A 55,867-nucleotide genomic window follows, 5' to 3' on the forward strand; every position below is an offset into this window, starting at 1 on the left:
ATATAAATACATATGGAACATCAAAAACATTAACTCAAAAATATCTGAAGAATCTACATTTACCAGGAAGCACTGTGTCACATATTAGCAGTGAATGAAGTCAACAGGGAAAAGAATAATAGATAGTGTGTAAAAAATACATGAAATATAATATTTTGGGGCAATCTGGTTTTCAAATAATGACCCATAAGAGCTGAAGAAATAAATGAACTAAAAAAGAAAAGATAACAATGGTTTACTTTTATTCACATGTAGTTGCCATTAAAAGGAACTCATTCGTAACAACATTTTTGCTATTCTAACAACCTTTGCCTCTTGTCATCTCTTATAAGTAAGCCCCACAACAGGTCAGAAATGTTAGAGGTTATATCACAAATGGAGCACATTAAGTAGGTTTTAAATCTTTAAAATATGTCTTATAAACAATTTTACATAGCAGGTTACCTATTAATATGTTACATATTCAACAGATCTATGTACCATTTTGGACAATCAGATTTCCTTGATATTAAAGATGGAGTTGGCATTTTTGTCATTTTAAACCTGTTAGGGAGTTTCTATAGTGTGGAATTTCACTTCTTTATAAAGTGGTACCTTAAGTATATCATTATTAAACCAGAAACTAGATCCATCTCTGGGAAAACACCAATTTTTATTGTATGCATCATGTAAACTCCTTGCAAGTAGTACCTATGCAGTTACTCTCAACTAAGAAAAACAAATTCTTGTTCTGGATATACATCAAAACCTAAGATTATCTTTGTATAATACTATTACTTAAAAAATCTGACAAGAACATGATAAATGTTGCCAAAACTAAGAGCACTCGGTTTGAATACACATCCTGGTTTTCACAGAATCTACTTCTGAGCTCACCAGATTCAGTTCTATCAGAATAGCGGCTGTTCAGATCACCAGTGTACATCCAGCACCTGACACAGTACATAGCACAGAGTCGGTGTTCAATAAATATTTCAGTGATTGAAGACAAATTTTTAACAGCAAGTGGAAAAAAAATATATAACTTTGAGTAACTGGAATAAGAATACCAACTGTCTCATGATACAGCAAGAGGAACTTTTTGTGACAATTCTAGGATTATTTATAAGTAAATTGGGAATTAGGTAAAGAAACTGTCATAATGGGAAAAAAAGCCACAACATTTTATCCTCCAAACCTAATGTGTAAAACTTGGAATATGAGCTAGGTGAAAACTACCATGATAATAAGTAAGGCAATTCCAAAACTAAAATGTTTTGCATACTTATTAAACAATCCATTTTCTTTCTGACAATACTCCTAATGCTAGATGAAAATTTTTATAGGTTTTCCCAAACTCAGAATGTGCCTAATCAGTTCATCCTTTTAGTTTTTAAATTCATGTTACAGAGTTTTAAATATGGAAGAACTTTATCAGCCTCAAATCATTAAAAAAATTACCAAAGACCTAAAATAATTATTGGCTAATTAATGCATTTGTAATAGTGCCATGATTTTGTCCATATATATTTCACCCAGCATTGTCAAAATTAACCTGATAGTCAATTAAATGAAAACATCTATAAATAATTTCAAAAATGATTGAACTTTTTAAATCAATAGTCATAACTATCATTGTGTTCTGAAATTAGAAAACTCTTGGCAGATATATAAAAACACATTTACCTACTTCAATTAGGTCAATGTCAGGATTTATCAAAATTCTACATCAAAGTTTTTTTAAAAATCTTGATCTTTAGGTACTATAAAAAAATACTAATCAAATGAGATGTGTTTGGTCTGACCAACTCTACAAAGTGATGAGGAAAAGGAAGGAAAAAAAAAACGTGTACAGTTAAATTTCAAATCCTAAGCATTAAATCTTTTATTTGAGCCTACCTCTCTAAATTTATAAAGATACCAGCACTCCTGGAAACCAACTGTAAGCAGTATCAAAATTTCACTGTTATGAATTCTAATCAGTTTAGTCCTCCATTTTCTTATACAGTGAACATCTTTTCCATCAGAATCCATCAGAAGAATAATGTAAATCTCACTTTCTTGGTCACCTTTCAGCCCAAGGCCAACCAGTCTCAACAATAACCAAAAACTAACTTTATGACTGGCAGGCTGTTTCTGCAGTAAAACTATTTCTCTGGCAATCAAAATTGTCATTTGAGGCAATCCTTCACTGCTCTAGAAGCACAGTTCGAAGCTCATCTTCTTTCTCGATCAACATTGAAGCAATGGCTCCATCATTAAACTCGAAGGAAGTTCCTCCATCCACAACCATGCATGCATCCCAACACCGAGAACGCACACACACCCTAGGCAGAGAGAGACATCTTGTTAAATATCAACACTTTGCTTACACTGCAGTTTCTTTAAAACACTGAGTTTTTATCTAAACTAATAGGTTGATCATTTGACCTTGATTTTAAAAATCAAGTTGCCCTGCCCTTTGTTATGAGAGAATTAGTGACTATGTCAATATTAGTACATTACCCAAAAAAAAAAATCTCAAAATTGAAATGTTCTGGATAGCTCCATTTACCCAAACACTTAAAAGTGAACAAGTTCAGACTTGATGGAACTCATAGGGGCTTTTTGAACATTATTACCATTACAAGTATTTTAAGTATTGAGCAAGAATGTAACTACTGTCATGTAAAATTTTTACTTATATACAACATACAGAAAAGGCATAAATTATCAGGGTACAGCTCAATGAGCACACTTGTGTAATCACCCAAATTAGGAACTGAATGTTACACTCAGTTCCCAGGAAGTTCCCTCATTGCTCTTAACCCATCTCCCAGTCTCTACTCCCAGCTCCCCCTTCCCAAGCATATCCACTATCCTCATTTCATAATAGCTTTGTCTATTCTTGAAATTCTATATAAATGGAAGAATACAATAGATATGCCTATATCTGGCTTCTTTTGCTCAATAGTATGCTTGTGAAATCATCCATGTTATCATATGTAGCAGCACTGGGTTCATTTTCATTGCTGTCTGAAAACACCTGCATTGTATGAAAATACCAAAATTTAAGTATCTCTTCTACTCTTCATGGACATTAGGGTTTTGATCTATTGGGAACATTGCTACTATGAATATTCTTGAGTATGTCTTTTGGTACATACATATCTGTCAGTGTATACACTCCATATATCTTGGAGCAGAATCACTGAGTCACTGCATGTCCTATGTTCAGCTTTGATAGGTAACTCCCAGACAATTTTCCATATTATTCCTAACAGCATAAAAGTTTTACATAAAAGCTCTAGTTGCTCCACTTTTATATAAAAGTTGTAGTTGCTCCACCTTATCAACAACTGGTATTTTAGCTAGGCTGGTGAGTGTGTGTGGTATTGTATTTGTTCAGTCGTTCCATCATATCTGACTCTAAGCAACCCCATGAACTCCAGCACACCAGGTTCCTCTGTCCTTCACTATCTCCTGGAATTTGCTCAAACTCATGCCATTGAGTCGATGATGCCATCCAACTACTTCAGTCTCTGTCGCCCCCTTCTCCTCCTTCCCTTAATCTTTCCCAGCATCAGGGTGTTTTCCAATGAGTCAGCTCTTCACATCAGGTGGCCAAAGTATTGGAGCTTCAGCATCAGTCCCTCCGATGAATATTCAGGACTGATTTCCTTTAGGATTGACTGGTTTGATGTCCTTGCAGTCCAAGGGACTCTGAAGTCTTCTCCAGCACCACAATTGAAAAGCATCAATTCTTTGCCACTCAGCCTTTTATAAGGTCCAACTCTCACATCCTTACATGACTATGGTATTATATGATATAGTTTTAATTTACATTTCTCAGATGAATAAGGTCAAGGATGTTTCTCCATACACTTATCAGCCATTTGGATATTCTCTTTTGCAAAATGCCTGTTCAAGACTTTCAGCCATTTTTATAAGGGGTCACCTGTCTTCTTTATTACTGACTTGTAAGAATTTTTATAATATATTCTGGATATGAGTCCATTGCTGGACATAGCTACTATTTCACTCTGTGGCTTGCCTCTATTTTCTTGATGGTGTCTTGATTAACAAAAGTTAATAACTCTAATTTAGTTCAACTTGTCAATCTGTTGCTAAGAAATATTTTCCAACCAAAGTCATAAAGCTGTTCTCCTACTTATATGAGCAAACATTTAAATGAATCTTTTAGTCTTACCCAATCTGAGTATAGATTTGTTGATTAATCAAAATTAACTCTCAAATGATTAAGGGATTTTTAAATATGATCACTATCCTTTTTAGTGTCTTTCCTGGAAAAAATCAATTATGCGTTTTCAAAAAAGTATATGCACACTATAAGAAGCAATTTGTAATTGAACTATTCTTTGCTTGCCATGAGATGAAAAGTGAAAGTCGCTTAGTTGTGTCTGACTCTTTAACTGTAGCCTGCCAGGCTCCTTTGTCCATGGAATTATCCAGGCAAGAATACTGGAGTAAGTATCCATTCCTTCTCCAAGGGGATCTTCCCAACCCAGGGATCGAACCCAGGTCTCCCGCATTACAGGTGGATTCTTTTTCATCTGAGCCACCAGGGAAGCCCAAGAATACTGGAGTGGGTAGCCTTCCCCTTTTCCAGGGAATCTTGCTGATCCAAGAATCAAACTGGGATCTCCTGCATTGCAGAAGGATTCTCTACCAGCTGAAGGATCAGGGATGCCCTAACTATAGTTAAGGAAGACTGGGAAACCTTTAAAAAAATTATAAACATTTTTGTATATCTTCCTCCCCTCAAAAAAAAAAATCTGCGGCCAATTTAATAGATGTGGGCATAGGTGGGAGATTCACTTGTAGGGAAAAGCTGAAAGAAATGAGTCCTTTATGTTGCTACACAATTTAGGCTTTATATGAATGTACGTCCTGCTTTTATTCCACAGCATATCAAAAAAAAGTTGCTCTCCAGTCAGTTTCTTTTGAAGTGACAATCTGATCTTACTGTGTCTTACTTAATAAAGTAAAAACAAACAAGGACACATTACCCAATTAAATAACCATGTCCTTTCTATTCAGTTAAATTTTAGTTTCTCTAAAATGAAACAGTAAGTTTTAGAGAAAATATCACTTTAGCCAGGTTATTAGCGTAATACCGCTTTAGCTCCACAGGTTCTACTTTTCCTGCATGATTAAGTTGGAAGAAGTAATTTAATGAAACTGAATACTTTCACAGACAAATGTGCTTTATAATTAATCACAAGGGAGGAAAACAGCTACAAGAAGACTGTGGAAGCTTACTTTGAGGTGAAACAACGCTGACGACTGCTTGAGAAAATTCTGTTTGCTATTGGTTCTCGAATACTGAAAAGTATTTTTGGTTCTTCTGGACTGTAGAGCAGTGATTCATTATATTCGTTTGTTACTATAAAGGAAAAAAACCCAAATATTAGCACATTCAATGAAAAACAGTCACTTCTGAGAAGTACAAAATGAGAATGGATGCCATCCCCAATTTAAAGGAGGTTCTATTCCAAAAGTCTGTTTGGCAGCAAGTTTCTTGGAACGCATGACAAACTCCATTTTAAAAAATGCTTATAAACAAGGAGTATGTTCCCAGATTAGCCCACAGAAGCCTACATCACCCACAGGATAGCAGAAATAGGTACCTTTGGTGGGGGAAGGGAGGACTATAAAGTCAGTAAACAAAGAGAAACTAGTTTGAAGCACTCAAAAATGGAACTTGAGTTGACATAATCCCGTGCTAATAAGTTCCTTTCCAAAACACCATGCCAAAAGATTCATGAGGTATTTCTACAAGTCTCTGGGATCTACTTTCTCCCTAGCAGAGGCACACAAATTTGGCATGCAGAGCACAAACTGGTTAAAGACAACTGTACAAAGAAACTGGGCTTGAAAAAAGCATTTAGTTGAACACCACATTAAAAGACATCACAAGACTATCAGATAATCTACCTTATATACCAAAATTTCATTTGAATTAAATGAAGTGTCTGTAACAGTGACTGCACCATTGGCATTCACTATTGCTTCTGAAGATAAGTCAAATCTTCAAAGGAATAATATTCATTCAGTAAAACAGTATGTTTATTAAAAGAAAAATCACTGTATTTTATATATACCCTTAAATTACTTTATATAACTGATATAAATTTCAGTTGTTTTATATACATTGTTTTAAGTTCAATTATCTAATGAATCAATTACTATAATGCCTCACCTTTCCTTCCTTTGGTACAGATTTAACACTAATTCCAACCCAAAGCCATGATTAAAATAATATTTTAGGTCTCAAAATCAGAGAGGGAGAAAACAATCCACTTTAGAGAAATGAAAGTAACCACAGAGATTTAGTCCTGTTTACAAACTATTTTAAAGGCAAACCATCTCAACAAAGAAAGTCTTACGGGAATCCAAAACACACTAATAAGATGAATTGACTCTGTTAATATACTTTACCATGTATTGCTACATCACTTTAAAGGCAACCAATAGATTGGGGGCAGGAGGAGAAGGGGACAACAGAGAATGAGATGGCTGGATGGCATCACCGACTCGATGGACATGAGTCGGAGTGAACTCTGGGAGTTGATGATGGACAGGGAGGCGTGGCGTGCTGTGATTCATGGGGTCGCAAAGAGTTGGACACGACTGAGCGACTGAACTGAACATGAACATGTCTGTTATGATAACTCTCAAATTCAAATGTTCATGGATGACAACTGAAGCATAGGTAAGTAAAGGCAACTATAAACAAGTGTGGATTTTTGTTGCTTTTTTAGAAATAATTCACCTTGAAATCTTAGGATACTCAACTAAACAGAGACAACACTATTTAGCTTTAGTTTGAGGTCCATACTTTCGAAAATGATCCTGGTAGATGAATAGACTTTGGTGTGTTAAAATTTCATATGCAAATCAAATGAATGTGGTTTTCAGTTTACGGATTTAAATATTTTTTAAAATAATCTTTTAACAAATTTGAAGAATTCCCCAGCAATCTATGTTCACTCCCTGATTCCACTGTTGAGGACGCAGAGGAGCAAAGAAACAGTCTAGGCCATTGTTTCAGTGAGTGACTGGTTGGCCTGGGATTGGAACCCAGGTCTTCAAGGTCCCTGATAAGTATCCTTTCTCCACCAGTGCCGGTTCTCTGAAAGGAATGCTGAAATAACTGGGCAGGAGTATGTAAGCAAAGGATAAGATATTTAAGTGTGCATTTCCCTATTTGCCAGATGTGTATTTTTCTACATTTTCCTATTCCCCAGGAAAAGTTTGCAATCACACTGTTTTGACACAGAAGTTAGATTTCCATGGCTGACAAAAATCATTAAATTTCAACTTAAACTTTCTATTGATTCAATATATTTTAAGGGGTACTATATTGTTGGAGTCAAAAAAGTACTATGCTTTGCTTAATTAGACAAGTACATTTCACGATAACATCCTCAAAATATATACAAAACTTAAATGAAAATGTCAGTATTATGATCATTTGTCACTGACCTTTCTCGACCAATTCTCTGTTCAACGGAAGACTTAAATTTCCTTGTCGGTTTGCTATTGGAAAAAGAAAGGGAGGAAATATCTTGATTAAATAAAATATTTTGTAACATACTATATAGTTATCATACAATAAAATCTACACATTATATAGCATATTATAATTGTAACATAAGAGCTATTTGGTACTCACCAATATTTAAAACATCTTCCACAGCCTGAGGTGCCACTCTGTTAATGTTGAATGACCTAGAAATAAATACCACAAACATTTTCTTATTTTAGTTCTCAAAACATACTAAAAATGAAACAGGAATAATCTACTTAATGTACAAAGAACTCTTAGAAATTATCAGGCAAAAAAATACCCAAAAAACAATAGCCACCCCATACAGTTTTTAAAAGTAGTCAAAGTACATGGGTTAACGGTCCAGGGGTCATATGAAAATATGTTCAATCTCACTCATACCTGAGGAGATATTAAAACAAGATTCTTCTCAGATTTTAAAGATTAAAAACTGATAATGTATTAACATGGGTATGGGAAGAGATGTATGCTCATATACTAATGGAATTATAGAAACTGCAATTAGACAATTCTGTTAAGATTTAAAATGAACATATTCTTCAATCTAGTAGTTTATCCTAAAATATACTTGCACATATAATACACAAAGACAAGTATAAGGATAGTTACAGAAGCATTGTTTATAATAGCAAAACCACAGAAAGCTGCTACTCAGTAGAATACTACATAGATATTAAGAGACTAGACTACAACCATATGTATAAAGCCAATGTGGAAAGATATCAACATGTTAAGTTAAAAAACCAAAAGCATTATACAGTGTGCATATGTGTATATGTACTGTTGTTCATTTGCTCAGTTGTGTTCGACTCTTTGCAACCCCATGGACTGCAGCACACCAAGTCTCTCTGTCCCTCACCATCTCTCAAAGTTTGCCCAAGTCCACGTCCATTGCATCAGGGATGCTGTCCAGCCATCTCATCCTCTGACACCCTTTTCTCCTTCTGCCCTCAATCTTTCCCAGCATCAGGGACTTTTCCAATGAGTCAGCTATTTTATATATGTATATAGAATTTCCTTGTGTTACTTATATTAAAAAATATATAGAGTGGTTATATCTGGAGATTAGTACTAGAATATAAAATGAAAGAAACCAACTTTTCGTTGTATCCCCTTTGTATTATTTAACATATTTTTTATTTTTTTAAGTTTTATTTATTTTTTACTTTTTGGCTGCGCTGAGTCTTCACTGTTGCTTGTGGGCTTTTCTCCATTTATGCCGAGCAGGGGCTACTCTGTTGTGTTGCATGGGCTTCTCAAAGCGGTGACTTCTCTTGTTGCAGAGCACGGGTTTCTAGGGCATGTAGGCTTTGGTAGTTATAGCTCCCGGGTCTCTAGAGTACAGGCTCAGTAGCTGTGGCACACGGGCTTAGTTGCTCCACAGCATGTTTAATCTTCCCAGATGAGGGATCAAATTTGTGTCCCCTGTACTGGCAGGCGGATTCTTAACCATTGGACCACCAGGGAAGTCCTAACACAGTTTTTAAACATTTATTTTTCTTTAAATTATAAAATCATTTCTGAAAGTGAGAAAGCTTTAGCAAGATGCCATGCGTAACCACTTCAGAACAAACATTATCACAAACATGAGTAACTTTTAAAAGCAGCAACTTTTAAAAGGTGGTTAGACCCTTAACCACCTAGGGTCTAAAAAGGTGGTCAAGGAAAGGTTTTTTAAAAAAAAAACACAACTCTTCCAGCTAATTTAGAATTCTCCTCTTGCCTCTACCTCTTCCCAGTAGATGCTCCTTTGAAAAGGAACAGCACTGTATAGTCACACAACTCTAAACCTAATTCAGGGGCTCTTAACATTTTGAGGGAGGAAGAATAAGAGATGCTCCATATACCTGCTCTAATCCTATTCTCTCCATATTTTGAGAAATGTGAAAATACTTTGGACATTCTCTTAAGAAAAATGCAGATATACAAATTTTTACATTAAAAAACTGGAGTCATTCACAGCCCATATCCTTATGCTAGAAAAAATAAATCTAAAATATGGCCCTTGCCTAGCCTATTTCACCATTACTCACCCTCCAACTTCACATTCCAAACACCCCAAGCTCCATTCTCGCCTCTTGCTCACACTGACTATGTGGTAGAAAGCAAAATAGTTCAAGTGTTGTGACTTTCTTCTTGTTTAGTATGAGGTTCACAAAACCTACCTCATCGGAGAAAGAAATGGCAACCCACTCCAGTACTCTTGCCTGGAAAATCCCGTGGACGGAGGTAGGCTACAGTCCATGGGGTTGCAGAGTCAGACACAACTGAGCGACTTCACTTTCACTTTCCTTTCACTTTCATTGTCACACACTACAAGCCATAAGGCACTGAGGGCAGTATCTGGCTCTTGGCAAGAACTCAATGAAAATGTCAAGGGCAAGGAAATCTGTATGAGTTACACTCTTAATTCCTTATTACTGTTTTAGAATTCTATTTTAAAGTCACATAAAAATAAGCTGTTAATAGGGTTCCACTGAAATAAAATATGTAAAGGGCAAAAGATAATAGTGACTCATGTATCTTTACTATAGTTAAGACTTAATTTAAGAGAACAGAAGTCTTACAAGACATGTTCTAACATCCCTAGAACTATGACTTATTAGGAATACCACAAGTCAATACAAACTAAGTTATCTGAGTTGGGATCAACTTAAAACGAATTTCCTGCGGATGTAATCTAAATCTCAGCCAATTCAATCTACCCTTAGGAGTGGTTTACATTCTACATCAGAGACAAACTATATGCCAAAGCAGGTGAGCTAGCAAATAACAACTTTTTCCTTAGATCTACAGCCTTCACCACTGTAAGAGTTCTGATGTGAAATGGGACATAACTTCTACTAAAGACAACCGAATTGAAAGGCAGAGTCTCATATCTTCATCAGCTAGTAAAACTTTCTGTTTACTTAAGAACACCTCCTCATCCTGAATTAGGTCTGCTGGGACAGAATGTACTAAGGAGGAGGACTGGGAACAGGCTTAAGAACTCATGGAAACAGAAACGATCCTGCTCTGTGGCACTCCTCTACCGTGTGCTACAAACACATTCCACCCGGGAAGAGGACGAGGTGAGTGGCACTGCAGTGATGCACAGACGCTTGTTATGCAACATAACCACCACATCCTATGTCTTGTGCAAGAATTTCTGGAAATGCAAAGAAGGGACAGCTAATCCCTGAGCTCTTCCCCCCGCCCTCCCAGACACACGATTAGGCTGTATTTCCCACCCCTCTAGCCACACAGCATGTAACTACATTCCAGCTAAAGGAATAAGAGTGACTATCATGGGCAACACTTCTCATAACCTCCCACAGGGGACCCTCCAAGCTTTTCCTCCTTCTGTGACACAGGAAGTCTATGGTTTAGAATTAAGCCCTGAAATTAAATCCTACCTCCTCCATTTATAAGCCACATGGCTTTGGGCAAGTCAGTTAACTTTTGACAAAAGTTATTAGTGAAAATAAAATTAACTAATATCAGAGTATTCTTGAGAATTTAAGTAAGATAATATACTTACTTGGGACAAAGAAACTGCTCAAAGATGGTACTGCAGTAAGTTGAAATTATTAATGTAATGTATAGAACGTATAAGCCTTCCCTCAGTATCTCTGATCCCTAGCCTTCTCTCTTCTCCCCCAATGCTGCTCTTTTCGCCCCTTACTCTCTGAAGAGAAAAAGGATCAAATGATACATTGGAAATGCAATCACAATGAAAGAATTATCAGTAGTAACAGGAGAGTAGAACATGTCAGAAGCAAGCAAGCTGCATAAGGCTGAGTAGAAAAGAAAAGGGACTAAGTAACCAAGGTGGCAGGGCCAGGATATGGTTAGAGAGACAGAGAGAACTGGCTCTATACTAGAGACTGAGCACAAAGCAGATTTAATAAGCAACACAGAAAAGACAGAACTTCTAATCTAAGCCATACTTATTTAAATGCAACATCAACACAGGACTCAACCATACGGTGAGTGGTAGGGGAAATAAAACTCAATTTTAAAGAATTCAAACTTAAGTTAGTTTGATAAGCACTGTTTTAGCTGTATTTGTAAGCATGTAGTCATTTATTCAAAAAAGCATTTTAAGTGAACAAGTATGAAGTACTGTGCTAAGCAAATAAAAAATTAAGCAGGAAAAAAAGTCACTAGTCACCACCCCATGTGCCTCAAGTTGCTCAAACTAACTGGGTATGAACTTACCAGAAACCAATTATGTGCTAAGTGCTATAACAGTGCTATGAGGAAAAAGTGCTGGGTAAGGGCAAAAAAAAGGGATTGATTAATTAGGCTTACGAAAAGAACAAGGTCTTAAGGAAAGATTTTGACATTTAAATGACATTTGAAGACTGGAATTTTTAGCCAGTAGATGGAAAGTGGAAAATGTTCAGGCAATCAATGCAGGAAGAAGGTACATTGAGCAAAAACAAAAAGCCCAGAGAGAACATGGCTTGTGCTAAGAATTGCAAGTAGCCTGCAGAGCCTCCAGTGTAATGGGTTAGGGTCAGGCAGGAGTAGGCTGGCAAGGAACCTTAGCTCACGTTTAAAGGGCTTCATATGACAGTCTGAGTAAAGTGAACACAGTCAGGAGTCAAGAAAGTTTTGAAGCACGGAAGGGAAATAGTGAGATCGATCTACATTACGGAAATATGACTGTGGTAGGAGTTACGAATGACAGCCTGAAGAAGCAAGGTGAGGCACAAAGAACATTCACTAAATCAATGCGGGCCAACACCAGGAAACAGCTACAGAAACTGAAAAGCAGGGCCAGAAGTTCTGAAGTACAGCTGACAGGATTCAGAGACTGCTAAGCACAGAGGGAGAACAGGAAGACCCAGAGTTAAGAGCCAGCCTTTAGGGAATAATGTGTTTTCCTGAGACTGATGTCAAGGGTAACAGTGATACTATTCAGCAAGACAGGGAACACAGGGGAACAACTGAAGACAATAAATTCAGTTTTGAATATGTTGAATCTGAAGAGCTAGTAACATCCTTATGTAGGTAGTAGGTAATTTTACAATATGAGCCTGTACTCAAGAGAGGTGACGGCTACAGATAAAAGTCAGGGAGGCATAGGCACGTGTGTGCTAAGAAGTGGAAGAGACTTCCCAGAGAGGGGTCGTAGGGTAGGCAGGTTTCAGGATGTCCCAGGTTATCTCCAATTAGGCCTTGAATGCACAAACTTCTGGCATATTTTTTGGTACTGTACTTTGTTTTCATTTCTTTATAACTTAAAAACACTCATTTTCTTTTTTGTCTTTACAAACCTAGTGCAGGAAGATAAAAAATGACCAGATCCAGGCTGAGCTATAAGTCAAAGCTGGACTCTTGGACCCAATCGATGAGTGCAACAGAAACTGAGCCAACCAATAAATCAACGCCAGGCTCCTTCCTGTGTATCAGAGGCCTCAGATACACCAATGTGAGACAGCAAGCAAATTATGTTACTCAAACTATTTCACAAAAGTTGATAAGCAACATTCCAAGTTACTCACCAGGCCTTTGATCCTGTTCCAGTACACAAATTGAGCCCAGAGCTCTTCTGTTTTTCCCATGGACCATCATCAACTGAAATCTCGTAGTAGGAAGCCCTATGAATTGAGAATATAAAACTGGATTTGCAGAACTTATGTCTCATGGTAAATGAGATAAAGTATCTTTTTCAGATCTAAATCTAAGTAGGTCATCCTGACTTAGTAGGGACACATATCATGATGCTAATTCCAATACTGATTAAGTGAAAAAAATTCAAAAATATCTATGTGTCTACATCCTTCTCTGACCTATATGTGCCTCCTTCCTTTAAGATTTCAAACAAGAGCTTCTTATAAATTTTTACCTAGCACTGCTATGGAAACATACAGAAGATGATTTCAGAATTCAAAAAGAAAATACCATTCCTAGGGGAGTTTTAGTCTCAGGAGCTAGTCCTTGACACATCTAAGTCTGCATCTAATCCTTCAAGTTACCAACCGTTTCTACTTAACTCTTGTTTCTCAAGTTATGTACTAATGTGCGTTTTGAATTGATAGTAAGCTAGCAGAGATAATGAGGTTCTAAAGAAAAATCTCAACCAGTCCTGGACCAGTGAACAAAACTAGGGATAAAATAAGAACTTTAATTTTTTTAAAAGATTTATATTTCTAAGATTATTTAATAAACACGGAATCAACTGGGTTTTCTGACACCACCAAAAAAAAAAAATGACACCACTTTTTAACTGCATGAATGTTTAAGTGATTTGTAACTATTCAAAGAGCTTTTGAAACATACAGAAGCCTATTTTGTGAACTATGTCTTAAAATAATGGTGTCAACAGTCAACACTGAGTTACTTTTATCCAGCAAATAAAAAAGCTAAAATAAACCCTTAACAAAATATAGCTTTTCAAAACAATGACAATTATTAGACATGCCTGCAAATATTAACATTCAACGGATAATTTATCTCTTATTCTAACCCTTTCATTTTCTCCTGCCAAGCTCGTGGTTTGTGAACGCTTCATATGATAGAACTCCAAGTCGTTTTTTTCTCTGAAGTCAGCATTCTCTTTAAAAATAAAAGACAGCAAGTCTAATATTCACATTTAATCTACTTAATAGCTTTGTTATGTCTTCCTAGAAAATTAAGAATTTTAGGTACATTAGTCTATTATATACAATACAGACAAGTCAGCCAAATCCATTGGAATGGCTGCTATTATGCCAGAATCATGTAGAAACCAGAGATTAGAGGTAAGTGGGGACAGAAAAGCAGCAGAGGTGAAGAGAAAGAAAAGTCAGGAGAGAGACGTTGAGTCCAAAACAAAGAGCAAATTTAGTGTCATTCTCACATGCAAGTTTATCAAGATTAGTCAACTCATAGAATTTTGGTTTCAGGGAAATTATTTTTTTAAGGCAGCAATAAAACTCACAGTCCCTTTAGAGTGGGTATACTTCTTCTTAAATTGTCCACTGCTACAGCCCAAGAATAAGACATTCTAGGTTAGAACAAATAGGAGAAAAGAAAAAAATTGGGCTTTTAAAATGTTCTTAAATTTAAGAACATTATAAATGAGGCAGGAATAATATTGCCGCACTTCACATTTTCCAAGCAAAGCACTTCAGTTTTCAGGAAGACTACAATTCTACTGGACAGACTGAAGAAGAGCACAGGCTTAGCCCGGCTCTGTTATTAATTGTGTGACTTGGGGCAATTTACTTCACCTCTCTGAGCCACAGACTGCCCTATAAAATGGAGATAATGATAGTATCAATATTTATTCAATCTATAAATATTTATTAAATGCCTAATGTTTTGATAAGCACTATGCAAGGTACTAGGGATTTAATAGTAAATATAATAGACACAATCTTCTAGAAGTTTATATTCTAGTATGCAGGTCAGAAATTTTACAGTAATAATTACCAACTATTTAGAGTGCTGTTTACTGCTTTAAGCAATAAACAAGACACTATATAAGAAATAATACAAGATGGCCTTGAAACAGCACTGCCAGGAGGAAGGCATGTACAGGCAGGGCAGTTCAAAAAATACTAAGTTCTCATGACAACTCAATACTGGATCTGGAATTAGAAATGCTGGGTTTACATGATAGTTCTGATGCTAAGTTAAATATATGAGCTTGGCCAAGTGATTTGAATTCTCCAAATCTCAGTTTTTTCACTGAGAAATACAACCACTTTCCTCACAGAGTTGCTATGAGCATACATGTGACAACATACACGACATGCACAGTGCCTGACACACAGCAGGCATTCAATAAGTTCATTTCCTTTCTGCCTAAGGGTCTGTGTCATAGAATCTTTCAAAGTAATTTCTAATATTTCCAGTAGTTAAGGCTTTCTCAATAGCATCAGAAGCCCACCCACTGCTGTCCTTAATCTTCGTAAAGACATCAGGTGAGGCATCCAAGACCACAAAAAGAACCAGCATCGGACATCAGGGGTAAACCGACCAAAGCACTGCCACCAGAGAAAACAGAAGCATTCGATGTAACACCTCCTCATGGGCCTTCACTGAATTTCCAGAAGTCAATCATTGATCCCAATTTTCCTCCTTTTGTAAGTGATTTTTTAGTAAGTACAAATCATAAAGCAACGCTAGTAGAAGCTCTCAGAAGTTATGACCTTCAAAATATACAAACAGAATAATGTAAGCCCTTACATGGCTCCCCTCGAATAAGCATAAACTCACAAAACATCTTTACCTTTGTCATCTATTTATTTTAATGGAGACTTTTTCCAATCTCATTTTAAGGTTGTTCTCTTCTGCCTGTCTTTAGCAATAGTGATGAGATTATATTCTCTTCCTTCTCTCTTATGACATAAGTGTATCCATTACTCATTTCCATATTGCTTCAAACTTGATATGCTATAGTTTTTTCTGTTGCTGCATAAGTCTTACTATATTAAAATAAGTACATCTTTACACTTTACCATATTTTTAAGTCCTTTAAAGTATGTATTTTATTTGATTTCTTGAAGAATACATTTTACTTTTAATAATTTTTTAATTATGTATTTTACTAGCTTCCAAAGCATTAAGACACAACTACTTTTATCTTATTCGTTTTTATATTCCTAGTTCACACAGCAGGTGTGCAATATATCTTACTGCATAAATTTAAAATTATTTTAATCAAAATAATTACAACTCAAAAAGGCAATTCAAATCATTCTGTTGAATCAGGCTTTGTTCTCTTCAATACTACCTCCAGTAGTTAAGTTATTGGCTAAAATGTGGTTTTTTTAAGACAAATTTTTCTCACCATAATTAAACTTACTATAAAAGGATATGACTTATAATGAGAATTTCAGAAAATTTGAAACTCTCAGGGAATCAATTACATGACCTTCAAAAGGTCACATGGTTCTGGTAGCAGGAGAGTAGAATATAGGTTCATCTCTAATCTTCCATCCCTAACTCCCTCACAACAACAAAAATGAGAAAGAAAGTTCTGAATGTACCATCAAGAGTTAAATTAACTTTACATTATGGCAGTCACTTTACAACTGGGAACTAGTGTCACACAATAAATTTTCTGCAAAAAATTCTGCTGACAATTTAAGCCTAAGTTATACTCAACACTCACAAAATAGATTTTATCAGTAATAAAACATATACTATGTTTTTATATTCCTACTGAAGAACTTCACTAACCTTAATTTTTTATAATAATGGTTACAAATCTTAAGCTGTCAATACTCTTGCCTTATGATGTTGCACTGAAAAGGATCAACATTATTTATGCAGTATTCTTGTCAAAAATGCTTAGTCTGAATTTTATCATACAGAGGAAAAAAAATCATACAAATCTAAAATAAGGAACATTCTGCCAATATTCTGCAATTGCCTTAGACCATTCAAAAATGTAAAAATCATAAATGACGAAACAGGGATGGGACTAAAAACTATTCTTAATTCAATCTAAAGGGCTATGATACCCAAATAAACAAGATTTATTCAAAAAATAAGTAATATTTTTGTGTTCTCCTTAACTGGATCCTGGATCAAAACAAGCAAATAAATAAATCAGCTTTATGAAACATTAAGACAATCAGTAGGGAACTTTTAATATGAACAGTCTATAAAAGTTTTATATCAACTGCAAATATATGCCTACATATCATTCTCTTAAACATTTATAAAGCACCTATATAACAGATGAAAGGCTCAGGGAAATACTGCAGTAAAGAAATCTGAGTAACTTTTTTTAATGTAGGGCTTCACAAACATTTTTGGTAATGAAACTTTCTTCTTAAATGTATTAATGTGTACAAAGCTGTGGAAATATTTTATTTAATAATTCATTTTTCTTACTTATAGAGTATTAATTATTCACAAATCTTAGGTGGTAGAAATTTGATAAATAGCTTAAAATTACTAACATATTAAATTTCAAACTCAAGATGACAAGTTTAAAAGTACCTGGATGATAAACTCTCCCCAATGAAGACTTCATTTAGTGCTCTCACTGGCAGAAGCTGGGGTCCAGAAGCCTCGAACCCTGTAGAGAATGAAAGAAAAATCCAAGAGAGTGCCTTAAAACTTCAGAAATATTACCATACAAATTTTATAAAATATTAAAATATTTGTCTTAATAGCATCTATAGCTTAACATTAACACATGAATTAAATCTTATTCATAATATAGACCCACAAAATCATCTAAACATTATAGCTGCAATGGGTAAATAAACCTTAGTTCTTTTTGAAACAATTTTTCAAGAGTGATGAAATATATTGATATTTATTCACATATCAATAACCTCTGATATGCAGATGACACCACCCTTATGGCAGAAAGTGAAGAGGAACTAAAAAGCCTCTTGATGAAAGTGAAGGAGGAGAGTCAAAAAGTTGGCTTGAAGCTCAACATTCAGAAAACAAAGATCATGGCATCTGGTCCCATCATTTCATGGGAAATAGATGGGGAAACAGTGGAAACAGTGTCAGACCTTCTTTTTGGGGGCTCCAAAATCACTGCGGATGCTGACTGCAGCCATGAAATTAAAAGACACTTACTCCATGGAAGGAAAGTTATGACCAACCTAGATAGCATATTAAAAAGCAGAGACACTACTTTGCTTTGGTTTTTCCAGTGGTCATGTATGGATGTGAGAGTTGGACTGTGAAGAAGGCTGATCACCAAAGAATTGATGCTTTTGAACTGTGGTGTTGGAGAAGACTCTTGAGAGTCCCTTGGACTGCAAGGAGATCCAACCAGTCCATTCTAAAGGAGATCAGTCCTGGGTGTTCATTGGAAGGACTGATGCTAAAGCTGAAACTCCAATACTTTGGCCACCTCATGTTGAGAGCTGACTCACCGGAAAAGACTCTGATGCTGGGAGGCATTGGGGGCGGGAGGAGAAGGGGACGACAGAGAATGAATGAGATGGCTGGATGGCATCACCGACCCGATGGACATGAGTTTGAGTGAACTGCGGGAGTTGGTGATGGACAGGGAGGCCTGGGGTGCTGTGATTCATGGGGTCACAAAGTCGGACAAAACTGAGCGACTGAACTGAAGATTCAAGTTGTCACACTTGGCTAAGTTTTGCTCCAACTGCAACCTGTTTCAGACGTAGAGATGATTGAGTACTTCCAAGGGAGAGCCATTCTGGATTCAAGCAGCAAATTACATGGATGGCTCATGTACAAAGCCAAATCAGTTATGTTAAAAGTCAGATTATTTTTCAAATAGAAAACAGAGACTGTTTTTCAGCAATGGCAGCTCTGGAGGAACAGTGCCTGCTAAGCTACTGCTCAGTTGCTTCAGTCGTGTCCAACTCTGTGTGACCCCATAGACGGAAGCCCACCAGGCTACCCTGTCCCTGGGATTCTCCAGGCAAGAACACTGGAGTGGGTTGCCATTTCCTTCTCCAATGCATGAAAGTGAAAAGTGAAAGTGAAGACGCTCAGTCGTGTCCAACTCTTAGCAACCCCATGGACTGCAGCCCACCAGGCTCCTCCGTCCATGGGATTTTCCAGGCAAGAGTACTGGAGTGGAGTGCCACTGCCTTCTAGAGTTACACCATTACAATCATTGATCATATATCGAACTGTACATTTGATCAACTGCTTCAAGTCTAGTCATCATTTCCATTGAAGGCTCAGTCATATACTTGGTAATACAAGAAATAATAATCTTGTGAAACAAGCAAAATACAAATAGTATAGTTAATAATATTAGTGGAATTAAAATATTTTAGCCATGAGCCTCCCACACCAGCTTTTTTTTTTTAAAGATTGTCAGTGCCACATCTCCTAAAAAAATGTCTTATGACTCCTACGAAAATGTCATCTTTATTTTACTCTTTAAGGTTCTGTGCACAGCTTCTGTAACCTTCCTTGGTGATTACTTAAACAGCACTTTATCACGCAAAATCATCCAAAGAATCCCACTGCTTTCTGCATCAAAGTGTGATTTTCACCTTCAAATGGTCCCTTTTACTTTTTCATCTTTAACCAGTCCCCAGCTTGAGATGCCAGCCCTTTCTTCTCAACGTCACCAAGAGCAGGTTCAAAGCACCCAAGTGTCTCCTGCTGGGCATGCACTATGGAACAAGACACCTTTTCTGTCTCCTACACCTTTTTTCTTAGTCAAAGCTAAACGTTAACTTCAATGGTGGCAGCAGCTAGCCTCTAAGATGGTCCCCCATGATTCCTGCATCCTGGTATTCACATTCTTGTATAACTCTTCCTTTCACATAACACCAGAATTAGTCTATGTGACCAACATAAGGCAGAAACGATGGTATGTCACTTCTGAGATTTGGTTTAAAAAGACACCCTGGCTTCTACCTTGGTCACTCTCTCTCCCAGATCACTTATTCTGGGGGAAGATATTTCATAAGCAGTCCAATGGAGAAGCCAACATAGTGAGGACCTGAAGCCGCCTCTAACAGCCACGTGACGAGTTGTGGTGCAGATCTTCCAGGCCAGTTATATGTCCCGGCCAACAGCTTGACTGGCACCTCCTCAGAGACCCTAAACCTGAGCTAACAAGCTAAGCCTCTCTTGGATTCTCCACTTTCATAATCTCTGTGAAATCACACTTATTTTGTATTAAGATGGTAAACTCTGGGGTAATTTGCTATGTTTTAAGATTCTGTGTTTCAGGTTAATGTGTAGAAATATCTAATACACATTAGACACTTAATACTCTATAAAACTTTCCACCACTATCACCAACACAACCACCAATTTAATATTCTCTTCTGACTTGTAGCCTATTTGTTTATATGCTTATTGAATGTTAATTACATGTATAATTTCTTTTGGATTGTAACTATCTAAAGTGACCCAACTATTCTTTCAATTACCACAAGTTGCTATTACAATACCATGGAATCTTTAAAAACTTATTTGACTAAATTATATAATGGGCTAACATTATCAGCTAGATCTCATAATACAGAAGGAACCTGATACAAAAAGGTATATAAGAATGATGTGTTTGATCAAACTTGATTGAACTTAAGACTGCATACTTAACTTTTGACATTATCTTAATTTGGTACTAAATCTATTCACATTTTTACAACTAACAAGTTTTACCAACGTAAAAAGTTAAAATTTATAGTTTAAATTATTTTTCTTTACATAGTGTGATTACTAATGGAATGTTTTATATCTCCTCACAGACTTTCTACAAATGTTCACTAACAGTAAGTACTCACTAAATATTGCTTTGTACTCAGTTGCCAAGTCATGCCTGAGGCAAGAATACTGGAATGGGTTGCCATTTCCTTCTTCAGGGGATCCTCCCAATTCAGGGATCAAACTTCTCTCTCCTGCACTGGGAGGCAGGTTCTTTACTGCTGAGCCACCAAGGAAGCCATCACTATATATTAGTAACTGATAAATCTGAAACTGTGCCAAACTGTAACCGTATGTTTTTCTTTTGTATGGTCTTAACTTTTCATCTATATTCCTGTTTCTCCTCACCCTAATTTTCCTTTCTGGATAGCACTTTTACTATATGTGCTTGCTGAATTTCATCTGAAATCTTTTATCAAAGGAGGAAGAGAATACATAAATTGCTTCAAGTCTCATTAATCATCTTAATTCTGCTTGTATTTCTTTCATGCTAACTGACTACCAAACATTATTTAATCATTAAACTGTTCATTTACACCTTGCTTCAACAAAACACAAAAAGATGGACTCAATAGCAATTGCCAATTTTCTATCCAAGAGAATCCATTACAAAATTAATCATTAATTTATATTTTTAAGTATAGAATTGTTATACTAGTGACAGAGATCACAATCCTGTGCAATTCTCTCACACTGTCAGACTATTAGACTATGTTTCTGGATCTACCCACCTTGGGTATACCCATAGACCTAGTAAGAACTAGTAATGGCCAATGGAATATGAGCAAAAGTAGTGAAAAGGCCTGGCTCCTAAAACTTCCTTAAGAATCCCCCATGCTCTCACTATCTTCTCCCCATAAGTTACAAAGGACCAAACAGAAGATCAAAGGCCTTAGAAGATGGTATGAGCCACTGTTTGGAGGTTGCCTGAACACTCCTTGGACAGTGAGCTGAACTATAAATAAAACTTCAGTATGTTAAGCCACCGGAGAAGGCAATGGCAAGCCACTCCAGTACTCTTGCCTAGAAAATCCCATGGATGGAGGAGCCTGGTAGGCTGCAGTCCATGGGGTCACTAAGGGTCGGACACGACTGAGCAACTTCACTTTCACTTTTCACTTTCACACATTGGAGAAGGAAATGGCAACCCACTCCAGTGTTCTTGCCTGGAGAATCCCAGGGACGGGGGAGCCTGGTGGGCTTCCGTCTGTGGGGTCACACAGAGTTGGACATGACTGAAGTGACTTAGCAGTGACTTAGCATGTTAAGCCACTGAGATTCTAGGATTTTTTATCAAATCAACTCACTTATCCAAATTAATACAACTAGGCTTGCAAATAAAAAGTTATGAGTTTATGTGATTAAAAGTATTCCTTAACAAACAAATAAACTCTACCTTCCCTTGACTTAGCATGCACGCACATCATTATGTCATTCTTGGGCTTTCCTGGTGGCACATACAGTAAAGAATCTGCCTGAAATGCAGGAGACCGGGGTTCGATCCCTAGGTCAGGAAGATCCTCTGGAGGAGGGTATGGCAACCCACTCCAGTATTCTTGCCTAGAGAAGTCCATAGACAGAGAAGCCTGTTGGGCTACAGTCCGTGGGGTCGCAAATAGTCGGACACAACTGAAGTGACTTAGCACACACACACCTTCCCTTGAGGGTATAATGGTAATAAAAATGAACTCCTCTTCATTAATTTGTGTACAACCCAGGTGGCTCAGGTGGTAAAGAATATGCCTGCAATACAGGGGAGCCTGGTTCAATCCCTGGATCGGGAATATGCACTGGAGAGGAAATGGCAACCCACTCCAGTATTCTTGCCTGGAAAATTCCATGGACAGAGGAGCCTTGTGGGCTACAGTCCATGTGGTTGCAGAGCCGGACATGACTAAGCGACTGAGCACAGTTCAGTTCAGTTCAGTTCAGTCGCTCAGTCGTGTCCGACTCTCCGCGACTCCATGAATCACAGCACGCCAGGCCTCCCTGTCCATCACCAACTCCCAGAGTACACTCAAACTCATGTCCACAGAGTCGGTGATGCCATCCAGCCATCTCATTCTCGGTCGTCCCCTTCTCCTCCCGCCCCCAACCTTTCCCAGCATCAGAGTCTTTTCCAGTGAGTCAACTCATCGCATGAGGTGGCCAAAGTATTGCAGTTTCAGCTTTAGCATCAGTCCCTCCAATGAACATCCAGGATTGATCTCCTTTAGAATGGACTGGTTGGATCTCCTTGCAGTATAAGGGACTCTCAAGAGTCTTCTCCAACACCACAGTTCAAAAGCATCGATTCTTCGGCGATCAGCTTTCTTCACAGTCCAACTCTCACATCCATACACGACCACGGGAAAAACCATTGCCTTGACTAGACGGACCTTGGTTGGATTGCAGCCATGAAATTAAAAGATGCTTGCTCCTTGGAAGGAAAGTTATGACCAACCTTGATAGTATATTAAAAAGCAGAGCGACTGAGCACACCACATACATAACCTAGTTCAGGACAGATAACATGAGATAGAAAATTTTATTTGATTAAAGTTAAATCATCCTTTGTGCAAAAAAACTAGGATTTTTTTCTCTTTAATCCTGTGTTCCAAATTAAAAAGCTAAATCAGGGATCAAACATGGTGGTATATTTATAATCTCAAACCTACTCCTATATTCAAAATTCCCAAATGGCAGTTTCTTAGGAAGTGTTCCCTGCCAACCTGAAGAGAATTTAAACAGGAAATATGAAATATATCTTGAAATCTTCCTAATTTTTTCTCAGAAAATAAAGCTCTTTATCAAGGGAAAAAACCCTCTAACAAAAAAGTTCTCTAAAATAGTGCCAACATTGTAAATGTTATATAATTGCTAATAACAATAATATAAATAATGTAACAATTTCCAGTGTTATTATTGAGAAATCTGAAACTACTCTGATTCCAGATTCTTCACGTATAAAATAACCTGCTTCAACCACAATCACCATCACCATCACCACTTCCTTTCTGGAAGCTTGCAAGAGGTTTGCTTTATCCCTAGTATACTAACACACCTCAGTGTGGGACCTTTTACCATTCATTATATTAAATATTTTGTGTGTTCCTTCATTCAGAGACTGGTGCCTAACTTTTGAGAAATTTTTTTTAAATTCTTTTTGAGTATTTCCTGTGCTTTTACTAGAACTACCACTAACCAGGTGTAAATATCCTGAATATTACTAAGTTTATATGTAATTTGTTTCTCTATATATTTAGTTTATAAGCTAAAACCAGTGACTCTGAGCACTGAATCTATATCTTTCCTATACACTGTTTCAGGGAAAGAAAAACCATCTTTAAAACATGGCATTAAGTTTAGGAGCATCTATCCTATAAAGCTATAAATCACCATGAAAAACTCTGAAAAAAATAAATAGAAGTAAACATCAAATACCACAACCAGACAGAAACAAAGCCGGAAAACAGTCATGTAAAGATAGCTTCTCCTGATAAAGTTCAGTCAAGAAACGAAATGCAAGAGGAAATAATATCCTTTTATACAGTCCACAGATATTTAGGATATCTCTTGGGATCTTCTTGCATCATGAAAATCTTAAGAGTTATGGGACAAAATGGGAAAATACTGCTAAATATAATTCTCAAAATAGCTCAAAACTGAGAATTCATCTTAACACAATAAAAAAGCTGCATATCATTTTATGCTAATATTCCCTTAGCATCTTACACAAATATTTGAAATCTTAAAGATGAAATGCAAAAATTTCCTAACAAAATGATTTTTTAATCAATAACTAGAGCCATGGTAACTATATGTAAATGCCAATATATAAATGTATAATTATTATGAAGTCTTCCACAGATTTTCTTTTGACCACTTTCTTTTTCCTTTTTGACATTTCAAAGATTAAGACCAAGACTCTTTCCTTAAATATCAAGTACCCTCTCAGATATTTTATAGTCCTTATCAATGAGTTTTCAAACCCATCCTAGAAAAAATTGTTATGGAAATATGCTATATTTCTTATTTCAGAATCTAATCATAAAAACTTTACAACTCAAGTAGTTCATTGTACTACCTTAAATGTAGTCAGTGGCACTGAAATCCCCAAATAATTATAAATGATTACTTCTAGAAATTAGAGATCAAAGGAATTGTAAATTACATATTGCCCAAACACACTTAATTCCCAATCCACCTACTTTCATCATGAACTCTTTCAATGTTGAAGGCTCTACTATGCTGATTCAAACTCAGCTGCTGTTCATGGAGGTCCACAGGAACAGGGTTGATGCCAGTCCCTTCAAGATATAACCTAATTCGCTGCCTCCACAACCATCTTAGGGTGAAGAAAAAGCAAGTTATATTGAAATAGAATAAGTTAAACAAAGGAGTAGACATTATAATTTCTCCAATTTAAAAATATTCATATTAAAAAAACAATTATCCCATGAACTAATTAACCCAGAAATATCCAAAACCCACCACAAATTCCTGCTCAAAAACAGATTTAGATGGCAATATCTACTGTATCTATAAGACTCCTCAAATAACATGAATTAAAGTCAAATTATTTATCAAGTATCCATTAAATCCCATATATGGAGCTAATGTAGTTGTGTTTTACTTATCAAAAAGTATAACATATATAAAAGAGAAAACATTCTGAAATTAAAACACCATTATGTTAAGGTGGTCAGATTATATAAAAATTCCTTTCCTAAAATTCTGTAATAATGTTTTTCTGTGGTTTTTTTTTAATATAAGAGTTCAATAACAAATACTGTAACACTTAAGATTATATCTAAAACTTCAATGACTTTTTAGTGGGAAAAAAAAAGGAATCAAGTTTAACTGATTTTAAAATCAAAAATTGACATATCAAAAAGCCAATGGGACAGATTCTACTAGATAAGTGCACAAAAATATACTCCTACTTGGAGTATATTAGTCATCTGTAAGGGTGCTAAACTTCTGAGATGAGCAGAAACTGAAAACTCACTACTAAAGAAAAAGATTTCAGAAGTCAAGAAGATTTAATACAATTTCACAAACACCTAGAGAAGAGGTTTTCTCAAACTGTAAAATCTAGGCTAAGTCAGTGAAAAACAGTAGTCCAACTTGGCTCTAATTAATTGGTCTACCTCAGCTTAACTCTTCCCTCTACCCTTCTCTCTTCAGGGCAGTCTGAATACTGAACAAATAAAGTGAAAGGAATATTAAAAAAGACATCTCCATTGGTTAGGAAATACTTAACATGTAAGACAGAGATACCAGGAATCTCAGCATAGAGATTAATCCAACCCTCAGACACTCTGGATGGGAGAAGATGAGGGTGAAAAACACAAAATCTCAGAGAACTTAAACATTTAGTTTTCACCAACAGTCTTAATCATCTTTTTACCAAACTGCTAAAAACATGTAAGGTTAAAGTAGAGACATGGCCTCTAGCTCACTGAAGGAGAAAAACCTCTACTTAACAATTACATCACAGGCCAAGTGGCATTTGGCAAGGCTTCTCCACATAGTTCCAATAGGGTTGGGAGAAGCCAAGTTAGATGTGTTTGTGACTCAGCTAATGTATTATTTTTTATGTATTATTTAAATTCTTTTTTATGGCTACAAATTTGGACTAATCCAAATATTATCTAATTTATTCTGTTTAACAGTATTTTTAATGGCACACATTAATAAAATAATTACATAATAATAAGATTATCTTACAAAGATAATTATAGAGCAATAGTAAGAAATTCCTACCTGAACTCACCACGATAGAACTTCTGTAAGGCTTCTGGGAAGGAATGCGTATATCGAACAGGAAGACATAAATGACCCTCAGACCTTTATTTTAAAGGGATTTGGGTAGTATAAAGGGAAGAAGAAATAAAAGTATTCAATTCAAAAGGTATCATTAAACTACAAAAATCAGACATGAATTTTTTTGAATTTCTACTCTATAATTCATTATCTGCCACATATTATTTATATTTTCAACAAGAACCAAAAAAAAAAAAGACCAAAAAGAAATAGTTTACATCCACGTTTAATGCCATAATACAACTTAAGTTTCCACATTACAGTAAAACACAGCAAATTTGCCACTGATTGATATACCTGCAAAATTATCTAATGGTGTAGTGATATTTGCATCTTAACATCTGTATTTCTTAACTACTAAGTTTGGGCAAGTCACTTTAGCATCAGCTTCTTCATCTCTAAAAGGGTGATAAAACCACCAACCTCAAAAGGTTATTCTAAGGAATCATACTATTTATATAAGTGAAAGTTTTTTGAACCATAAACCCCTTATAAATATCTTTTAAGATAATCTCTTACTAAAAGAGAACTCATAGCTTAATCTAATCTAACTTCAAGGAGTTAACAGCTTTCATGAAAGAGAACTTTTTTTTAAAAAACTGCAAATTACAAACTGTTAACTGACTATAGGCTAAAACAGGAAGATGAGAGGCTATGGCACCTAACAGAGGAAAGGTGTCCAGAAAGTTCAATCATCCTCATTTATATGATGCTTCAATCTTAAAGAAAAGGTTGACAGTGGCCTGGCAAAACAAACTCTTAATAATAACTATAAATTAACATAAAGTGAAGAGTCATGTAAAAGGCTTTTACAAAGCTGTAACTAGTCAATTTATCTGAGATAAATTTATCTAAGAAACTTAGGCAGGGACTAGATTTTTTAGATTTTTATATTTACTGCAATACTCTTATACAGTGCTAAGATTATAAAAGTTGAAAGTGTAAGTCGCTCAGTCCTGTCTGATTCTTTGCGACCCCATGGACAGAGCACTGGAATGGGTAGCCTTTCCCTTTTCAAGGGGATCTTCCCAACCCAGGGATTGAACCCAGGTCTCCTGCATTGCAGGCGGATCCTTTACTAGCTGAGTCACAAGGGAAGCCCCTTATATAAAAGTTATCAACAGTCATTTATTTGACAGAATACCTACTGAGGGTCACCTGCAGGTCTAAAACACTCAAGAGAAAAATCTAGGCCTGGCCTGGAGGATTCAATTTCAGTGTGGCTCACTCACTAGTGCTAACTGCTGGCAAGGTCCTCAAGTCTCTCTCCATGCGAGTCTCCCCACAGGGCGGCCTTGGTATCCTCACATCATCGTGGCTGACTGGCTCAAGAACGAGCAACCCAAGACACCAACACAGAAGCTACAGTACTGTTTATGACCTGGCCTTAGAATGCATACACTGTTGTATCATATTCTGTTGATCCCACGGGCCAGCCCTGCTTAAAGTGGGAAGGGAACCACATAAAGGTGTAAATAACAAGAGGCTACCTTAAAGGTCAGCTATCACATGCTCTCTACCCCATTTTGATTATTAAGCACTTAAATGTCATAATTATATACAGGGGTCAGCAGGGAGAGTACAGAATACCAAAGAGAAAACTGAAATTGTCTATTTAATTTAGTTGAGTCCACCAATGAGCCATCTTAGAGAAGCAGATCCTCCAGCCCAAGTCAAAGCTTTGGATGCCTGCAGTCCCAGTTGACATCTGCCTATAATGTCATTAGAGATCCCAAGTTAAAACCATCCAGCCAAACTCTTCCTGGATTCCTGACACACAGAAACCATGGGAGATAATAAATTATTATTACTACTGTTTTAAGCCTCCAGTTTGCAGATGATTTGTTATGCTGCATTTGACAACTACTACAGAGAAGAAGAAACTTAATTGAACATTAACTTCTGGGCTTATTTAAGGATTGTGAGACACCTCACACTTATAAGAAATATAAGGTGGGCAACCTGAATTACGGAACAAGCTAGAGGCCTAATACATTTCTGCCTGGGGGCAAAAATAAAAACCAAAAGACTTCTAGAATACATTATTCCAGGTAGAAATTAGAGAAACAACACCTTCTGCTTATCAGTTTCAAAATCTTCACAAGCTAATGAATATTAAGCCAGTTTTTAAAGGAGAATACATTTCAACAAACTGTATAAAATATGATCACTAAACAATCTCTTACTTTAATGATACAAAAATATATCATTACAAAGTTTTTCTAAAATACATGTGTACAATCACTAAAGGCAATTAAAAAATAATTACTGAAGCAATAATCTCAATTACTTGTGCTCAGGAGATATTTGCTCAGCTAGGTCAGGGTCCTGGCCCTGCTCCCTAAAATCATTTAACTAATCATTCATTTTTCAAGTGTTTACTGCCTACTGACTATGTATAATAATCGTATGCTAGTGGTAGAGAAATTTAGTCCTATACTCAAGGAATTTGTAGTCTGATGGAAGAGACAATCAAGCAGAAAATAATAAGGAGAGATAAGTGCTCTCTGTAGAAGGAATCATAGTCAGAGCCCAAGACAGGAACCAGTCTTGAACTAAAAAGAACTACACAATTGAGTCAGTATTCTAAGGGCTCTCCAGGCGAAAGCACAAAGGCATGAAAAGAACCTCTGGAGAACTCTTTCACTTACTCTTTCCAGCCCTGCTATCTTTATATCAACAAAGCTCATCACCAGAGCAAAAGCTTCCATAAGTGAGCCTCCAATCAAGAAGTCAGGATGCTCATCCATTACACTGTGCTTAAGAACAGCTTCAGGTTGGGGCGGCAGGGTGGGGGAGGGGGGCGGATTACTGAATGAAGGTATAAACTTCCATTTATGAGATAAGAAAGTACTGGAGAAGCAATGTACCACATGCTGGCTAAAGTTAACACCGGTGTACAGTATATTTGAAAGTTATTAAAGAGAGCCGATCTTAAGAGTTCTCATCATTAAGAAAAAAACTTTCCTTTTTTTTTTTTTTAAGCTATATCAGATAACAGATGTTAACAACTTATTGTGGTAACGATTTCACACAACACAGGTTACATCAAGTCATTATGTTGCACATCCTACACGTAAACAGTGCTGTATGTCCATTATATCTCAATAAAACTGGGCAAAAATACAATTAAAAAACCCCAAAGAAGAGACTTCAGGAAGGATCCTAGAATGTTCCTAGAGAGGCATCAGTCCTTTTTTTAAGCTGAAGAATGTGCCTGTGGGTAAATGAAGATAGATGAAACTAGAAAAGCGTATAAGCAACAGGTGGTGAAACATCATATATATTATGCTAAGGAATTTGCTAGGCATCCTGAAGGTCAAAAGGAAACCCTGAAAGACTTTACCTAAGGAGTGGATACAATCAAATTTGCACTTTAGAAAAAATACTAAGGCAAAGTATGAAGGATGAGTTGGAAAGAGCAAGAATGGAGATTATTGCAGTAATTTAACTGACACACATAGCTCAGGCCTGAGCTATGTTTAGTAACAGTGAGGAGGGCAAGAGATAGACTCAAAGGTAGGATCCCTAAAACTGCACACTAAATACCCGAACAATATGATGAAGGGAGTGAAGGCAGGGGGTGAGGATGAGTCGCCACAGCTTTAGCACCCATTACAATTCCATTCATCAAGTATGGCAGCAGAGAAAGGAGACAAGTCCATTTGTACATCCATTACTTTTAACTGCCACCAGATACATGCAAGTGGAAGTCAGTATGGCTACAACAGCATGAAGAAAGAGAAAATAATAAATAGGACATAAGGATACAGAATAGTCAGAGGCCAGGTAACGTAGGGTCTTGAATGTCACAGTGAAGGTGATCAACCATCCCCATCTGCCTGAGAGGGACAATTTTCCCAGGATGAAGGACTTTCGGTGCTAAAACTGAGAAAATCTCAAGCAAACCAGGATGAGAAGGAACTGGTCATCCTAGTCATTGTAAAATTAATTTTATTCTGAGTTAGATGGAGAGCCACAGTAAGACTTTGAGCAGAGAAGTCTACCTAATATTATCAAACTTTTATAAACAGTCACTGTGGATGCAGTGGACAGAAGAGACTAAAATAAGGTAAGAGTAGAAGCAAGATCAGTGTTGGACATAAAGATTCTGGAGTTACCAGAATCTTAGTTAAAATGACAGATGTTAATCAGTTATTCTGGAGATAGTACAGAAAAGGAATAGAAAAGACTTATCTGTGAGCAGAAAGATAATGGTAGAAAATATTTTAACAAATTTGTCAGGAAAGTGAATGGAGAGAGAATTAAGCAAAAAACAGAGGGGATCAACACACGGAAAGTCAAAGGGCAGATTCATTAGAATTGAGGAAATAGGTCTGCTATTAAGGAAGGAGGCTATGGTCAGAGTGATTTGAAAGATGGGGAAATTCTAGATGACTGCAAAGTCCAGATATGATCATGGTTGTGAGTGGCTGGAACAGAATAAGGTTATATGTCAGAGAAGCTGAGGAAAGGGAAAAAAAGTGCTAACAGGGTTTGATTTATTAAGTCAATAAGTCACCCAGGAAATCAGTGGAGGCATACTTAGGAATGTAGATGAGAGCCTAAGTAAGGGTAGAAGATGCAACATCATTAACTCATCCATCACCGGCAACACCAAAGGTCACCAGTACTCACCTCAGTCAAGGGCTTAGGTATATTCAGCTACAGACACTACTCCCAAACTACCTAGGAAATCAGATGTGAGAACCTGTCCATCCCGTATCATAATTTTCTACCACCAGTGCCAGCGCAATGCATATGTATTTCTCATGCCTAAGCTTCCAACCAGTCCATTCTAAAGGAGATCAATCCTGGGTGTTCATTGGAAGGACTGATGCTAAAGCTGAAACTCCAATACCCTTGGCCACCTCATGCGACGAGTTGACTCACTGGAAAAGACTCTGATGCTAGGAAGGACTGGGGGCAGGAGGAGAAGGGGACGACAGAGAATGAGATGGCTGGATGGCATCACCGACTCTATAGACATGAGTTTGAGTGAACTCCGGGAGTTGGTGATGGACAGGGAGGCCTGGCGTGCTGTGATTCATGGGGTCGCAAAGAGTCGGACACGACTGAGCGACTGAACTGAACTGAGGCTAAAAAAAGAGAGCTAAGACTTTGAGAATAATTACAAAGAAGAGAAATCTGCTAATGGTAGAGATCAATTCTACATGCCTAGATTTCATCACCAAAATGGTTCTGGTACATAGTTCTAACATTCACGATAGCCAGGAAGGGTGATGTTTCCACTCACACAGCATGTACCATAGCAGACACCCTGGAGCAAGAGGATAAAGAGCTTCCAAACTTTAAGATTTATCATAAATATATACTATGCAAAGCAAAGAATAAATGTTTGTATATATAACAGGTAAAAAAAGTTATTTTTCCTTACCGTTCTGGGTCGGTGTTTACACCAATAACTGGTTTAAGTCTGTCCAAGACTTTACTTGCTGCCAAAAGCATCGTGCCATCCCCTAAAGGACATAAAGTCTGATTAATAGCACTGTGAACATTAGTTCTTTTAGCAATCACACCCCACCCCATCCTGCTGGCTGCCACAGTCTCCTCCACTTCCTTTTTACCCACTCTATTCCTTTGTATTATCTCTCCAACTCTAGTCCAGAATTTCTCAACAGCAGCAAGAGTGACACTTTAGGCCAGGTAATTTTTCTGTTTTGGGTGTTGTCCTGAGCCTGTAGGGTGATGGGCAGTATCCCTGGCCTCTACCCATTAGATGCCAATAGTAGCCCCCAGGTTGGAGCCACTATTCTAACCCCATCACTTCTTTTAACCATTCCTCTTTCTCTCTCATACTATCCGTCCAAATTCACAAATTATTTTAATGAGAATACATCCAAAGTGTCCAACTTTGCATTTTTCTCCCCACCAAAAAAAAAAAAACCCATGAAGGTTTATAAAGAATGGTCACTAATGTAATAATACAGCTCAGAAAAAAAACAAGCGTAAGTATACTGAACCAAAGAGGGATGGAATTTATCTAATCTCATTAAACTCTTAAACTCAACTATTTTTTAAAGACTGGCATAACCAAACCAAAATACAATTATAAACAATCTTTTGAATCATATTTAAAGTTAAAGGCATACCTTAAATATACACACAGAAATACACATGCACAGAACCTCACAGTAACATCATCCACTAAAAAATTAAAATGTTGTATAAAGCACATCTTTTAAAATCTGATTCTAAAAATCCAAAAATTTGTCTCACAGTAGGACTCTGAAAGCTTCATTACAGCTAGCTCACAGGATATTTGGAAATATGACTATTAAAGAGCATTTCCATATTCCAACACCTTTACCTCTGCGAAACTATTACCTCCTGCAGCTATGACAGCATCTGCCCATCGAACAGTTTCCTCATCATATTCTCTCCTCTTTACGAGACGAACCTCAATTCCCTCATTCCTAAGATAAAAAAAGTAAAGGGTATATAAAATTTCCACTCACATAAAGCGGTATGTTTTTTGAGAGGCAGATTATTACAACAGAGAAGTAAAATAAACAAATTTATGTTTAGCTTTGGAAGGTCAGCTTCATTTTCATTTAACCACAACAACCAATCAATTATTAACTATAGGAAGCATATGAATAAACTATTCCAAGTCTCCAATGTGCTTTAAAAACATCTTTTAAAGTCCCTGATGAATAGCAATATAATTAGAATTCCCTTTTATTTTCTCTTCTCTTCCTGACGCTAAAATTCATTAATACAAAATGGTCCAAAAGACTAACACTTTGAGAGACAATTTTTTAAAATAAGAGCGAATAGCTATTATTTTAAATTCAACAAATATTGACTGCCAGATAAAAACAGTGACTAAAACACTTCCTAATTTGTGTGTCCTCACATTGATTCTCTTGCATACACACAAACTTATTCACTGACTCATTTACCCTTTAATTTAACGGAAGTTTCTATAATCATAATTTCTAGACATTCAAAAACTATTATAATGAACACCTATATAATCCACTATTCTGTTGAAGAAATAAAACATTATCCTACAGTTGAAGCCTGCTGTGTACAAAATTAACTGCGTAGAAAAGGCACTTCTTCAGTTCAGTTCAGTTCAGTTCAGTCGCTCAGTCGTGTCCGACTCTCCGCGACCCCATGAATCACAGCACGCCAGGCCTCCCTGTCCATCACCAACTCCCGGAGTTCACTCAAACTCATGTCCACAGAGTCGGTGATGCCATCCAGCCATCTCATTCTCCGTCGTCCCCTTCTCCTCCCGCCCCCAACCTTTCCCAGCATCAGAGTCTTTTCCAGTGAGTCAACTCGTCGCATGAGGTGGCCAAAGTATTGCAGTTTCAGCTTTAGCATAAGTCCCTCCAATGAACATCCAGGATTGATCTCCTCTAGAATGGACTGGTTGGATCTCCTTGCAGTATAAGGGACTCTCAAGAGTCTTCTCCAACACCACAGTTCAAAAGCATCGATTCTTTGGCGGTCAGCCTTCTTCACAGTCCAACTCTCACATCCATACATGACCACGGGAAAAACCATTGCCTTGACTAGACGGACCTTGGTTGGCAAAGTAATGTCTCTGCTTTTTAATATATTATCAAGGTTGGTCATAACTTTCCTTCCAAGGAGCAAGCGTCTTTTAATTTCATGGCTGCAATCAGCATCTGCAGTGATTTTGGAGCCCAAAAAAACAAAGTCTGACACTGTTTCCACTGTTTTTCCATCTATTTCCCATGAAGTGATGGGACCAGATGCCATGATCTTTGTTTTTTGAATGTTGAGCTTCAAGCCAACCTTTTCACTCTCCTCTTTCACTTTCATCAAGAGGCTTTTGAGTTCCTCTTCACTTTCTGCCATAAGGGTAGTGTCATCTGCATATCTGAGGTTATTGATATTTCTCCCGGAAATCTTGATTCCAGCTTGTGCTTCTTCCAGCCCAGCGTTCCTCATGATGTACTCTGCATAGAAGTTAAATAAGCAAGGTGACAATATACAACCTTGACGTACACCTTTTCCTATTTGGAACCAGTCTGTTGTTCCATGTCCAGTTCTAACAGTTGCTTCCTGACCTGCATACAGGTTTCTCAAGAGGCAGGTCAGGTGGTCTGGGATTCCCATCTCTTTCAGAATGTTCCACAGTTTATTGTGATCAACACAGTCAAAGGCTTTGGCATAGTCAATAAAGCAGAAATAGATGTTTTTCTGAAACTCTCTTGCTTTCTCCATGATCCAGCGGATGTTGGCAATTTGATCTCTGGTGCCTCTGCCTTTTCTAAAACCTGCTTGAACATCTGGGAGTTCACGGTTTACATACTGCTGAAGTCTGGCTTGGAGAATTTTGAGCATGACTTTACTAGCGTGTGAGATGAGTGCAATTGTGCGGTAGTTTGAGCATTCTTTGGCATTGCCTTTCTTTGGGATTGGAATGAAGACTGACCTCTTCCAGTCCTGTGGCCACTGCTGAGTTTTCCAAATCTGCTGGCATATTGAGTGCAGCACTTTCACAGCATCATCTTTCAAGACTTGAAATAGCTCAACTGGAATTCCATCACCTCCACTAGCTTTGTTCGTAGTGATGCTTTCTAAGGCCCACTTGACTTCACATTCCAAGATGTCTGGCTCTAGGTCAGTGATCACGTTATCATGACTATCTTGGTCGTGAAGATCTTTTTTGTACAGTTCTTCTGTGTATTCCTGCCACCTCTTCTTAATATCTTCTGCTTCAGTTAGGTCCATACCATTTCTGTCCTTTATCGAGCCCATCTTTGCATGAAATGTTCCCTTGGAATCTCTAATTTTCTTGAAGAACTCTCTTGTTTTTCCTATTCTGTTGTTTTCCTCTATTTCTTTACATTTATCACTGAGGAAGTCTTTCTTATCTCTCCTTGCTATTCTTTGGAACTCTGCATTCAGATGCTTATATCTTTCCTTTTCTCCTTTGTTTTTCGCCTCTCTTCTTTTCACAGCTATTTGTAAGGCCTCCTCAGACAGCCATTTCGCTCTTTTGCATTTCTTTTCCATGGGGATGGTCTTGGTCCCTGTCTCCTGTACAATGCACTTCTTGGGCAGACCAAATAACTGACAATCTGAAATTTTCAGAGTACAATAAAAATTTCCTTAAAAATACTCTACTATTAGCCACAATATAATTTTCTTAAAATGATTCTATAATGGCCATCTACCCTAAAAATCTAAGTATTAGCTGCAAGTAAAAATTAAAAAATTGAAAGTCCTCAGTACAGAAGCCCACTTAACACCTGATCCCACAGACTTACCGTAAACTATCGAGAATGTGCTCTACATTTTTGGTGTGAATATGATGCCGCTCAAGCAGTCCGCTGTAGCTAGAGCCTTTCAGCGCGAGCTATATCAAAATAAAACAAATTTTGCCATATTACATAATATGCTTTACATATTATATTTCTTTAAAAAGCCCTATATAAGACAGACTGGGTTGTTTGGGGGTTTTTTTTGAACATACATTTTAACGGCTATCTGTGAAACCCACAAGTATAAACATAATTAGAAAGTCTGGTTCCAGAAAATCATAATGTGGTTTTAATACCAAATACAGCATTAAGTTTCCTGAATCAGTATATCCTGAATCCTGAATGTAGTCAACATGATTTCAAAAGTGCATGTTTTACAGCTTGATTTTTTTTTTTCCCTAAATGGATTTTTTAACATGCTGAATTTGGCTACTGAAGACCAAAGATGAACTATTATTTTAGAAAGCAGTTATCTAAAGGTCATCTAATGACCTTTGTTCTATTTGGACTTGCAGCTCTCTTGTATTCCAATTTCTGAACTCTATCTGAAATTTACACAATCCAAACAAAGGGCTTGCTGGCTGCTTGAGAGTGGATAACTTCTAGATGTAAGGACATATAGTCTCCAATAATTGTTTTTGCTAGTTGTTTAGAATATTTTATAATGTCACTATCTTATCATTAATACTCTTTTAAAGTATATGTCTTCTAAAATCATCCAAAAGGAAAATGTTGAGAGGGAAGTTCAGAAACATTCATTTAATCATCAAGTAGGAAATATGTTCACTAGAGTGAATGCTAGAATCAAAAAGTATGTTATTTTGGGGGAATAATAAAATTAAAACTACTCATAGAAAAACTATTAAAGAAAAAGAAAACAGAAGACCAGCAGAAAAATCTTCTACAACTAAAGATATGAGGGAACCAGAGCAAGACAGGTAAGAGGTATGAGATGCAGTACAGTCAAGGCCCACACCCCTGGGTGGACGACCCCCAAATGGGGGGGAAGGAATAATTTACAACTGAAGAGCTGCTTCCCAAGGAGCAAAGGGCCAGAGGCCCACACTGACTCCCCAGCCCAGAGGCCCTGCACTGGGAAGACAAGTCCCCGAACATCTGGCTGTGAAGGCCAGCAGGACTTTTAGGAGAACCAGGGCTGTAGGAAATACAGAGCACACACAAAACTCCACACACTCAAGGACCCAGTGCAGAAGCAGCCATCTGAAAAAATCCTGGGTCAGATCCATCTGCTGATCTTAGAGAGGTTCCTGAGGAGGCTCACCCTAACGATATGGGACACTGGTGATGGCCACTGTGGAAAGCTCATTCCACCATAAGGACACTGGTGCTGGCAAACGCCATTGTGGAACTCCCTCTCTAGCTTATTACTGCTGGGATGTGAACCCACAGGCCTGCCACCTAAAGACCCCCCGAGCCCATAGATAACCCCAGACCTAGCCCTGTCTACCAGAGAACCCCGAGACCCAGCCCACACAGCAGCACGCTCATAGAAGGCCCGGGATCCCCAGGACCCGGCTCCGCCTATCAGTGGACCTGTAACAGCCTGGGGGCCAGCTTCACTCCCTGGGGAGTGGGAAGGCACCAATCCAAGGTCCCCTGGGTCCTGGCCACTAGTGGGATGACCCCAAATCCAGGATCTCCAGAGCCCTGCAACCAGAGACTCCAGGACTGCCTCCACCCACCAGTGGGATGGTGCTAACCCCAGGACCCAGGATCTCCCACCAGAGGGCAGGCACCATCCTGGGGATCCTGTTGACCCCAGCCCCACCCACCAGTGGGCCAACAGCAGCTCTGGTGCAGCTTGTGCTCTAAACCAGCTGCCAGGATCTGGCCCCACCTTCCATTGGGCTGACACCAACTTTGCGACATCCCCGACCCCACAGCCAGTCATGTCAAGAGCCAGCCCTGCCCTTCAGCAGGCCAATACTAGATGTGGGACCCCTACGTGCAACCACCTATTCCAGAATTCAGCTCCATCCACGAGTGGGCCAGCACCAGGTCAAGGGACCCCAGGGCCACACAGCCAGCAGCCTCGTGACCCAACCCCACCCCACAGCAGCCAGCACACCAGGTGGGGCCTGACCACCAACCAGACGCCCCACAGTAGTCAGCTGGCACAGGAAGGCCCATGCAGCCCACATAGGAGGCATCCCTAGAGCATGTAAGTCTGGTGACCAGAAAAAAGTGTGTTGCTGACATGCAAAGGACAGCTCCTAAAAAAGGCTGCTTCTCCAAGGCTGGAAAACACAACCAGCCTACCAAACATACAGAAACAAAAACAGCAAATCAGGAATAATGGAGCAGGGAGGAATACGTTCCAAATAAGTGAACAAGATTTAATCTCAGAAGAATTAACTGAAATGGAGACAGGAAATCTAAACCTGATAAAGAGTTCAAGGTAAAGATCAAAGAACTCTGGAGAAGATTAAATGAGAAGAGTGAGAAGTTAAACGGTTTCCAAAAAAGAGTTAGAAAATATAAGGGGCTTCCCTGGTGACTCAGACGCCAAAGAATTTGCCTGCAAAACAGGAGACCCAGGTTCAATCCCTGGGTCTGGAACATCCCCTAGAGAACAGAAAGGCTACTCACTCGAGTATTCTTGCCTGGAGAATTCCATGGACAGAGAAGCCTGACAGTCATGACGTCACAGAGAGTTGGACACGACTGAGTGACTAACACTTTCACTTCAAAAATATAAAGATGACCAAACAGAGACGAAGAACAATAACTGAAATGAAAAACACACTAGAAGGACTCAACATTACATTAGATGATATAAAGGGATGGATCAGTGAGATCAAAGATATAGTAGTGGAAATCACTGAAGATGAACAGAAAAAGGAAAAAAAGAATAAAAAGAAATAAGGACAGTTTAAGAGACCTCTGGGACAACAGTTGCAAAATCAATGAGTCACAAGTATGAAATGATTATGTGGTGATCATTCTGAAATGTTAAAAACCCCAATCACTATGTTCTATAACAAGAACTATCACAGTGCTGTAGGTCAACTGTACTTCAAAACCAAACTCACTCATAGAAAGAGAGATAAAGATTTGTGGTTACTAGAAGGAACAGAGACTTGGATGAAAGCAATCAAAAGGTACAAACTCCCAGTTTTAAGATAAATATTAGAGATGCACAACATGATCATTATAATTAACACCGCAGTATGTTATACATAAAAGCTGTTAAGAGAGTAAATCCTGAGAGGTCTCACCACAAGAAAAACAAATTTCTATTTCTTTAATTTTATATCTACATGAGATGACAGATGTTTACTAAACTTATTGTGATAATCATTTCATGACGTGTAAATGTCAAATCATTATGCTGTACACACTTACGTGGTGCTATGTAAAAATTATATCTCGAGTAGAATTTCTTCTTGTGAATTCCTGTAATCCTTTAATAACTCATGCTTAATACATTTGTTTAGGGAATACACGTTCTTTCATTAATTATTTTCATAAACAGTGTAGCTGATTGGCCTAAGTTGTATTAACACAGTCTGGGTCACGAGGCTACTAAGAGAGAAGGCATTTTTAAAAATCACTATAAAAAGCATCAATTAGAAAGTCTTACATCACTATTCAACTTGCTCTTATATTAAAAAACAATTTTATTTAATACTCAAAGGCTAGTAAGAATTTCTAGCTACCCGCTTGGAAAATAACAACACTTCAAAGATTTAAAAACATACTTCAATCAGACAAAAACAGGAACCCAGGAATTCTCTGTCAAACATCTTAAAATTAAGAAACTAAAGAAATTACTGAAATTTAGAATACATTCTCAACTCTGCAATGCTACACTTAAGATATCAGCATTAGTGACAAAGTTCTTAGTATTTTTTTCTTTTATTCTCCAAAAGCTTGTTAATTCTCATCAACATTAACAAAAAGTTTTTTTTAAGATTATCCACTAAAATGGAAAAACCGGTGTGAACCTAAAAGTCCTACAGCATACACACTTAACATAAACAGAACTCCCCCTATAAAACCTGCCAAAGTCAACAACACTTCTCCCCACATGCTCTGAGGTTAAAACAAAACACAACATGACATGGGGGCAGGGGGAAGGATTCTGAAAGGACGGAATTAACCACACCTTACGGTCAGATGTGATAGTCATGCTACTTTCTAAATGGCTCAAACACTTCTATTAAAGTATCACAGACATCTTTACTTGACCAAAACAGAATTAAAATTTTGTTTTACTAGTCAGATGAGTGTTTACTATTTTGTACTCCAGTAAGGGAAGGAAATATGTCTTTTCAAATTTAACATGTAAGAAATGCACAAACTTGTGAGACAATGACAGCTGGTATGTAAACTCACTGGGCATAATTTAAGCACTCTTAGAAGAATACACTTAACTAAATGGTACACCAAGCACCACTCAAAACTGCCTTAAAAGGATTAGTGGCACCTAACTAACAGCTAGAGAAAATAAACTATTTATCCAAGCCAGATCAAGCCAGCAGCAGGAAATCCTATTTCTTTAGCTATATTTAGTATTTCTCTTCAATTAGTTCTATTCCATTTACTCTTTATCTCAGGCTCTCACCTTTATTTTCCTCATTGTTCTATTCCTGCTTCTGCATTCTCCTTAATTCTGTTACCCTTATACAACGGGATGGCACCAGGTTCCATCTTTGGCATTCTTATCTGTTTTCATTTCACTTTTATTATCTTCCCACTCCAGGGACTTGATCTACCTAGTATACACCAGTACCTAAGAAGTTAACTGCTAGCTCAAGCCTGTTTCTTGAGTTACAGGATCCAATTTTTAAATGTCTGCCTTTATATCCACCCAGTAGATCAAGTACTTCTCCCCAAAACCATCTAAATCTAATTATATATTCCTCCTAATTTGCTTTTCTGAATCCCATATAGTAGTTAATACTTCCATTTACCTAGTCAACAGAGTAAATCCCGGGTGTCAGCTTTAATTCTCCTCCATAATGAATCTCCACAGCCAGCCAGTGGTAAAGTCCAGTAATTATACCTGTGAACTATTTCTCTAATCTGTCCTTTACATTCATACTGCCACTGCTTGAGTTCTGGACAACATCAACTCTTATCTGGTCTCTTGTAATAGCTTGCCTCTTGAGTTTCTAAAGGAGTCTCTTCCTTAAAAATACTTCCTATGTCCTTCATCATCTAACCACTCCCACCAGAAGCCTGCTTTCATACTAGTCCCAGAATAGTGACATCTCAGAAAAACTGAGCCATCCCTCCACTCCTGCCCAGAAGACAGCAGGGCCGAGCAAGGGTTGTGTTCTGCTATTAAAAGACTTAAAACCACTACGAGCTAAAACCATGGTATCTAACAACTTTATAAGGCCCTCTTGGGCTTTCCTTGTGGCTCAGCTGGTGAAGAATCCGCCTGCAATGGAGACCTGGGTTCCACCCCTGGGTTGGAAAGATCCCCTGGAGAAGGGAACAGCTACCCACTCCAGTATTCTGGCCTGGAGAATTCCATGGACTGGTCACAAAGAATTCCATGGACATGGTCACAAAGAGTCGGACACGGACTGAGTGACTTTCACTTTCACTTAAAGCCCACTTACCTGTTTAGCCTCAGTAATACTCCCTCTTGAGCAATGATTTTCAAATTGCCCTTAGAATGGCTGCCACATCAATCTAGTGGTCACAATCAGAATAGTCAAGAAAAAACAAACTATACTGCATGTAACAAGAGTAAACGGCTTCATATTATCTTCTGTACCAAATATGAGTACATCATGTATGAGATTTCTCTGATTGTGAATTAGTCACCAAATTTGAGGGTTTTTTTACTGGCAAAAAGATGACCTTTCCTGCTGCCTTGCTAGTACTGTTCCCTTCCCTTCACATATAAATTCTTCCTTATTCTTTAATATTTAAGTAGCTTAAAATTAAAAGATACAATTTTCACCCTCATCACACTGGCAAAAATGTTAAAGTCTACCAAGTGCTGATGAGAACACTGGAATCAGGGAGTCATTCAATGCTTATGGAAAAATTACTTGTATTTTTATTTGAAGCATTTTTTTTAAATAGTGGAAAAACTGGAAATAACCTAATTATTCAAATAATGGAATACTATACAGCAGCTAAAATAAATTAACATACATAGAATTTATAACCAATAGTGAATAAGAAAAGCAAATTTCTAAGAAAGAGACACATTCTAAAAATATGATATTACTGATGTAAGTTTTTAAAGACAAAAAAAAGGCTAAAACAGTCAACTTATACTTTATTAGTTGAGAAGTTATTAATGTGCATCAATAAATACCTTCCTATATTCAAAGTTTAAGTCATATAGATAAAAATATAGAAAAAGTGATCACAGTAAAAAAAAAAATTAAGTTATTTACAATTTCATGACTGGCTACAGGCATCTCCAAGTAAGCCTAATATACAGGGCAGGTTGAAAACCAGGGCTCTAAAGCATATTGATCAATAATTCTGTTAACGGAATTTCAGCTACTGTGATATTCAATCCTTTTACACCTTTACGAGTCTCTTATTTAACTGTAAATACTTATATATCATAAGACTCTATTTTCCAAGCTGTGTTCCACAATTTTCTGCCTCCGCCCAAAATTTCATGGTCAAATAAAAGCATGGTCTGTTTAGGCTTATGGTTCTCAAACATATTTAATCATGAAGCCTCTTTCAGGGAACTCACATCAGTAATCTCTACCTTAAGTCTTCAGCAACTAAAATCCTTCATAAGACTGACACTGGAAATAAGACTCTGGACTGGCAGCTTTAGGGTAAAAAGAACTAAAAAAGAAAACAAATTTTTTTTAAATTCAGAAACATTTCCCTACCTTTATCTAGTGGAAATGGAAAGGAAGAGAGGATGAGAAATAAAATACAGCTTTTGACCTCAACACCAGAGGAAAAAAAAAAACACAGATCATATGCTAAAGTGGAAAACTCAAAAAGATATGTATTATGAAAATACAGTGAAGAATACCCAACACAACCTTGATGGCTAGAGATGGGCCCAGCAAGGTTATCAAGGATGGCTTCCTGTGAGAGGAATGTGTAAGCTTCACCCTACAGCAAGAACAGAACTAGCTAAAGCAGTGGTCCCCAACCTTTTTAGCATCAGGGACATTTCACGGAAGACAATTTTTCCACAGATGAGGGCAGGGCATGATGGTTTCAGAATGATTCAAGCACGTTACATTTATTAAGGGCAGAAACTAGTCAATAATGAGAACAATAGGGAGGGCTGTAAATACAGATCAAGCTTCTCTCCCTTGCCTGCTGCTCACCTCCCACTGTGGGGCCAGGTTCCTAACAGACCATGAGCCAGCAGAGATCCGTGGCCCTGGGAATTGGGTGGGGTGGTGGGGTTAGGGACCCCTGGGCTAAAGGATGAAGGAGGATTCAAAGCAAAAGGGGCTACAAAGTTAAAGACACTGGTGGATGCAAATCAAACTACCCTGAAATACCATTTTTCACCTACAGGTTAACAAAGACCCCAAAATGTGCTAAGTTGTTTATGAAAAAATAAGTACCTTCACATATTGCTGGTGAAGGTATACAATGGTACAGCCTCTAAGGGAAGCAATTTGGCAATACGTATTAAAATTTCAAATTTTTCTCACTTAGCAATTTCACTTTTAAGTATTTAGAGTTTGATTAACACAAATTATTACTTGTGTTATTCATAACACAAATTATTACTATTCATTACATAGTATATTTTTAAAAACTAAGTCATTTGCACACAATAAGTACTATGTACATACTAAAAGGAATAAGGGGCAGAATAACTTAAATAATACGTTAGCATTGAGTAAAAGGGGATGGGATAAAGAAAAAGAACATTTCACTCTGTGGGTTTGTATGTATAGATTATTTCTGGAAGGAAACACAAGAAATTAACATTGGTTACTTTCAGGAACAAAAACTGAGTGTCCATTGACAAGAATAAGAGTTTTCACTGTATACTCTTCTGTATCTTTTACATTTCGAACCATTTTAATGTGCTACTGATACATAAAGAAATTAATTAAATAAGCACAACATCTAATGGAAATTAAAGCAGTTTGAAAGCAATGGAAAATGAAGTTCTAAACAAGAACTGATTAGAAATGAAGCTTAGGAGGTGGATCCGAGTCAGTTCCTAAAAGACCTTGCTACAACAATGTTTCTCAAAGTGTGATCTGGGGACCAACTGCAAACCTGGAGAGCTTGTTAAAAATGAGAATCCGTAAGCATCAACAGTCTTAAGGGTATGGTTCAGAGCCCAGAGTCTGGGAGTTCTCCACAAACTGAATATTTACATCTGAGGGGAAGAAAGATAAGGTTCAGGTACCTGCATTCTAACAAATTCCCTGGGTGACTCTATAGGTTACAGGGAGCTTTTGAGGCGTTCTAAGCAGAGGAATAAAGTGGCCAGATGTTCACTTTGGATAGACTACTCAGGTTCCTGTGTCTGGAAGATGTGAAAGGAGTGAGGTTCGTTGGAAGGCTCTGGCAGGGCTCCAGATCATGTTCGTTCATTTGATAAATACTCATGGTGCATACACTACACTCACTGTAATGTGGCAGAAATGTTATCTGCCCAAGAACTACAAGTTACACCACTGTTTTCAGAGTAAGAAGAACAAAATCCAAGGTGCTGCATCTCTCAAATCTGCTAAGAAGGCAGTAACTAGGAAGAACTTAAGCCAGTGACAGAGGGACTACTAAATGAAATAATGCTATCCCATTAGGACACTAATTTAAAAAGAAATTAAAAATGGAAACCATTAAAAGGAGTTGCTTCTGGGGTTGTATGACTTGGAGTAGAGCCGGAGAAAGGTGGAAACAGTTCATTTGTTATTTGGCATATATTAAAATATTCTGAAATAAAACATTCTCTTTGGCCAATAGGTGTGTTTATGATGGCAAAATCCTTTCCAATCAGTTTTGATTCATCCAAAGGTTTAGTCTGTGAGTGGCATCAACCCTGATAATATAAGCTCCACATCCACTGACAGCTACATCACTTATGAAGCAAGTGTAATAAAACAGTTTAATTAGTCCTTGCAAAGTTTTGAGCCAGGAAAGGTAAAATCACTGACTAAAAATTTATTCACAAGAAAAGTCACTGATCAGCTAGGGGAAAAGGAAATGCAAGAATTGAAAATAAATCAAAGCAAAACCAATATGAATGAGCAATTAAAAGTCAAACTTTGACCTAGTCTGTTTATGCTTTATCAACTAGGAAATATTTCCTTTAATTGTTTGTTTCTACAAGGTTACAGACCCATGAAGCTTCAGAGTATGAAATTATACTTGCACTCTATCCCTCGTCTTCCATTTTCATTTTAACAAGTACCCTAATAGAGACCTATTTTGCTACAGAACAATCACTACCACCACCACCACCAAAGAGAACCATCTGCTATAAAACTTCAGGTTACCAAGACACCATAGACACAGGCAGCCATGGTGCCAGAACACTCAAGGAAGCACTTGGTGACTTTTTTTTACACCCAATTCACATGATTCATATCCCTCAGTATCTTTTACCCCAGCAAAATAGCAAACAATATTAACCATATCATTCCTATCACAGAATCCCATTTTAGAACAATTTCACACAGTCCAGTATTGTCTGGCCTGTCCCTGAACTCTGGTACGGGCTCCACTTAATACTATTCCATTCCAAATTTGTTGTTGTTTAGTCTCTAAGTCCTGTCCCAATTCTTTGTGACTCCATAGACTGTAGCCTGCCAGGCTCCTCTGTCCATGGGATTTCCCAGGCAAGGATACTTGAGTGGGTTGCCATTTCCTTCTCCAGGGCATCTTCTCAACCCAGGATTCGAATCCATGTCTCTTGCTTGGCAGGAGGATTCTTTTACCACTCAGTCACCTGGGAAGCCCTTCATTCTGAATACTGGCCTTAATATAAATACCTCAAGTCAGTTACAGACAAATCCAACAAAACTTACTTGAAATGATAGCAACAGCAGCTATTTCAAAACTCTGTTCCACAGTCCAGAAGTGTTACTTGAAAAGTTTTCTTATTCCAAACAGCATACTCAAGCAAAAGGCAAATATTTACCCATTACAGATTTCTCTTCAGATATTCAGAGTGGGTATATGAGATAGTTCGATTTTGAAAGACTTGTCTTACATTTAAAGTTTTTGATTAGTGGTAATCTAGTTCAGAGACCCAAGAATTAATCTAATTCAGATGTCACTCATATCATGAGGCCTTATACAAGTTATTCAGAGTTTTAAATCATCAGAAAGGGCCTTGGAGGCTCTCTAGTCCAATACTAGTATTTCACACAGTGAACTAGGTAGACGCACCCTGAAAACTGACAGCACCACACCAAAAGTACCACTGTCACCAAGGAGCCCCAGAGAAGTTAAAAAGCAGCAGAGGAGTTTGACCACACAGGACTTGGGCCTGGCTCCAAGCTCCTGACCCCCAATCCCACACTCTGATCATGCCAACCAAGTATACTGTTTTTAACTGTTGTGGGAGGCTTCCATAAAATTGTTATGAAGAATATATTTATGCATATACAGCCCTTGACAGCTTCTAAAAGTAAAACAGATCTGCAGAATTAGGAGCAGGACCCAAAGGGCACCACCTTTCCCAAATCAGAAACACTTGCTGCTTACCTTTTTATTCCCTGCCTCACCCTCAGCTTCACTCCTTTAACACAAACTACTCCAACCTCCTGCTCAAACTGTTTGATTTACTCTTTAAATGATGCAAATATTTCCTATAAACTGCTACCTTCACTTTAGGAAAAGGAGAGAAACGTGCACCTAGCATTGCCATCAGATGAATACAGAGGCCCTCCTCAATTAACTCCATTAAACAATGAAGCTAAATGTTGAAAATAGTCCGCACTTATGGCTGGGGCTACAGTCCACGGGGTGGCAAGGAGTCCGACAGGCCTGAGCAACTAACACTTTCACTTTCTGGAGCGGGTTGCCATTTCCTTCTCCGGGGGATCTTCTCCTCCCAGGGAATGAACCTGGGTCTCCTGCATTGCAGGAGGATTCTATACCAGCTGAGCCACTAGGGAAGCCCTTGATTTTGATAACTCTACAAAATATTACCCAAAAATTGCTCATGATTGCCAACCACAAGTTCAGGACCAGAGTGTCTACTCTGGTAAAGAATGCTACAGATTATGGTTATAGGAAATTAATTCCAAAGTCTTTTGGGGTGGTGTCAACAATTAAGAGATTTCCAATGGAGATTTTTTCGGATATACTGTTCATCGCAGAAACATCATTCTCCTTTTTCTAAAGTGGGTGTGGGCATAGGATCACAGGCTTCAAAAATAAGAGTGAAAGTAGGTAATATTCACCACCTTAGGTGTATTTATATACTTTACAAAAATATTAATAAACATCTATACCAAATATAGGCTGTTGTGGAGGCCTTACCATACTATAGTCATAGGCGCTGTATTTACCTGCCTTCGTTTGGACCTTTCTATTTAATAACATACATTCAAAGTCAAATTTCTCCCTTGCTCTTCCTAGCACCGGAGACACGTGAGCTTTTAAAGCAAACTCCTAGAACCTTGTCTGAGGAGCACGTTGCAGCACGGAAAAGGCTCAAGCCGACTGGCTCTCCGGAGTGCCTCAGGCCTGGCAGTCGTGCCCAGTAAAAGGGGGTGTGTCCGCGGTACCAGAGCCCTCCATTCCGCTGCCCGCAGCGGCTCCCAGGGGCCCCCTTTGCCCCCGGGGCGGCCTGGAGAGAGATTCCCAGAGCATCCAAGCTTCAGACCTATCTCGCTCCGGGTTGTTTAAAGCGGGTGTGGGTAGCGAGGGCGCAAATGAATCCACAAACCTCTCCCACAGTGGGAGTCCTTCTCCCACCCAAGGTTCCTCCAGACGCCCCGGCTTGGTGGCGGGGGTCTTCGCACTAACAGTGAACCTGCCCCCCTCTCTCTCTCTCAACACACACGCATACACACACACACGCTCGCGCGCGCACGCACGAGAGGGAAGCCTACGAGCGAAGCCGGAGGGAGTGGAGGGGAGCGTGTAGGGCTGGCCTGGCATCTAGGATGCCCCGGGAAGAAGGGCTGTCCCGACAGGTCTCGCCCGAGGGGGCGCGGCCGGCCCCCCAAAGTCGCGGCCCAGGGCCCGGCCGAGACACAAGAGCGGGGGGCCGCCGGCACCCACCAGCTGCTTCAGGTCCTCCTCCGAGAGCTCCGCGTAACGGTACCGCTGCTGCTCGAACTCGTACCGGGTGGTTTTGGCCACCACCACCACCCGGGACGGGCGGAAGCCGCCGTCGGGGCGGCTACCACAGCCCGCCAGCTCGCGCGGCTGACCCTGCCCCAGGTGCCGCCGGCCGCCGCCTTCACCGCCGAGCCACGGCCGCGCGGCGGGGCCTCCCGCGCCCGGTCCCCTGAGCGCCGCTGCCCGGCCCCCAGCCACGCGACGACAGCTGCCCAGCAGGAAGCCTCGGTAACAAGTCATCGTCGGCGCGGCGGCCGCTGCAGGCCCCGGCTCCCGCCTCGGCTCCCCGCCGGCAGCACCGCGAGCAGTCCGCGCCGCCCCGGCCTCCGGGTTCCCGCCAGACCGGCAGAGGTTAAGCGCACAGCGGTGCGTGGCCCGCGGCGCGAGGGGGACGTGCCCAGACGTTGACGGGGGCGGGGAAAGCCGGGCGATTGGGAGTCCCGAGAGCCCAAGAAAAAGGTGGGCGGGGAAAAGCGGGCGGCCTCCCAGTGGCGAGGCTGTGTTTGTTTGGGGATGCTTTTCCATCCACGCCTGCGCAGTGACCACTTCCCCGCCGGGGGACCGACCTCCAGCTCCACCCCTTTCCCCCGCGTCTGCACCCGCCCCCCCAGGCCAACTCTGCGAGCCAATCAGAACCCGCAGCGGTTCTGGCGGCCGAGGCGCTTCGGGGATTGGCTGCGGCGGGGGAAGGGCTGGAATTCTATTGGGTGTAGGAGCTGCACCCAGCTGGAGCTGGTCTGAGGTGGCGCTGGGCCTGCCAGTGCGGTTTTAAGCGCCTGGCGGGAAATCACGTGCGTCCGCAACTGCTTGCTCTGGATTCTGTTTTCGTTATTGCAGATAGACCCTTTGTTCCTTCCTGCAGTATTGCGTGGCTGATGTGTCCGGCTCCGGGCTAGGGTCTGAGGAGACCGACTCAGGAATCGCTCCCCTATTTGCGGGGCTTACTGCAGAATGAAAACGCAGAGTCCCTTGTTCAGCAATTGTTAAGAGTTGCAAGGGAGAAAGAGAGCAGTAAGCCGAGTACCAGACTCTGCTAAGCATGGGACCCTGTGGGGCTGCGCAGGTGGCTGCTGGTGCTGCTCAGTCACTTCAGTCGTGTCCGACTCTGTGTGACCCCATAGACGGAAGCCCACCAGGCTCCCCCTCCCTGGGATTCTCCAGGCAAGAACACGGGAGTGGGTTGCCATTTCCTTCTCCAATGTGTGAAAGCGAAACGTGAAAGTGAAGTCGCTCAGTCGTGTCCGACCCTTAGCGACCCCACGGACTGCAGCCTACCAGGCTCCTCCATCCATGGGATTTTCTAGGCAAGAGTACTGGAGTGGCTTGCCATTGCCTTCTCTGCTAACCTACAAAAAAAACTATAACCTCTTCCTACCCTCCCCCCAACCCCGGAGGCGGGGGCGGGGTTAGCCTTTGAAAAAGAGGTTGATGGATAGACGAGTCTGGCCAAGTGGAAAATTTCTAGATGGGGAGATTTAGATAGGAAAAGAGTGAAGGGTTAAGAATGTTAATAATTTGGATCTTACTCTGTAGGCGGTGAAGGGAAAGTCGCTCAGTCATGTCCGCCTCTTTGCGACCTCATGGAATAGTCCATGGAATTCTCCAGGTCAGAATACTGGAGTGGGTAGTTCCCTTCTCCAGGGGATCTTCCCAACCCAGGGATGGAACCCAGGTCTCCCGCACTGCGGCGGATTCTTTACCAGCTGAGGCACCAGGAAAGCCTAATAAGCAGTAGTTGACCTTTTGGAGGCTCTTAACTGAAAGGAAGTGAGTCCTGAGAGCAATGTTTGATGATTACTGATCTGGCTTTGGAATGTGGAACAAATTAGGAGGCAAGAGAAGGAAGGGCGACTTGGGCATTGTTGGCATAGATACACTAGATCCGAACTATAGAGTAAACGTAATGAAAATGGAAGAACATACCCCTGTTACAAGAGGGGAATCAAGCAGCAGTGCAGATCCTAGTGTTCGTCCCTCCTGCTCTTTAGATCTATTTGTTTTGGCACCCTCTTTGCTTCTTTGTACTCGTAGCACTATCTGTAACTAGCTCCTGGACTTTGAGCAGCTTGCTTCATCTTTCTGGGCCTCAGATTCCTCATCTTAAAATGAGGGAGTTGAGCTAGAGGGATTCCAAGGTTCTGCCAAGCACAAATTGATTCCAAATCTGTGACTTTTAGTTTTCGGCTAGCTACTACCGCCAGCATTCATTCATGGGTTCACTGAATACTTGCTGAGTCTCTACTATGTGCCACGTAGTATATCAGACTGAGAAATACACAATGGAGTCTGATAGATTTGCTTTCAGTAGGTCACTTACCCCTTCTGACCAGAAGCTTTGCCTCACAGCAGCTGCTAATAGTGATTTGCAGGGCACATTTAAGCCTATATCTTAACTTCTGTAGGATGTGTTAACTCATTTGTAACTCAACATTCTCAAGGTCCTTTCTAGTAGTACTGTTTCAATACTTTATAATTCCTTAGCTATCAGGAAGAAAGAAAAGGGAGAGGTCACAGATGACACTGCAGTTTGAAGCTTGGGTGACTAGCAGAATGTCAGTTGATCCATTTGATAGAAAAAAATGAATCTAGAAAACCTCTTTTGGATCAAAATCTATGAGTTTTGTTATGCATATGCAAAATTTCAGACCCCGTTTCTTCCAATTTCACCATTAAGTACTCAAATTTTTAGATCCCCCCATTTCCAGCTACAAACTTGTCTACACTGACATCTTCTCATTTGATATATCTGTCCCTTTGTCCATTGTTATTTTTGGATCCCATCTTCTACCTGCTCAAAAATAATACTCCATCAAGTCATCACCTTTATTATACCTTTATCCTTCTCTATTGGACTTTCCTCTTCACTATTTAAACATACTCATGTCTCTGCTGCTGCTGCTGCTGCTAAGTCGCTTCAGTCGTGTCCGACTCTGTGCGACCCCACAGACGGCAGCCGACCAGGCTCTGCCGTCCCTGGGATTCTCCAGGCAAGAACACTGGAGTAGGTTGCCATTTCCTCCTCCAATGTGTGAAAGTGAAAAGTGAAAGTGAAGTCGCTCAGTCGTGTCCGACCCTTAGCGACCCCACGGACTGCAGCCTACCAGACTCCTCCATCCATGGGATTTTCTAGGCAAGAGTACTGGAGTGGCTTGCCATTGCCTTCTCATGTCTCAGACATCTTTAAATTGAGAGGAAAAAAAAAAGTCATCTAAGCCCTAGCTCTTTATATATTGCTGGTGGCTCAGGTGGTAAAGAGTCTGTCTGCAGTGCGGGAAACCTGGGTTCGACCCCCAGGGTTGGGAAGATCCCCTGAAGAGGGGAATGGCAACCCACTCCAGTACTCTTGCCTGGACAATCCCCATGGACAGAGGATCCTGGTGTGCTACAGTCCATGGAGTCGCAAAGAGTCAAACACGACTTAGTGACTTTCACACACATGTCTTCTCTTTATAGCTAAGATTCTTGAACGAGCCACTGGTTCATTATTGGTCAGCATCCCTGCCTCCTACTCATCCATCATCCTGTTGTAATCTGGTTTCTCCCAACCACTTTACTAATTACTGCTATTTCCAAGGTGACCAAATATCTGTTGGTAAACTTGTAAGAATTTATCAGCCCTTGAATGACTTGGTCCTTCTCCATTTGAAATGGTCATCATTTCCTGTAGAAATTTTTACTCTGGTTCACAATGCACCAATCCCTAATGGTGTTCTACCCATCCCTCTGTCCTCTTTCTGAGTTCTTCCCAAGCTCATCTTTAGGATCTATCCTTCCCTTTCCTTTCCTTCCATTTTGTCTCTGTCTCTCCCTCTCCACTCTTCTGCATGAGCTCATATACTCTTGTGTAATGAAAAGAGCCTGGGTTTGGGATTTTAAAAGACCTTGGTTCAAATGACAGCTTTACTATTTATTACTTTTGTCAACCTTGAACTATTCCTTTAATCTTTCTGAGCCTACTTCTTCATTTAAAATATCTAACAGCTTCCTGGTAAAGTTATAAATAATATGTACAAATGCCTAGCCACAGCCCATTATGAGGTATCAGTTCAGTTCAGTTCAGTTCAGTCGCTCAGTCGTGTCCGACTCTCTGCGACCCCATGAATCACAGGCCAGGCCTCCCTGTCCATCACCAACTCCCGGAGTTTCACTCAAACTCATGTCCACAGAGTCGGTGATGCCATCCAGCCATCTCATTCTCTGTCGTCCCCGTCTCCTCCTGCCCCCAATCCCTCCCAGCATCAGAGTCTTTTCCAGTGAGTCAACTCGTCGCATGAGGTGGCCAAAGTATTGCAGTTTCAGTTTTAGCATCAGTCCTTCCAATGAACACCCAGGATTGATCTCCTTTAGAATGGACTAGTTGGATCTCCTTGCAGTCCAAGGGACTCTCAAGTCTTCTCCAACACGTGTTAAGGAGATCAAATTATATTTGATTGCCTGCTATAGGTGAGGCACCCTGCTAAGTGCTAATGATAAATAAAACGTAGTTTCTCCCCTTGAAGAATATACAGTCTGTACAATGGTAAAATTATACACAGGGTGTTAGAGAAATTTGGAGGAACACATCTTAGCTTAGCCTGAGTGGAGTTAGGGAAAGCTTTCTGAGAATGTCTCAAGCTAAGTCATGAAGAATGGGTTAGGTATTAGGCATAATCAGCAAGAGTAAGAAAGGAATTCCACAGAGTAAACAGTGTCTGCAAAGGTAGGAAGTAATAAAATAACAATTCTGAAAACCTAGAACATTTAGAGGGAGGCAGGCAATGGTAGGAGGTGAGGCTAGAGATTTAAGACAGAGGAAAGACATGAACTGTTATATCCATGCTTAGAAACTTGACATTTATCTTCTGTATGCTAGGAAGGCATTGCAAAGATTATGAACAAATTTATTAGAAGAATTACAAGCAATGAGTACGTATCTAAAGGATCCTCAACCTATTAGAAATCAGAAAAATGCAAATTAAGGTAATAGTGAAATAGTCTTTTATGTCCATTAGATTGGCAGATAGTAAGAAATTTTGGTGATCCACTGTTTGAAATTATTATATTATGAAGTATTTATTAGGCTAAATATTCAGTAACTCCTCCAATGCTGTAGCTTCCAAATATCATCTTAGAAATTTCAACTACGTTCAAGTATTCACATCTGTGAATTCCACATATGATGTCAAAAATTACCAGTACTGTGGATTTAATCTGGCCATGCAAAACAAACTAAAGTGTTGGCATTTGTGGATTTAATATCAGTTTCAGCTACCCTCAAACAACTAAAATAATCTGTTTGAGTTTCGTACTCAGACCCCATCTATGACAAGACTGGTGTTCTTTTCTAGTGAATAAACTTACCCAGTTAGCCACATCTCAAGCAAGCTTTATTGTTCTCAACATTTTATGGGGAGGAAATTATAATTGTGACGTTCACAACTTGAAGGTTTACAAAAGTTAAGATTTATCCTTTCCAATCATTACAACCCCTCCAGCTCACTTCATGTACATTATAATTCTGAAAGATATATACCACCACCCTCTGGCTTTTTGAAACATGACATCCATATACTCTAATATAGGATATTCAGTTCAGTTCAGTTCAGTCGCTCAGTCGTGTCCAACTCTCTGCGACCCCGTGAATCACAGCACGCCAGGTCTCCCTGTCCGTTACCAACTCCAGAGTTCACTCAAACTCATGTCCGCAGAGTCGGTGATGCCATCCAGCCATCTCATTCTCCGTCGTCCCCTTCTCCTCCCGCCCCCACCCTTTCCCAGCATCAGAGTCTTTTCCAGTGAGTCAACTCGTCACATGAGGTGGATATTAGTCCCTGACAACTAAGGGTTCCTGGCTTTGGCAGTAATGGCTGTAAAATATTTAAGAGATAATATTTTGCTGGTTTATAATTAAGCTGAATAACTTGGTATAAAATTACTCTTGAGGGGCTTCCCTGGTGGACAGTGGTAAAGAATTCACCTGCCAATGCAAGAGACATGGGTTCAACCTCTGGTTCAGAAAGATCCCACACACCGTGGCCCATGAGCCTGTCCTCTAGAGCCCAGTGGCCACAACTGCTGAGCCACACACCTAGAGCCCATGCTCCACAACAAGAGAAGCAACGGCAATGAGAAGCCCCTGCACCTCAACTAGAGAGAACCCAGGTATCAGTGAAGACCCAGCACAGCCAAAAATTTAAATCATTAAACAGTACTATTGATAGAAAAGAATGTTTTCTATCAGAATGTTTCAATTAAAAGAAAAGAATTTGGATTTAGAAATCTAAATTTAGAAAATTTAGAAAAGAATGTTTAAATATATAATTGGATATCATATTAAATATATCTAGAATATATTTAGAATAATCAATATTCTAAAATATATTTAAGTAACTTTTAATAAAAGCTGGTTCCAGGAAAGAAGATGTGTGCTTTGAAGTCACCTGCCTAATAACTTGTGAAAATAAATATCATTATATGATTGATCTCTTCACATTAAAGAGGACGACGACAAAGGATACAGAAAAGTCAAAAAGAAGAAGGCTAGATGAAGGTATCAGGAAGATCCCCAGAGAAGGGAATGGCAACCCACTCCAGTGTTCTTGCCTGAAGATTTCCATGGACAGAGGAGCCTGGTGGGCTACAGTCCATGCGGTGGCAAAGAGTCAGACTAACACTTTCACAGAGCAGAGACGAACATAAGGGACAAGGAGAAACTATAAGATGTTCCTATTTCTATTATCACCCCAAAATATTACTAAATATATGCATAGAGAGTATAAGGAGGACTAGCAGAGTGGAAATGGGTTGAAAATCATAAGGTAAATATGTTTCTACTTTTAATAGCCATGCCATAATCCTCAGATAAAATGTTTGAGGCATTGAAAAAGTTCATCTTCACACTAAACACGGGGCAAGGAAGAAACATGTCAGGAAGATAAAGAAAATCTGTTTCTCTGCTTTACTTTAACAATTCAGTATAATCCTAGTGTTCCCATACCAGCTAAGAGCTTAGAACCAATTCTTTAATATCTTCTCATATGTCTCCCAATTTATGTTGCGCTTCTAAAGAAAAATTTCCTCTGAATTTGTTCTGCATCAGAGTCACTCGTTTAGAATTAAAAAAAATAAAAAAACTTAAAACTCCCAATTTTCCATTCTTTTGATTCTTCCTTCGTGTTAGAGCTTTTCTTTATTGTTTTTTTTCCTTCTCTAAACATTTTCTCTCTTCCTCTCTCACATTAACTTCAGTTCCTGAGTCATTGCTTAATTTAGAAGTAAAGGGTTTATTTACTGTATTTCTTCTATAGTCACTGGAAGAATAAATGAAAGTTAGATACTCTTAGTAGTTACAGAGTTACAGGGAAAGAGTAAAACTTGCAACAGTTGTAACATACTAGCTAAATTATAGTCTAAAAGAGTAATTCAACTTTCATATGCTAAGCTTTCAAGCCTGAATTCAGATTTGACAATAAATGAATATATATAATTGCTTTTACTATTATATATGTATGGATGTGAGAGTTGGACTGTGAAGAAAGCTGATCGCCGAAAAATTGATGCTTTTGAACTGTGGTGTTGGAGAAGACTCTTGAGAGTCCCTTGTACTGCAAGGAGATCCAACCAGTTCATTCTAGAGGAGATCAGTCCTGGGTGTTCATTGGAAGGACTGATGCGAAAGCTGAAACTGCAATACTTTGGCCACCTCATGCGACGAGTTGACTCACTGGAAAAGATTCTGATGCTGGGAGGGATTGGGGGCAGGAGGAGAGGGGGACAACAGAGAGTGAGATGGCTGGATGGCATCACCGACTCTGTGGACATGAGTTTGAGTGAACTCCGGGAGTTGGTGATGGACAGGGAGGCCTGGCGTGCTGTGATTCATGGGGTCGCACAAGCGACTGAACTGAACTGAACTGAA

The 55,867-nt window shown here is 39.0% G+C and overlaps 1 protein-coding gene across 3 annotated transcripts; it reads right to left on the reverse strand.

The window, feature by feature from the left end:
- Positions 1-220: 220 nt before the first annotated feature.
- On the reverse strand, positions 221-48,495 carry NADK2 (NAD kinase 2, mitochondrial). Of its 3 annotated transcripts, none has more exons than XM_055422169.2 (13): positions 47,911-48,495; positions 35,737-35,825; positions 32,810-32,898; positions 31,860-31,941; positions 26,402-26,485; positions 24,844-24,980; positions 17,480-17,558; positions 14,463-14,528; positions 13,045-13,140; positions 7,658-7,713; positions 7,468-7,521; positions 5,242-5,365; positions 221-2,306 (listed from the first exon to the last, which is right to left on the reverse strand). In XM_055422169.2, the coding sequence occupies exons 1-13, from the start codon at positions 48,493-48,495 to the stop codon at positions 2,168-2,170; spliced, it is 1,680 nt and encodes a 559-aa protein (XP_055278144.2). In that variant the 3' UTR covers positions 221-2,167. The 3 variants fall into 3 exon arrangements, with proteins under 3 accessions (XP_055278144.2, XP_088683775.1, XP_055278145.1); XM_088827649.1 differs by lacking the exon at positions 47,911-48,495 and adding an exon at positions 40,668-41,821; XM_055422170.2 differs by lacking the exon at positions 14,463-14,528 and having other exon boundaries at positions 47,911-48,353.
- Positions 48,496-55,867: the final 7,372 nt, after the last annotated feature.

Source organism: Moschus berezovskii, chromosome 18 (assembly GCF_049115385.1).
Source record: "Moschus berezovskii isolate FMDL1 chromosome 18, NW_MosBer_1.0, whole genome shotgun sequence".
In the NCBI taxonomy this organism is placed as follows: Eukaryota; Metazoa; Chordata; class Mammalia; order Artiodactyla; family Moschidae; genus Moschus; species Moschus berezovskii.

What these genes read in the sequence shown, in the direction of transcription:
- NADK2 (XM_055422169.2), bottom strand. Translation starts at nt 48,495, where the DNA reads ATGGAAAAGCATCCCCAAACAAACACAGCCTCGCCACTGGGAGGCCGC. An exon ending in GGGGAGAGTTTATCATCCAG is followed by an intron (nt 14,529 to 17,479) that starts GTACTTTTAAAC and finishes GTTCTAACCTAG; the next exon opens with AATGTCTTATTCTTGGGCTG. An exon ending in GGAACAGGATCAAAGGCCTG is followed by an intron (nt 7,714 to 13,044) that starts GTGAGTAACTTG and finishes ATTTATTTCTAG; the next exon opens with GTCATTCAACATTAACAGAG.